General features: G+C 47.8%; 1 protein-coding gene across 1 annotated transcript; it reads left to right on the forward strand.

Annotated features, from left to right (window-relative positions):
- Positions 1-10,139: 10,139 nt before the first annotated feature.
- On the forward strand, positions 10,140-46,270 carry LOC147114439 (uncharacterized). The gene is made up of 2 exons (XM_085992145.1): positions 10,140-10,343; positions 42,751-46,270. Exon 2 carries the CDS (start codon positions 42,860-42,862, stop codon positions 44,573-44,575), a length of 1,716 nt encoding a protein of 571 aa, XP_085848271.1. The 5' UTR covers positions 10,140-10,343; positions 42,751-42,859; the 3' UTR covers positions 44,576-46,270.
- The last annotated feature ends 25,819 nt before the right edge of the window (positions 46,271-72,089 follow it).

A 72,089-nucleotide genomic window follows, 5' to 3' on the forward strand; every position in this document is an offset into this window, starting at 1 on the left:
GTAGCCTGATCCTGCTCCTATTTCGTGTGTCTAATTCTGTTAGATTCAGGAGATGGTTCTGTGATAGTAGATTTGAGGTTAGGATCAGATCAGCCATGATCTTATTGAATGGCGGAGCAGGCTCGAGGGGCCGATTGGCCTACTCCTGCTCCTATTTCTTATGTTCTTATGATAGTCGTTCAGGCACGTCACAGCCGTTTGCTTTGGCACAGGAATAATGGTGGCGGTCTTGAAGCATGTAGGGACTACTGCCTGGGCCAGTGACAGATTGAAGATGGCGGTGAAGACATCAGCCAGCTGATCAGCACATTCCTTGAGTACCCGTCCAGGGATGCTATCAGGTCCGGCAGCCTTACGTGTGTTCACTCCGCGTAGAACACCCCTTACGGTGGAGGTGGACAGAGTGAGCACCTGGTCTTCTGGGGGTGGCAAGGCTTTGGTAGCCGGCTCCCTGTTGTCCCTGTCAAAGCGAGCGTAGAAGTTGTTAAGCTCCTCCGGAAGGGAGGCATCACTAACCGGGGGGCGGGTGTTTTTACTCTTATAGTCAGTGATAGACTGGATGCCTTGCCACATGCGCCGGGGGTCCGAGTTGTTGTGGAAATGATCCTCAATCCGCAGTGTCTGTTTTCTTTTGGCAGTCCTGATACCCTTTTTTAGGTTGGTCCTAGCTGCACTGTAAGCCGCCGCGTAGTCAGATTTAAATGCTACGTCGCGTGCTTTCAACAGCGAGCGGACCTCCCCGTTTATCCAGGGTTTCTGGTTGGGGTATGTCCTGATATTTTTATGGGTCGTGACGACCTCGACGCAACTGTTGATGTAGAATAGCACTGTGGATGCGTATTCCTCGATGTCAGTATGGGCAAACATGCTCCAATCAGTGCGTTCGAAGCAATCCTGAAGCTCTGAGACTGCCCCCTCTAGCCATACTTTCACTGATCGTACTGATGTTTTCACTCTTTTGATGAGCGGTTTGTATGCCGGGGCTAGAAACAAGGAGAGGTGGTCAGACTTCCCAAGGTGGGGGCAGGGAATGGCCTTATAAGCATCTACAATGCTCGTGTAGACTTGATCCGGTGTGTTCTCCCCTCTTGTGGGGCAGGAAACATTCTGGTGGAATTTCGGGAGTACAGATTTTAGGTTTATGTGATTGAAGTCCCCTGCGACGATAAAACCTCCGTCTGGGTGTGTAGTTTGTTGTTCGCTGATGGCCCTGTAGAGGTCCTTCAGTGCTAGTTTGGCATTAGTGTGTGGTGGGATGTAGACCGCAGTGATGATAACAGCCGTGAATTCCCGAGGCAGGTAGAAGGGTCTGCACCTTACCATGAGGAATTCCAAATCAGCCGAACAGGATCTATCGATTATGTCCGTGTTAGTGCACCAGGCATTGTTAGTGTAAATGCACAAACCGCCTCCCTTGCTCTTACCGGAGTCTGCAGTTCTGTCGGCGCGGAAGACCGTGTGTCCTTCTAGCTGAATGGTGGTGTCAGGGATACGAGAAAACCAAGGGTGTGGCGAGAATGAGGAACTTAAAGAAATGATTATTTGTAAAAAAACAGTACGAGCAAAATTAATGGGACTAAAAGTCGATAAATCCCAAGGACCGGATGACCTACATCCTAGGGTTTTGAAGGAGGTGGCCATTGGGATAGTGGACGCATTGGTTGTCATCTTCCAAAATTCTATAGATTCTGGAACGGTTCCTGCAGATTGGAGGAAAACAAATGTAACCCCGCTATTTAAGAAAGGAGGGAGAGAGAAAACGGTGAACTACAGACCTGTTAGCCTCACATCAGCAGTTGGGAAAATGCTGGAATCTATTGTAAAGGATGCAATAACTGGGCACTTAGAAACTAATAAGATTGGGCAGAGTCAACCTGGATTTATGAAAGGGAAATCCTGTTTGACAAACCTATAGGAGTTCTTTGAAGATGTAACTAGTGGAATAGACAAAGGGAAACTGGTAGATGTGGTGTATCTGGATTTTCAGAAGGCCTTCAATAAGGTCCCACACAAGAGGTTGGTGAACAAAATTAGGGCACATGGAATTGGGGGTAATACACTAGCATGGATTGAGAACTGGTTAACAGACAGAAAACAAAGAGTAGGGATAAACGGGTCTTTTTCAGGATGGCAGGCTGTGATTAGTGGAGATCGGTGCTTGGGCCCCAGCTATTCACAATCTATATCAATGATTTGGATGAGGGGATTCACAATATATATTAATGATCTAGACAAGGGAACTAGGTGTAATGGCCCTGAAATTAGGATCGGGGGCTTGCCGCGCGTGCAAGCCCCCGATGTGCACTCACCCTGCGCGCCGACATCTGAAGCCCGGGCCTGCTTGCATTTCCTGTCACAGGCCCGGTTCAGCTGTCGGCGCGCTGTGCTTACCTGATCCAGCGGCGTAGTTAGTGCGATGTGCCGGCTGGGATCAGGTGAGCGCTGTGCAGCCAATCAGGGGAGGGGAAACTCATTCATGAGTTTCACAGTAAGAGCTGTCAAACTCATGAAAAGTATGGGCTGCCAAAACACTACTTTAACTTTAAATAAAATTTAAAAAAACATCCCACTGATTATAACAACTATAAATAAGTTTAAAAAAGTGTTTTAAACAATTAATCAATTTTTTGAAAAAAATAAATTTTTAAAAAATAGGGTCTAAAACTAAACTTACCTTACTGTAAATTCTTTAAAAATAACAAACCAGTGGGAAAAAAAATGTCTACATTGTACTAAAAGCCCACTTACCTGAAAAACTAAATACTTACGTCTGGTTTTTCCACGCGTAAAGACCGGAGGCCTTTACACTCGGGCAACTCTGGGGGGAAAAAAAAAGGAATTTCACTGCGCACGCGCTGCCTGTGCAGTCGCGCGCGCTCTGCCTCTTAACCCCTTGGGTCAGAGGACAGGAAATGCCGGTTTTCAGCGCATGCGCTGTGCATGCTGAAAACCGGCAATTCCTCCGGGCACACGCGTTGTGCCTGGAATTACTGGGCCAATATCTCCAAATTTGCAGACAACACAAAGCTGGGTGGGCGTGTGTGCTGTGAGGAGGATGCCGAGAAACTCCAGTATGATTGGGACAGGTTGGGTGATTGGGCAAAAGCATGGCAGATGCAATATAACGTGGATAAATGCGAGGTTATCCACTTTGGTGGCAAAAACAGGAAGGCAGATTATTATCTGAATGGCAATAGATTGGGAGAAGGGGAAGTGCAACGAGACCTGGGTGTCCTTGTGCACCAGTCGCTGAAGGTAAGCATGCAGGTGCAGCAGGTGGTTAAGAAGGCAAATGGCATGTTGGCCTTCGTAGCGAGAGGGTTCGAGTACAGGAACAAGGATGTCTTGCTGCAGTTATACAGGGCCTTGGTGAGACCACATCTTGAGTATTGTGTGCAGTTTTGGTCGCCTTATCTGTTGAAGGATCTTCTTGCCATGGAAGGAGTTCAGCGATGATTCACCAGACTGATCCCTGGGATGGCAGGAATGACGTATGAGGAGAGATTGGGTCGATTGGGCTTGTACTCGCTGGAGTTTAGAAGAATGAGAGGGGATCTCATTGAAACTTATAAAACTCTGACAGGACTGGACAGATTAGATGCTGGAAGGATGTTCCCAATGGTCGGGGAGTCCAGAACCAGGGGTCACAGTCTAAGGATAAGGGGTAAGCCATTTAGGACAGAAATGAGGAGGAATTTCTTCACCCAGAGAGTGGTGAACCTGTGGAATTCTCTGCCACAGAGGGCGGTGGAGGCCAATTCATTAAATATATTCAACAAGGAGTTGGATATATTTCTTAAGGCTAAAGGGTTCAAGGGGTATGGGGAGAAAGCAGGGACCGGGTACTGAATTTGGATGATCAGCCACGATCGCATTGAATGGTGGAGCAGGCTCGAGGGGCCGAATGGCCTACTCCTGCTCCTATCTTCTATGTTTCTATGTTTAAATGTAACATTGCCAAATTTGCTGATGATACAAAGCTAGGTGGCAGTGTCAGTTGTGAAGAGGATGTGAAGAGGCTTCAAGGAGATCTCGACAGGCTCAGTGAGTGGGCGAGAACATTGCAGATGGAATATAATTTGGATAAATGTGAAGTTATCCACTTTGGTAGAAAAAACAGAAAGGCAGAGTATTTCCTAAATGGTGAAAGATTGGGGAATGCAGATGCTCAAAGGGACCTGGGTGTCCTTGTACATGAGTCACTGAAAGTGAATGTGCAGGTGCAGCAAGCCATTAGGAAGGCAAATGGTATGCTGGCCTTCATTACAAGAGGATTTGAGAACAGGAGTAAAAAAGTCTTACTCCAATTATATAGGGCCTTGGTGAGACCACACCTGGAGTACTGTGTACAATTTTGGTCTCCTTACCTAAGGAAGGATATACTTGCCATAGAGGGAGTGCAACGAAGGTTCACGAGATTGATTCCTGGGATGGCGGGACTGTTGTATGAGAAGAGATTGAGTAAACTAGGCCTGTATTCTCTTGAATTCAGAAGAATGAGAGGGGATCTCATTGAAGCATACATAATTATTACAGGGCTTGATAGGGTGGATGCTGGGAGAATGTTTCCCTTGGCTGGGGAGTCTAGAACCAGGGGCCACAGCCTCAGGATAAAGGGTAGGCCATTCAGGACTGAGATGAGAAGACATTTCTTCACACAGAGGGTGGTGAATCTTTGGAATTCTCTACCCCAGAGGGCAGTGGAGGCTCAGTTATTGGGTATATTCAAAACAGAGATCGATAGATTTCTGACTAGTAAGGGCATCAAGGGATATGGCGATAGGGCCGGTGAATGGAGTTGATACATAGATACATAGAAGATAGGAGCAGGAGTAGGCCATTCGGCCCTTCGTGCCTGCTCCGCCATTTAATGAGATCATGGCTGATCCTTTAATTCAGTATCCCGTCCCCGCCTTCTCTCCGTAACCCTTAACCCCTTTTGCCCGTAGAAATGTATCTAATTCCCTCTTAAATATATTTAATGAGCTGGCATACACTGCCCTCTGTGGCAATGAGTTCCACAGGTTCACCACTCTCTGAGTGAAGAAATTCCCCCTCATCTCTGTCCTAAATGGTTTAGCCCTTATCCTTAAATTATGTCCCCTAGTTCTGTTCTCACCCGCCAAGGGAAACATTCCTTCTGCATCCAGTCTGTCTAGACCTGTCAGAATTTTATACACTTCTATGAGGTCCCCTCTCAATCTTCTAAACTCCAGTGTGTACATCCCTAAACTACATAGTCTCTCCTCATAGGTCATTCCCGCCATTCCTGGTATCAGCCTGGTGAATCGCCGCTGCACCCCCTCCATGGCAAGAACATCCTTCCTCAGATGAGGCGACCAAAACTGTACACAGTACTCGAGGTGTGGTCTCACCAGTGCCCTGTACAGCTGCAGCAAGGTATCCCTGTTCCTGTATTCTAACCCTTTTGCTATGAAGGCCAGCATACCGTTTGCCTTCTTGACCGCCTGTTGCACCTGCATGCTCGCCTTCAGTGACTGGTGTACAAGAACACCCAGGTCTCTCTGTACTTCCCCCTCTCCCAATCTATTGCCATTTAAATAATAATTTGCCCTCCCGTTCCTGCACCCAAGGTGGATAACTTCGCACTTGTCCACATTATAGTGCATCTGCCATTTATCCGCCCAATCGCCCAGTCTGTCCAAATCGCTCTGGAGCTTCCTGGTCTCTTCCTCTGAGCCCACCCCCCCTCCTAGTTTAGTGTCGTCTGCAAATTTGGAAATGCTGCATCCGACTCCCTGATCCAGGTCATTAATGTAAATTGTGAACAGCTGGGGGCCTAGGACAGATCCCTGTGGTACCCCACTTGTTACTGCCTGCCATTCAGAAAATGAGCCGTTTATTCCAACTCTCTGTTTTCTATCTGACAGCCAGTTCCCTATCCACGCCAAAACTTTCCCCTTTATCCCATGAGCCTCAATTTTCCATGCTAATCTTTTATGTGGGACCTTATCGAAGGCCTTTTGGAAGTCCAGGTACACCACATCTACTGGCTCTCCCCCATCTATTCTACCAGTTACTCCCTCAAAAAATTCCAATAGATTAGTCAAGCACGATTTACCCTTTGTAAATCCATGTTGACTCTGTCCTATCCTGTCCCCATTTGCTAAGTGCTCCGCTATTTCATCCTTAATGATGGACTCCAGCATTTTGCCCACAACTGATGTAAGGCTTACAGGTCTGTAATTACCTGCTTTTTCCCTACCCCCCTTTTTGAATTGAGGCAGAAGATCAGCCATGATCTCATTGAATGGCGGAGCAGGCTCGAATGGCCGACTCATGCTCCTATTACTTATGTTCTTAAACCTTTATAAATCACTGGTTAGGCACCAGCTGGAGTATTGTGTCCAATTCTGGGCACTGCACTTTATGAAGGATGTCAAGGCCTTGGAGAGGGTGCAGAGGAGATTTACCAGGATGGTTCCAGGGACGAGGGACTTCAGTTATGTGGAAAAACTGAAGAAGCTGGGGTTGTTATCCTTAGAGCAGAAGGTTAAGGAGAGATTTAATAGAGGCATTCAAAATCATGAAGGGTTTGGATAGAGTAAAGAGAAACTGTTTCCAGCGGCAGGAGGGTCGGTAACCAGAGGACACAGATTGAAGATAATCGGTAAAAGAACCAGAGGGGAGATGAGGAAACAGTTTTTTACGCAGCAAGTTGTTGTGATCTGGAATGTGCTGCCTGAAAGGGCGGTGGAAGCAGATTCAATAGTAACTTTCAAAAGAGAATTGGATCGATACTTTAAGGGGAAAAATTTGCAGGGATATGAGGGGAGTGGGATTAATTGGAGAGCTCTTTCAAAGACTTCAAGGGTTAAGTTATGAGGAGAGATTACACAAACTAGGGTTGTATTCCCTAGAATTTAGAAGGTTAAGGGGCGATCTGATGGAAGTTTTCAAGATATTGAGGGGAAATAGAGAGGGGCGATAGAGAGAAACTATTTCCGCTGGTTGGGGATTCTAGGACTGGGGGAATAGTCTAAAAATTAGAGCCAGACCTTTCAGGAGTGAAATTAGGAAACACTTCTACACACAAAGGGTGGTAGAGGTTTCAAACTCTCTTCCGCAAACGGCAATTGATGCTGGATCAATTGTTCATTTTAAATCGGAGACTGATAGATTTTTGTTAACCAAAGGTATTAAGGGATATGGGCCAAAGGCGGGTGTATGGAGTGAGGCTGCAGACCAGCCATGATCTCATTGAATGGCGGAGCAGGCTCGAGGGACAGAATGGCCTACTCCTGCACTGTATAGAAACATAGAAGATAGGAGCAGGAGTAGGCCATTCGGCCCCTCGAGCCTGCTCCACCATTCAATGAGATCATTGCTGATCATCCAAATTCAGTACCCGGTCCCTGCCTTCTCCCCATACCCCTTGAACCCTTTAGCCTCAAGAAATATATCTAACTCCTTCTTGAATATATTTAATGAATCGGCCTCAACTGCCTTCTGTGGTAGAGAATTCCACAGGTTCACCACTCTCTCGGTGAAGAAATTCCTCCTCATCTTTGTCCTAATTGGCTTACCCCTTATCCTTAGACTGTGACCCCTGGTTCTGGACTCCCCGATCATCGGGAACAGCCTTCCTGCATCTAGTTTGTCTAGTCCTGTTAGAATTTTATAAGTTTCAATGAGATCCCCTCTCATTCTTCTAAACTCCAGCGAGTATAAGCCCAATCGACCCAATCTCTCCTCATACGTCATTCCTGCCATCCCAGGTTTCAGTCTGGCGAATCTTCGCTGCACTCCCTCCATGGCAAGAACATCCTTCCTCAGATAAGGTGACCAAAACTGCACACAATACTCAAGGTGTGGTCTCACCAAGGCCCTGTACAACTGCAGCAAGACATCCTTGCTCCTGTACTCGAACCCTCTCGCTATGAAGGCCAACATACCATTTGCCTTCTTAACCGCCTGCTGCACCTGCATGCTTACCTTCGGCGACTGGCGCACAAGGACGCCCAGGTCTCGTTGCACTTCCCCTTCTCCCAATCTATTGCCGTTCAGATAATAATCCGCCTTCCTGTTTTTGCCACCAAAGTGGATAACCTCGCATTTATCCACATTATATTGCATCTGCCATGCTTCTGCCCAATCACCTAACCTGTCCAAATCATACTGGAGTTTCTCGGCATCCTCCTCACAGCACACACGCCCACCCAGCTTTGTGATATCTGCAAACTTGGAAATATTACATCTAGTTCCCTCGTCTAGATCATTAATATATATTGTGAATAGCTGCGGTCCTAGGACCGATCCCTGCGATATTGCTCTATAATTCTTTAAAATAGGCTTTGCTGACTTAGCAAACCTTATTTGCTTTGCTGTTTTTTGGCTGACTCAATAAAAGTGTTTTTTTGGCTGTATGCAGGTATTTAATTGAATTAGTTCAGGCTTGCTGTCAGTCCTGGCCCTGGTCCCGCCCCTTCCTGCATCTCATTGGCTGACACCGCTGTCAATCGACACCACGAGGGGGAAGGGAGGGTGATTGACAGGTGACGATTGACAGAGCGCCTGCCCGCGCTGTGATTGGTGCAGGGGAAGGCAAGTGGGCGTGTCCGGCCCCCAGGCCCACGTGGGGAAGTCAAAGGCTGGCTGGAGCGCATGCGCACCCCACTCATCCTCCGGCATTTCCGCTACCTCCAAAGTGATCCCACCACCAAACGTATCTTCCCCTCCCCTCCCCTTTCAGCATTCCGCAGGGACCGCTCCCTCCGAGACACCCTAGTCCACTCCTCTATCACCCCAAACAGCCCTTCCTCTTCGCCTGGCACCTTCCCGTGCAAGCGGAGGAGATGTAACACCTGCCCCTATAACTCCCCCCTTCCCACTGTCCAGGGCCCCAAACACCCCTTCCAGGTGAAACAGCGATTTACTTGTACTTCTCACAATCTAGTATACTGTATTCGCTGCTCACGATGCGGTCTCCTCTACATTGGGGAGACCAAACGCAGATTGGGTGACCGCTTTGCGGAACACCTCCGTTCAGTCCGTAAGGGTGACCCCGAGCTTCCGGTCGCCTGTCATTTTAATTCACCGCTCCATTCCCACTCGGACCTCACCGTCCTTGGCCTCTTGTATTGTTCCACGGAAGCTCAACGTAAACCCGAGGAACAGCACCTCATCTTCCGATTAGGCAGTCTGCAGCCTTCCAGTCTCAATATCGAGTTCAACAATTTCAGATCATAAGCTCGGCCCCCTTTTCATTTTCTCTTGTAATTGTTCCACTCCTTTCCCGCCCCCCCCACTTTCCTTTTGTTTCTCTCTCACACCTGGCAGCTATCTTTTGCCCTGCCAGTACACTTTACACCTAATCCCAGCCTATTACCATCTCGTCTAGCTTCTAATCTCTTTTACTTCTTTTGTTTCTTTTATTCTTTTGTCCGATCGCAGCCCTGCCTCCGCTCTAGTTTCTTTTCTTTCCAGTTTTGAAGAAGGGTCCAACCCGAAACGTCAACTCAAATTTCTCTCCACGGATGTTGCCTGACCTGCTGAGTTTTTCCAGCATTTTCTGTTGTTATTTCGGATTTCCAACATCTGCAGTATTTTGCTATCGCACCGTTGGGAAGCTTTTCAAAAAAAATTTTATTTCCGAAACAAATTGAAAATACAAATTACCTGCCCCAACCTCCTCCGCTCTAAAGTGCGATTATTATTATTATTGTTTTTCCTCATTTGTGTGGGGTGTCTTTTTTTTACCTTGCGGTGGCGTGCGCCGATCCAACCCCTGGGCGTTGCGTGCTGGCGTCAGCGCGTAATCGGAGTGGGGGTGTGATTGACGCGAGGCGCCCGCCAATCAGGAGCGCGGTAAACGCTGGGCGGACCCGGCGGGCTGACGGTCCTCCAGGCAATTGCGGCGCGGTAGGGGGGGCGGGACCTCGGTGGGCTGCGTGCGCCGATCCAACCGACCCACTGGGCGTTGCGTGCTGGCGTCAGCGCGTAAGCAGCGGGAGGGGGGGGGGGGGGGATTGATTGACCCGACGCGCCCCCCAATCAGGAGCGCGGAAAACGCTGGGAGGACCGGGCGGGAGGGGGGCGGGACCCCGGTGGGCTGCGTGCGCCGCTTTCCTGCTTTCATTGTCTGCAGGAGCTGTTAAAGGGAAGGGGAGGAGGGGATGGGGAAAAAACCCAGCTTGTGAGTGTTTATTCCTTTGCATTACCTTTAGTGCAAGGCTATTCATCAATTGCATTCATTTTTTAAAAAGTGAACCTTTTCTCTTTTTGACTTTTATCCAGAACAAAGAGCCCTGGTGCTGTGAACATTTTGGTGGGCAGCCACTTTTAAAGGGACAAAGACCAGCATTCTTCCTCCTCTCTCTCTTGTGAGTATTTGTGGTGGGTGAGAGGGTGGGGGAGGGGGGTGAGTCAAAGGGGACTGCGGCCCCTTTTCCAAAAAAATTATTGCTTGGCCATTTAAAGGGGAATGGTGCCCCCCAGGTATTTAAAGGGGCAGTGCCTCTGTATCATGTAAGAGCAGGGAGGTTCTGCTGAACTGTACAAAAACACCAGTTAGGTCACTGCGTGCAGTTCTGGTTGTCCCCATTGCAGGAAAGATGTGACTGTGCTCCAGACGGGAGATTTATGAGGATGTTGCCAGGACTAGAGAATTTCAGCTACAAGGAAAGATTGAATACATAGAAGATAGGAGCAGGAGTAGGCCATTCAGCCCCTCGAGCCTGCTCCGCCATTCAATGCGATCATGGCTGATTCATCCAAATTCAGTATCCGGTCCCTGCCTTCTCCCCATATCCCTTGATCCCTTTAGCATTAAGAAGTATATCTAACTCCTTCTTGAATATATTTAATGAATTGGCCTCTACTGCCTTCTGTGGTAGAGAATTCCACAAGTTCACCACTCTCTGGGGGAAGAAATTCATCCTCATCTCTGGCCTAAATGGCTTACCCCTTATCTTTAGACTGTGACCCCTGGTTCTGGACTCCCCCGCCATCGGGAACATCCTTCCTGCATCTAGTCTTGATAGAATGTTATAAGTTTCAATGAGATCCCCTCTCATTCTTCTAAACTCCAGCGAGTATAAGCCCAATCGACCCAATCTCTCCTCATACGTCATTCCTGCCATCCCAGGTATCAGTCTGGTGAATCTTCGCTGCGCTCCCTCCATGGCAAGAACATCCTGTTAGATCCAGGTATCTTAATGTTGTGTCCTTCAATAATCAGACAAAGACTGCAGGGAACGATCAACAGGTGTTTACTGAATGAGGGTTCAAACTGCAACTGACTGTACCACTACTCAGGGTTTATATACAGGTGTGGTCACTGCCGGTACTACAGGATACAGGAGCTGTAAAAAGTAGTTCTCCCCCTTAAAGGTACATACATTACAATTCCTCCCCTTTTAGATTAACAGCACCATAACACTCATTTAACAATTAAATATCAAACTAATTACAATTAACACTTTTAACATGCAACATTAACTGGAAATAGTCTATTTATAAATTCAGTCTTTGGGGAGGCTTCCTGATTCTTTCTGGATAGTACCTTTCCCAAGTGTCTCGCTCTTGGTGCGGAGGCGATTCTAACACCCTGTCGTCAGTTGATTCATCAGCTTCCAATGCTATTGTTTCTGAGGTAGATGCGACCTGTACGTCGGGTTCCTCACCAGGTACGTATGGCCGAGACATGGGGTTGACTCGTTCCTGTGACTCTAGGATCTGGTCAGCATGGCGTCTCACAATGTTCTCCCCAACATCCACTGTGTACATTAGTGGCCCCTGCCGTGTGCATATTGTTCCTGGTTGCCATTTCTCTGTTCGGTAGTCGCGGGCCAAGACTGGTTGCCCTACATTGAAGCTCCTTGTCGGCTTCTCATTGATGTGCTGGAATTGCTTATTCTCAACATCTCTTCGTACATTTGGTCTGAGCAAATCCAGACGACATCTCAACCTTCGGTTAAAGAACATCATGGCCGGGGCCTGGTTGGTGACTGCATGTGTCGCATTTCTGTAGGCTAACAGGAAATTGTCCACCTTATGCTGCAGTGGAATGTCGTCATCGCACATGGCCTTTACTGCTTTTTTAAAGGTTTGTACGAACCTCTCAGCCAATCCATTTGTGGCTGGATGATACGGGGCGGATGTGTAATGCATTACCCCATTCCTTTTCATAAATCTTCGAAACTCTTCGGACACAAACTGTGGTCCGTTATCAGAGCAAATCTGCTCTGGCAAGCCGTTCCTGGCAAAAATGGTCCGTAGCACTGCAACAATTTTCTCCGAGATGGTGGAGGACATTTTGATCACCTCAGGCCATTTCGAGTGCGCATCCACTGCTATTAAGAACATTGAGTCCATGAATGGACCAGCAAAATCCATATGCACCCGTTGCCATAGAGATGAGGGCCACTCCCATGGGTGTAGAGGGGCATGTGGTGGTGCATTTTGGACCTTCTGGCATCCCGAACAGCTCTTTGTCAGGTCCTCGATTTGCTGATCGATCCCCGGCCACCACACATAAGCCCTAGCAAGGCTTTTCATTTTCACCCCTCCCAGATGACCTTCGTGAAGCTCATTGAGCACTCTCCCTTAACTTGGATGAAATTACCACTCGGGATCCACACATCAGGGTCCCCTGGCACACTGACAGCTGTTCTCTTCTGGATGAGAATGCTGGCAACAGTGAGTCGCCACGTGCTGGCCATCCCTTCACCGTCAAATCATATACCCGAGACAGTGTCGGGTCATAGAGTCATAGAGTTATACAGCACGGATAGAGGCCTTTCGGCCCATCGTGTCCGTGCCGGCCATCAAGCCCTGTCTGATCTAATCCCATATTCCAGCATTTGGTCCGTAGCCTTGTATGTTATGGCATTTCAAGTGCTCATCCAAATGCTTCTTAAATGTTGTGAGGGTTCCTGCCTCCACAACCCTTTCAGGCAGTGAGTTCCAGACTCCAACCACCCTCTGGGTGAAAAAGTTCTTTCTCAAATCCCCTCTAAACCTCCCGCCCTTTACCTTGAATCTATGCCCCCTAGTTATTGACCCTTCTACTAAGGGAAAAAGCTCCTCAGTATCCATCCTATCTATGCCCTCAAAATTTTGTACACCTCAATCATGTCCCCCCTCAGCCTCCTCTGCTCCAAGGAAAACAAACCCAATCTGCCCAGTCTTTCTTCATAGCTGAAGCGCTCCAGCCCTGGTAACATCCTGGTGAATCTCCTCTGCACCCTCTCCAAAGCGATCACATCCTTCCTGTAGTGTGGCGACCAGAACTGCACACAGTATTCCACCTTTTTTACCACCTTATCCACCTGTTCCGCCGCCTTCAGGGATCTGTGTACTTACACACCCAGATCCCTCTGCCCCTCCGTCTTGCCTAGGGTCTTACCATTCATTGTGTATTCCCTTGCCTTGTTAGTCCCCCCAAAGTGCATCACCTCGCACTTTTCCGGGTTAAATTCCATTTGCCACTGTTCCGCCCATCTGACCAACCCATCTATATCGTCCTGCAGACTGAGGCTACCCTCCTCGCTATTTACCACCCTACCAATTTTTGTATCATCCGCGAACTTACTGATCATACCTTTTACATTCATATCCAAGTCATTAATGTAGACCACAAACAGCAAGGGACCCAGCACCGATCCCTGTGGCACCCCACTGGCCACAGGCTTCCAGTCACAAAAACAACCTTCGACCATCACCCTCTGCCTTCTGCCACTAAGCCAGTTTTGTATCCAATGTGCCAAGGCACCCTGGATTCCATGGGCTCTTACCTTCTTGACCAGTCTCCTGTGCGGGACTTTATCGAAGGCCTTACTGAAATCCATGTATACCACATTCACTGCGTTACCCACATCCACTGCGTTACCCTCATCCACACACCTAGTCACCCCCTCAAAAAATTCAATCAAATTAGTCAGACATGATCTTCCCTTGACAAAGCCATGTTGACTATCCCTGATTAATCCTTGTCTCTCCAAGTGGAGACTAATTTTGTCCCTCAGAATTTTTTCCAATAATTTTCCTACCACTGATGTTAGGTTCACTGGCCTGTAGTTCCCCGGTTTTTCCCTACTTCCCTTCTTGAATAATGGTCCTACATTAGCGGTTCTCCAGTCCTCTGGCACATCCCCTGTGGCCAGAGAGGTCCTCAATATATGTGTTAGAGCCCCCGCAATCTCTTCCTTTGCCTCACACAGCAGCCTGGGATACATTTCATCCGGGCCTGGGGATTTATCCATTTTTAGGCCTGCTAAAACCGCCAATACCTCCTCCCTCTCGATGTTAATATGTTCGAGCATATCACAGTCCCCCCGCCCTATTTCTATGTCTACATCGTCCTCCTCCATAGTGAAAACAGATGCAAAAAATTCATTTAGAACCCCTCCTACATCTTCCGGCTCCACACACACATTGCCACTTTTGTCCCTAATGGGCCCTATTTTTTCCCTAGTTCTCCTCTTACCCTTAATATACTCATAAAACATCTTAGGATTTTCCTTTATTTTGCTCGCCAGTGTTATTTCATGGCCCCTCCTTGATCTCCTAATTTCTTTTTTAAGTATCCCCCTGCACTTTTTGTACTCCTCTAGGGCTTCCTCCGTCTTTAGCCTTTTGTATCTGCCAAAAGCCCTCCTTTTTTTCCAAATCCATTCTCGTATATCCCCTGACATCCAAGGTTCCCTGTGGTTTTTGGAACCACCCTTGACCTTTACAGGAACATGTTGCCATTGTATGATCTCAATCTCCCTTCTGAAAGCCTCCCATTGCTCCGATGCGGATTTTCCTACAAGTAGCTGATCCCAGTCCCTTTTGGCCAGATCCTGCCTTATCCTATTAAAATCGGCCTTCCCCCAATTTAGAACCTTTATTTCCGGCCCATCCCTGTCCTTTTCCATGACCACCTTAAATCTCACCATATTATGGTCACTGTCACCGAAGTGCTCACCTACTAGCACTTTTTCCACTTGGCCGGCCACATTCCCTAGAATTAGGTCCAGTGCCGCCCCCTCTCTTGTAGGACTTTCTACATGCTGGCTCAAAAAGCTCTCCTGGATGCACTTTAAGAATTCTACACCCTCTGAACCTTTCACACTTTGACTACCCCAGTTAATATTGGGGAAGTTGAAATCCCCCATTATTATTACCCTATTATTTGCACATTTCTCTGAGATTTGCCTACATATCTGTTCCTCTATCTCCCCCTGACTGTTTGGAGGCCTATAGTACACTCCCAGCAAAGTGCTTGCCCCCTTTTTGTTTTTAAGCTCCACCCATATGGCCTCATTAGAGGAACCTGCTAATATATCATCCCTCCTTACTGCAGTAATTGACTCCTTAATTAATATTGCGACACCCCCTCCTCTTTTACCTCCCCCTCTGTCTCGCCTGAAGATTCTGTACCCCGGAATATTGAGCTGCCAGTCTTGCCCCTCCCTCAACCGTGTCTCCGTGATAGCAACAATATCATACTCCCATGTGTTTATCAACACCTTCAGTTCATCCACCTTATTTGCAAGACTCCTTGCATTAAAATAGATGCCATCCAGCCTTGCCCTTATATATTTGCCCTGTCTACCAAGCTGACTTGTTTTTTTCTCTATAATTGGCAGCACATACCCCCTATTTCAGCTCCCCTCTGTATCCCATCCCCCTGCCAAGTTAGTTTAAACCCCCCCCAACAGTGCTAGCAAACCTCCCTGCAAGGATATTTGTCCCGCTCTGGTTCAGGTGCAACCCGTCCGACTTGTACAAGTCCCACCTTTCCCAGAAGCAGGCCCAGTGATCCAGGAAACTAAAACCCTCCCTCCTACACCAACTCTTTAGCCACGCATTCATCTGCACTATCCTCCTATTCCTATACTCACTAGCACGTGGCACTGGGAGTAATCCAGAGATTACAACCTTTGAGGTCCTGCGCTTTAATCTGTTACCTAGCTCCCTAAATTCTTGATGCAGGACCTCATCCCCCTTCCTACCTATGTCGTTGGTCCCAATGTGGACCACGACCTCTGCCTGCTCACCCTCCCCCTTAAGAATGCCCTGTAGCCGCTCTGACATCCATGACCCTGGCCCCAGGGAGGCAACAAACCATCCTGGAGTCACGTTTGCGGCCACAGAAACGCCTATCTGTTCCCCTTACGATAGAATCCCCTACCACTATTGCTCTCCCACTCTTTTTCCTCCCTTCCTGAGCAGCAGAAGCGTCCCTGGTGCCAGGAAGCTGGCTGCTGCTGCCTTCCCCTGGTGAGTCATCCCCCTCAACAGTATCCAACTTGGTATACCTGTTTGAAAGGGGGATGTCCGCAGGGGTTCCCTGCACTTCCTGCCTGCCTCTGTTGCTCCGCCTGATGGTCACCCACTTTCTTTCTGCCTGTGCAGCCCTACCCTGAGGCGTGAACAACTCGCTAAATGTGCTATCCACGACCCTCTCAGCATCGCGCATGCTCCAAAATTCATCCACCCGCAGCTCGAGCGCCGCAATGCGTTCTACAAGTAGCTGCAGCTGGATGCATTTCCCGCACACATGGTCGTCAGGGACATTGGCAGCGTCCCTGACTTCCCACATGGAGCAAGAGGAGCAGAACACGGGTCTGAACTCTCCTGCCATGACTTACTCCTTTAATTAATTAAAAAATTTATTCAATACCCCAGTTACAGGTATACTCTAGGGCGCTTTATTTACCAACTGTCCCCACTACACCACAGAGACCCTAGAAATTTAACACCACAGAATTCAAGCTTGTATTGAAAAGAGAGAAATACTCACCAACCAATCACTTACCTGCTTCCTGCTGACGTCACACTTGGACTACTTTTTACCTCTCTCCCGGAACCTGGATTGGTATGCCTCGGTGCCTCTGACTGCTCCTTAAATACCTCTCCCGCCTCGGGCTGCTCCCGCGCAGGTCCGCTGCTTCTCCGGTCTCGGGGCTGTGGGCCTCGGTGCCTCTGACTGCTCCTTAAATACCTCTCCCACCTCGGGCTGCTCCCGCGCAGGTCCGCTGCTTCTCCGGTCTCGGGGCTGTGGGCCTCGGTGCCTCTGACTGCTCCTTAAATACCTCTCCCACCTCGGGCTGCTCCCGGGTCATTTCGGGTCTCCTTCTCTATACCAGCGTTAGTTACTGGCAAGCATTCAATTATAGTCGAATGAAATATTTTGACAGGATCCACTGCTGGTGCTTCCTCCGCAGTAGGCAGTGGCAGGCGTGATAGCCCATCAGCGTTTCCATGCTGTTTCGTGCCCTTGTACTCGATATCATATTGGTGCGCCCCTAGAAAAAGGGACCATCTTTGTAGCCGTTGCGCAGTCATCACCGGAACGCCCTTCTTTGGATTAAAGATGGAGACAAGTAGTCAGTCAGCAAGGTGAACTTCTGCCCGTGCAGATAGTGATTGAACTTTTTCACTCCCCACACTAGGCTGAGAGCCTCCCTGTCAATCTGGGCGTAGTTACGCTCGGCTGAGGTTAGTGACCGAGACGCAAAGGCTACTGGCCTCTCCGAGCCGTCTGGGAATTTGTGCGACAGCACCGCTCCAATGCCATAGGGTGATGCATCACACGCCAACCGAATTGGTGGTGCTGGGTTGAAATGAGCCAACACCTCTTTCGATGTGATCAATGCTTTGCTCTTCTGGAAAGCTCGTTTACATTCGTCACTCCACTTCCATGGTACCCCCATTTGCAGTCGGGTGTTCAGTGGGTGTAGTACGGTAGACAAATTCGGGAAGAACTTATGGTAGTAGTTCACCAGCCTGAGGAACGACCTCAGTTGTGACACATTTTCCGGTGCTGGAGCCTTGACTACTGCCTCAATCTTTTCAGGGGACTTATGTAACCCCTCTTTATCAATAACGTGGCCACAATACGAGATCTGCTCCTGGAAAAACTCGCATTTGTGGCGATTAGCTCGGAGCCCATATTCCTTCAATCTAGTGAGCACCTGCTCCAGGTTGGCGAGGTGATCACTGTCATTTTCGCCCGTGACCAGGATGTCGTCCAAATAACACTGGGCCCCTGGAATCCCTTGCAGGACTTGTTCCATTGCCCTTTGCCAAATAGCCGGAGCTGATGCTACCCCGAACACCAGCCGGTTGTATTGGTAGAGACCTTTATGAGTGTTGATCGTGAGGTACTGTTTCGAGGCTTCTTCTGCCTCCATTTGCAGGTACGCCTGGGCCAGATCAATCTTAGTGAAGCGTTTCCCTCCAGATAGCGAGGCGAAAATATCTTCAATCCGCGGAAGCGGATATTGTACAGTGTGAAGGACTGGGTTCATTGTCATCTTAAAGTCCCCACAGATGCAAACCTTCTTTGGTTCCCCAGACGTATTACTCAATGACCTCTTCATTACAGGAACGATGGGTGTAGCCCACTCGCTCCAGTCCACTTTGGACAGTACTCGTGAACGTTCCAAACCTTCCAGCTCTGCTTCGACGGCTGGGCGGATCGCATAAGGTACCGGTCTGGCCTTAAAAAAAAAAAAAAACTTTGGGCTTGCATTTTCCTCTATTTTGATCGTCGCTGTTATGCCTTTTAGTGTTCCGAGTCCCTGCTGGAACACTTCTTGTGCGTCAGTTAGCATTTTTGACAGTCGTCCAGGTGTGACGTCGTTGTCCTTTTTGGCATCTAGTCAGTGCTTGTATGGAATGCCAATCTAGCTGTATTTTCCGGATCCATTCACGTCCTAGTAGTGGCGGTCCTCCATCTGGCAATACATATAGGTCCATTTTTGGTGTTTCCTTGCCGTTATATATAACGTTCACCCTTATTTTTCCTTTGGGGTAGACTTTTTGCCCTGTGTACGTCTTCAAGACAATCTTTGTATCTCTCAAGGGTATATGTGAGAATAGCCGCTTGTAGTCCCTTCGGTTTATGACTGTTAGGGCTGATCCTGTGTCCAATTCCATTTTCACTTGGACTCCTGCTATCTTGAGCGTGACCCAGATAGTTTGGTGATCCTCTGTTTTGATCACATTATGTAGTTTCAGACAACCCAGCTCCTTGCTTCCGGAGTCTGTATCACTCTTCTGTTCGTCTGAACTACTCTCCGTCACCTTATGTACCTTCTTGTACTTCTCCTGTGGAGATTTCTTGCTGCTGGTTTTCTTTCCCAACCTGCAGACTCTTGCTATGTGTCCTACTTTTCCACACTGTCTGCACACTTTGTCCTTGAACCAGCAATCATTATGGTCGTGTGTTGTTCTACCGCAGCGATAGCACTTCACTGTTCCGTATGACATTTCATTTGTGCCATATTCTTGCGGTCTCCATTGTATCTCTGCAGCGCCCCGTGCGGCTGCTTCGTGTGATACTGCCATGCTGAAAGCCTTGTCCAGCGTAAGATCCTTTTCTGATAGAAGCCGTTTCTGGGTTCCTTCACTTTGAAGCCCACACACAAACTTGTCCCTTAAAGTATCTGCTAGTCCCGTTCCAAACTGGCAGTGTTTCGATAGCTTGCGCAGTTCAGTTAAATACTCAGCATTACTTTCATCTTTATGCTGGTTCCTTTTGTGAAACTTAAATCTTTCTGCTATCAGCAGTGGTGTGGGGCTTAAGTGGTCCTGTAGGATTGACACTATGTTTTCAAAATCCTTTTCTACTGGCTTCTCTGGGGTTACTAGGTTCCGTAGTAAGCCATACGTTTTTGCACCCATTGAATTCCAACAATATCAGCGCTTTCTTGTCATCTGGCACTTCATTCGCCTTGCAGTATACTTCTATGCGTTCAACATATGTCGTCCAATCTTCGACTTCATTGTCGAATGCTGTGATACTGCCAATCTTCGGCATTTTTGTGTGTGGTTAGACTGGCTTAAAATGGCGTCTCCCGCGCTCTCCTTTCTGCCCCGCTGCGGCTTAAAATGGCGTCTCCCGCGCTTTCCTTTCTTCCCCGCAGCGGCTTAAAATGGCGTCTCCCGCGCTGCTGCCAACGCCGCTCTCAGCGGTCCTCCTGGCAAATGGCGACACCCTGTGGGTTTCGTGCGCTGCTCCTGCGCTGCTGCCAATGCCGCACTCTGCGGTCCTCGTGGCAATGGCAGCGCCTCGCGTTTTCCTGCGCGCCTCTCTCCCCCGTTGACGCTGCTCGGCCCTTGAACACCGGCTGCGCTCTGCTCTCTCTCGCCACTCCCCCCCGTTGACGCCGCTCGGTCCTGAACACCGGCTGCGCTCTGCTCTCTCTCGTTGACGCTGCTCGGCCCTTGAACACCGGCTGCGCCCCGTGCGCTCTGCCCTCTCTCTCTCCCCCGTCGATGCTGCTCGGCCTTTTTCTGTGCCGCTCAGTAGGCGCTAGCCGCCGCTGTCCGGGAAGGGTCTGCGCAGTACCTGTTGCCAGCCCGTTTCGCTGGACCACCGTGGCTGGAAAGCCAAGCCTGGCTCTCGACAGCCTCCCCTGCGATGCCCGTGCTTCTGGACTCGACCTCCTTCCACTGTTCTCCAGGAGCGAATCCCTGGGAGGTGATGCAGAGTTGCAGGTAGGTTCGAATCTTTCTCGTCGCCAATGTTAGATCCGGGTATCTTAATGTTGTGTCCTTCAATAATCAGACAAAGACTGCAGGGAACGATCAACAGGTGTTTACTGAATGAGGGTTCAAACTGCAACTGACTGTACAGAGCACTACTCAGGGTTTATATACAGGTGTGGTCACTGCCGGTACTACAGGAGCTGTAAAAAGTAGTTCTCCCCCTTAAAGGTACATACATTACACATCCTTCCTCAGATAAGGCGACCAAAACTGCACACAATACTCAAGGTGTGGTCTCACCAAGGCCCTGTACAACTGCAGCAAGACATCCTTGTTCCTGTACTCGAACCCTCTCTATTAGCCTGTCTATGTCCTCTGGAAGTCTATCACTATCCTCCTCACTGTTCACTATACTTCCAAGTTTTGTGTCATCTGCAAATTTTGAAATAGTGCCTCGTACACCCAAGTCCAAGTCATTGATATATATCAACAACGACAACTTATATTTCTGTAGCGCCTTTAACGTAGTAAAACATCCCAAGGCGCTTCACAGGAGTATTTTAAGACAAAAAATTTGACACCGAGCCACATAAGGATAAATTAGGACAGGTGACCAAAAGCTTGGTCAAAGAGGTAGGTTTTAAGGAGCGTCTTCAAGGAGGCGAGAGAGGTAGAGAGGCGGAGAGGTTGAGGCAGGGAATTCCAGAGCTTAGGGCCCAGGCGACATAAGGCACGGCCACCAATGGTTGAGTGATTATAATTAGGGATCTTCCAAGAGGGCAGAATTAGAGGAGCACAGATATCTCAGGGGTTGTCGGGCTGAAGGAGATTACAGAGATAGGAAGGGGTGAGGCCATGGGGGGGATTTGAAAACAAGGATGAGAATTTTGAAATCAAGGCGCTGCTTAACCAGGAGCCAATATAGGTCAGCGAGCACAGTGGGTGATGGGTGAACGGGACTTGGTGCGAGTTAGGACACGGGCAGCCGAGATTTGGATGACCTCAAGTTCACATAGGGTAGAATGTGGGAGGCCAGCCAGGAGTGCATTGGAATAGTCAAGTCTAGAGGTAACAAAGACATGGATGAGGGTTTCAGCAGCGGATGAGCTGAGGCAGGGGTGGAGACGGGCGATGTTACGTAGGTGGAAGTAGGCGGTCTTTGTTGTAGGGTGGATATGTGGTCGGAAGCTCATTTCAGGGTCAAATATGACACCAAGGTTGCGAACAGTGTGGTTCAGCCCCAGACAGATGTTAGGGAGAGGGATGGAGTCAGTGGCTAGGGAACGGAGTTTGTGGTGGGGACCGAAAACAATGACTTCGGTCTTCCAAATACTTAATTGGAGAAAATTTTTGCTCATCCAGAACATATCAAGAAAGGCACTGGTCCTAGATCCGACCCCTGGGGAATGCCACTGCTACAACCGTTCACCACTACTCACTGTTTCCTGTCACTGGGCCAATTTCATATCCATGCAGCCACTGTCCCTTTTACTAATGGGCTTGCCAGAAAAGTTGAAGCCCATGGATGTGGCACTTTATCAAATGCCTTTTGGAAGTCCATGTACACCACATCATAGAAACATAGAAGATAGGAGCAGGAGTAGGCCTCCTGCCTCAACTGCCTTCTGTGGTAGAGAATTCCACAGGTTCACCACTCTCTGGGTGAAGAAATTCCTCCTCATCTCAGTCCTAAATGGCTTACCCCTTATCTTTAGACTGTGACCCCAGTTTCTGGACTCCCCCGCCATCAGGAACATCCTTCCTGCATTTGTCTGTCCAGTCCTGTTAGAATTTTATACGTTTCAATGACATCCCCTCTCATTCTTCTAAACTCTAGCGAATATAAGCCTAATTGACCCAATCTCTCCTCATATGTCATTCCTGCCATCCCAGGTATCAGTCTGGTGAATCTTCGCTGAACTCCTTCCATGGCAAGAACATCCTTCCTCAGATAAGGTGACCAAAACTGCACACAATACTCAAGATATGGTCTCACCAAGGCCCTGTATAACTGCAGCAAGACATCCTTGCTCCTGTACACAAATCCTCTCGCTACGAAGGCCAACATGCCATTTGCCTTCTTAACCGCCTGCTGCACCTGCATGCTTACCTTCAGCGACTGGTGCACAAGGACACCCAGGTCTCGTTGCACTTCCCTTTCTCCCAATCTATTGCCATTCAAATAATCTGCCTTCCTGTTTTTGCCACCAAAGTGGATAACATCACATTTATCCACGTTATATTGCATCTGCCATGCTTTTGCCCAATCACCCAACCTGTCCAAATCATCCTGGAGGTTCTCAGCATCCTCCTCACAGCACACACGCCCACCCAGCTTTGTGTCATCTGCAAATTAATCAAGCATGATTTACCTTTTGTAAATCCATGTTGACTTTGTCCGATCCTGTCACTGTTTTCCAAGTGCTCTGCTATTACATCTTTTATAATGGACTCTAGCATTTTCCCCACTACCGATGTCAGACTTACATCAACCGCACTGCCCTCATCAACCCTCTCCGTTACATCATTAAAAAACTCAATCAAGTTGGTTAAACACGGTTTGCCTTTAACAGATCCGTGCTGGCTTCCCTTAATTAATCCACAGTTGCCCAATTTTGTCCCTGATTTTTGTTTCTAAAAGCTTCCCCACCACAGAGGTTAAACTGACTGGCCCGTGGTTGCTGGGTTTATCCTTACACCCTTTCTTGAACAAGGGTGTAACATTTGCAATTCTCCAGTCATCTGGCACCACCCCCGTATCCAAGGAGGATTGGAAGATTATGGTCGGTACCTCTGCAATTTCCACCTTTGCTTCCCTCAGCGTCCTAGGATGCATCCCATCTGGTCCTGGTGATTTATCCACTTTAAGTACAGCCAGCCTTTCTGGTACTTCCTCTTTATCAAATTTAGGCCATCCAATATCTCAACTACCTCCTCTTTCACTATGACTTTGGCAGCACCTTCCTTGGTGAAGACAGATGCAAAGTATCATTTAGTACCTCAGCCATACCCTCTGCCTCCATGGGTAGGTCTCCTTTTTGGTCCCTAATCGGCCCCACCCCTCCTCTTACTACCCGTTTACTATTTATATGCCTATAGAAGACTTTCAGATTTATTTTTATGTTCGCTACCAGTCTATTCTCATACTCTCTCTTTGTCCTTATTTCCTTTTTCACTTCCCCTCTGAACTTTCTGTATTCAGCCTGGTTCTCACTTGTATTCTCAGCCTGACATCTGTCATATGCCCCTTTTTTCTGCTTTATCTTACTCTCTATCTCTTTTGTCACCCAGGGAGCCCTGACTTTAGTTGCCCTACCTTTCCCCCTCGTGGGAATGTACCTCGACTGTACCTGAATCATCTCTTTAAAGGCAGCCCATTGTTCGATGACAGTTTTGCCTGACAATCTTGGATTCCAATTTACCCGGGCCAGATCTGTTCTCATCCCACTGAAATTGGCCCTCCTCCAGTTAAGTATTTTGACTCTAGATTGCTCCCTGTCCTTTTCCAGAGCTAACCTAAACCTTATGATACAAGGATCACCGTTCCCTAAATGTTCCCCTACTGAAACTTGATTCACCTGACGCACCTCATTCCCCAGAACCAGATCCAGCAATGCCTCCTTCCTCGTTGGGCCAGAAACGTACTGATCAAGAAAGTTCTCCTGAACATACTTCAGAAATTCTTCCCCCCCTCTCTGCCCTTTACACTATTACTATCCCAGTCTATATTAGGATAATTGAAGTCCCCCATTATCACTATTCTATTGTTCTTGCATCTCTCTGTAATTTCCCTGCAAATGTGCTCCTCTGTATTCTTCCCACTAGTCGGTAACCTATAGAATACACCTAGTAGTGTAATGGCACCTCTATTGTTTCTTAACTCAAACCAAATAGATTCTGACCTATAAAATTCTGTCAGGCCTGGACAGACTAGATGCAGGAAGGATGTTCCCGATGGTCGGGGAGTCCAGAACCAGGGGTCATAGTCTAAGGATAAGGGGTAAGCCATTTAGGACTGAAATGAGGAGGAATTTCTTCACCCAGAGAGTGGTGAACCTGTGGAATTCTCTGCCACAGAGGGCGGTGGAGGCCAGTTCATTAAATATATTCAAGAAAGAGTTGGATATATTTCTTGAGGCTAAAGGGATCAAGGGATATGGGGAGAAGGCAGGGACAGGGTACTGAATTTGGATGATCAGCCATGATCTCATTGAATGGCGGAGCAGGCTCGAGGGGCCGAATGGCCTACTCCTGCTCCTATCTTCTATGTTTCTATGTTTTTATGACCTCTCCAGGACATCCTCTCTCTCCAGCACTGTAATATTCTCCTTCTTCCTCCTCCTTAGGCAGTCCCTCGGAACCGAGGATGACTTGCTTCCACATTAAAAATGATTCTCAGGTGACTGATGAGTCCAATGTGGGACCTACAGTCTCTGTCACAGGTGGGGCAGACGGTGGTTGAAGGGGCGGGTGGGTGGGGCGCTTGGATTGACGTGCGCTGCCTGCGCTTGGCTTCCGCTTGCTCCCGGCGAAGAGACTCGGTGTTCGGCGCCTTCCCGGATGCTTCTCCTCCACTTTGTGCGGTCTTGGGCTAGGGATTCCCAGGTGTCGGTGGGGATGCTGCACCTTTTCAAGGAGGCTTTTTCAAGTAGCACTGTAATATACTCCTTTAATCAACACTGCCACACCACCACCACCTTTCTTTCCTTCCCTATCTTTCCTGAACACCTGATATCCAGGAATATTTAGGACCCAATCCTGCCCTTTTTTGAGCCAGGTCTCCGTTATCACCACATCACATTCCCATGTGGCTATTAGTGCCTGCAGCACACCAACCTTACTTACCACACTTTGTGCGTTTAAATACATGCACTGTAAAATTCTTGTATTGTAGGAATTGTCAAATTCCTAACGAAAGTACTGAGATCAAGACTATCAGCTAACCAAATGAGGTTTAATGCAAACTGGTAAAAGTTACAAACAAAAACGCAGGAGAAACTCTAAACAGGTCTGTACTCAAACTGGTTCCACGAGGACTGAGAGAGAACGCCTCCCCCCTCTGACGTCATCACGTTTCCCGCCGTTGGGAACGTCACGTGACCTGCGTGATGACGTCATCGCGCTGGATCGACATTTTACCGAACCCGCGCTATTTATACTAAGCAAACAATTAAAGGTAACGAACCCCTGTTAAAGGCAATTATATACATTACTACAAGAGTCTCTTGGTGGCTCTGCCACAGTATTCTCTTAGACTGACCCCACCTAATACCGTACTATTTCTTACTCTAGTGCTCTTTGTATCTCCCACTCTTTTGTGCACCATGTTTCTCCTGGCAAATGCTACATCCTGGTGCCCATCCCCCTGCTAAATTGGTTTAAACCCTCCCCAACGGCACCAGCAAACCCCCCAGCGAGGATATTGGTCCCGGCTCTGTTGAGGTGTAACCCGTCTGACCTGTACAGGTTCCACCTCCCTCAGAACCGGTCCCAGTGTCCCAGGAATCTAAATCCCTCCCTCCTGCACCATCTCTCCAGCCACGCATTCATCCGCTCTATCCCCCTGTTTCTATCCTCGCTCGCGCGTGGCACCGGGAGTAATCCGGAGATTACTACCTTTTTGAGGTCCTGCTTTTTAATCTTTCTCCTAGCTCCCTAAAATCTGCCTGCAGGACCTCATTCCTCTTTCTGCCTATGTCGTTGGTATGGGCCGCGACCTCTGACTGTTCACCTGTCCGGCAGCCGTTCAGTGACATCCTTGAGCATGGCACCAGGGAGGTATCATGCCATCCTAGAGTCACGTCTGCGGCCGCAGAAACGCCTGTCTGTTCCCCTAACTATCGAATCCCCTATCGCTATTGCTTTCCTGATTTCCCCCCATCCCGGTACAGCTGAGCCACCCGTAGTGCCATTAACTTGGCTCTGGCTATACTCCCCAGAGGAACCATCGCCCTCACCAGAGCCAGATGCACTCAGGGGACTCCTGCACTACCTGCCTGGTTCTCCTTTTCCTTCTGGTGGTCACCCATTGTTAGGGAGATGGATGGAGTCAGTGGCCAAGGAGCGGAGTTTGTGGCAGGGTCCGAAACATAGAAACATAGAAGATAGGAGCAGGAGTAGGCCATTCGGCCCCTCGAGCCTGCTCCGCCATTTAATGAGATCGTGGCTGATCATCTAAACTCAGTTCCCTGTCCCTGCCTTCTCCCCATATCCCTTGATCCCTTTAGCCTTAAGAAATATATCTAACTCCTTCTTGAATATATTTAATGAATTGGCCTCCACTGCCTTCTGTGGTAGAGAATTCCACAGGTTCACCACTATCTGGGTGAAGAAATTACTCCTCATCTCAGTCCTAAATGGCTTACCCCTTATTCTTAGACTGTGACCCCTGCTTCTGGACTCCCCCGCCATCGGGAACATCCTTCCTGCATCTAGTCTGTCTAGTCCTGTTAGAATTTTATAAGTTTCAATAAGATCCCCTCTCATTCTTCTAAACTCCAGCGAGTATAAGCCCAATCGACCCAATCTCTCCTCGTACGTCATTCCTGCCATCCCAGGTATCAGTCTGGTGAATCTTCGCTGCACTCCCTCCATGGCAAGAACATCCTTCCTCAGATAAGGTGACCAAAACTGCACACAATACTCAAGGTGTGGTCTCACCAAGGCCCTGTACAACTGCAGCAAGACATCCTTGTTCCTGTACAGAAACCCAAGTGTGCAGCGGGGCGCATGCGTGGCCCCCTTGGGTCAGGGAGCAGGAGGAGAGAATGTTGTCAATTTCTGTCCTGGACTCTCTGATGGCTTTTGGAAACTCCTTTCACAGGCTGTGAGAAGGGCAGGATTGAATTCTTGAATGGTTGAATTCCAAATTCAGTTGGAGGGTGAGAGAGTTGGATCTCAAACCAGCGTACTAAGCTTAAATAAAGGAGACTATGAAGGTATGAGAGCAGAGTTGACTAAAGTGGACTGGGAAAATAGATTAAGGTGTAAGACGGTACAGGAGCAGTGGTGTACATTCAAGGAGATGTTTCACAAGTTTCAAGAAAAATATATTCCACTGCACACAATACTCAAGATGTGGTCTCACCAAGGCCCTGTACAACTGCAGCAAGACATCCTTGTTCCTGTACAGAAACCCTCTCGCTACGAAGGCCAACATACCATTTGCCTTCTTAACTGCCTGCTGCACCTGCATGCTTACCTTCAGCGATTGGTGCACAAGGACACCCAGGTCTCGTTGCACTTCCCCTTCTCCCAATCTATTGCCATTCAGATAATAATCTGCCTTCCTGTTTTTGCCACCAAAGTGGATAACCTCGCATTTATCCACATTATTCTGCATCTGCCCAATCACCAACCTGTCCAAATCATACTGAAGTTTCTTGGCATCCTCCTCACAGCACACACGCCCACCCAACTTTGTGTCCTCTGCAAACTTGGAGATATTACATCTAGTTCCCTCGTCTAGATCATTAATATATATTGTGAATAGCTGGGGTCCTAGGACCAATCCCTGTGGTACCCCACTAGTCACTGCCTGCCACTCGGAAAAAGACCCGTTTATTCCAATTCTTTGCTTCCTGTCTGCCAACCAGTTCTCTATCCAAGTCAGTACCTTGCCCCCAATCCCATGTGCCTTAACTATACACGCTAATCTCTTATGCGGGACCTTATCGAAAGCCTTCTGAAAGTCCAAATACACCACCTCCACTGGTTCTCCCTTATCTATTTTACCAGTTACATCCTCTAAAAATTCAATAGATTAGTCAAGCACGATTTACTGTTTGTAAATCCATGTTGACTTTGTCCGATCCTGTCACTGTTTTCCAAGTGCTCTGCTATTACATCTTTTAGAGTCATAGAGTAATACAGCACGGATAGAGGCCCTTCGGCCCATCGTGTCCGCGCCGGCCATCAAGCCCTGTCTAATCTAATCCCATATTCCAGCATTTGGCCCGTAGCCTTGTATGCTATGGCATTTCAAGTGCACATCCAAATGCTTCTTAAATGTTGTGAGGGTTTCTGCCTCCACAACCCTTTCAGGCAGTGAGTTCCAGACTCCAACCACCCTCTGGGTGAAAAAGTTCTTTCTCAAATCCCCTCTAAACCTCCCGCCCTTTACCTTGAATCTATGCCCCCTAGTTATTGACCCCTCTACTAAGGGAAAAAGCTCCTCAGCATCCATCCTATCTATGCCCCTCATAATTTTGTACACCTCAATCATGTCCCCCCTCAGCCTCCTCAGCTCCAAGGAAAACAAACCCAACCTGCCCAGTCTCTCTTCATAGCTGAAGCGCTCCAGCCCTGGTAACATCCTGGTGAACCTCCTCTGCACCCTCTCTAACGCGATCACATCCTTCCTGTAGTGTGGCGACCAGAACTGCACACAATATTCCAGCTGTGGCCTAACCAGTGTTTTATACAGCTCCATCATAACCTCCTTGCTCTTATATTCAATGCCTCGGCTAATGAAGGCAAGTATCCCATATGCCTTTTTTACCACCTTATCCACCTGTTCCGCCGCCTTCAGGGATCTGTGTACTTGCACACCCAGATCCCTCTGACCCTCCGTCTTGCCTACGGTCTTTCCATTCATTGTGTATTCCTTTGCCTTGTTAGTCCCCCCAAAGTGCATCACCTCGCACTTTTCCGGGTTAAATTCCATTTGCCACTGTTCCGCCCATCTGACCAACCCATCTATGTCGTCCTGCAGACTGAGGCTACCCTCCTCGCTATTCACCACCCTACCAATTTTTGTATCATCCGCGAACTTACTGATCATACCCTTTACATTCATATCCAAGTCATTAATGTAGACCACAAACAGCAAGGGACCCAGCACCGATCCCTGTGGTACCCCACTGGCCACAGGCTTCCAGTCACAAAAACAACCTTCGACCATCACCCTCTGCCTTCTGCCACTAAGCCAGTTTTGTATCCAATGTGCCAAGGCACCCTGGATTCCATGGGCTCTTACCTTCTTGACCAGTCTCCTGTGCGGGACTTTATCGAAGGCCTTACTGAAATCCATGTATACCACATCCACTGCGTTACCCTCATCCACACACCTAGTCACCCCCTCAAAAAATTCAATCAAATTAGTCAGACATGATCTTCCCTTGACAAAGCCATGTTGACTATCCCTGATTAATCCTTGCCTCTCCAAGTGGAGACAAATTTTGTCCCTCAGGATTTTTTCCAATAATTTTCCTACCACTGATGTTAGGCTCACTGGCCTGTAGTTCCCCGGTTTTTCCCTACTACCCTTCTTGAATAATGGTACTACATTAGCGGTTCTCCAGTCCTCTGGCACATCCCCTGTGGCCAGAGAGGTCCTGAATATATGTGTTAGAGCCCCCGCAATCTCCTCCTTTGCCTCACACAGCAGCCTGGGATACATTTCATCCGGGCCTGGGGATTTATCCATTTTTAGGCCAGCTAAAACCGCCAATACCTCCTCCCTCTCGATGTTAATATGTTCGAGCATATCACAGTCCCCCCGCCCTATTTCTATGTCTACATCGTCCTTCTCCATAGTGAAAACAGATGCAAAAAATTCATTTAGAACCCCTCCTACATCTTCCGGCTCCACACACAGATTGCCACTTTTGTCCCTAATGGGCCCTATTTTTTCCCTAGTTATCCTCTTACCCTTAATATACTTATAAAACATCTTCGGATTTTCCTTTATTTTGCTTGCCAGTGTTATTTCATGGCCCCTCCTTGATCTCCTAATTTCTTTTTTAAGTATCCCCCTGCACTTTTTGTACTCCTCTAGGGCTTCCTCCGTCTTTAGCCTTTTGTATCTACCAAAAGCCCTCCTTTTTTTCCTAATCCATTCTCGTATATCCCCTGACATCCAAGGTTCCCTGTGGTTTTTGGAACCACCCTTGACCTTTACGGGAACATGTTGCCATTGTATGATCTCAATCTCCCTTCTGAAAGCCTCCCATTGCTCCGATGCGGATTTTCCTACAAGTAGCTGATCCCAGTCCATTTTGGCCAGATCCTGCCTTATCCTATTAAAATCGGCCTTCCCCCAATTTAGAACCTTTATTTCCGGCCCATCCCTGTCCTTTTCCATGGCCACCTTAAATCTTACCATATTATGGTCACTATCACCAAAGTGCTCACCTACCAGCACTTTTTCCACTTGGCCGGCCACATTCCCTAGAATTAGGTCCAGTACCGCCCCCTCTCTTGTAGGACTTTCTACATGCTGGCTCAAAAAGCTCTCCTGGATGCACTTTAAGAATTCTACACCCTCTGAGCCTTTCACACTCTGACTATCCCAGTTAATATTGGGGAAGTTGAAATCCCCCATTATTATTACCCTATTATTTGCACATTTCTCTGAGATTTGCCTACATATCTGTTCCTCTATCCCCCCCTGACTGTTTGGAGGCCTATAGTACACTCCCAGCAAAGTGCTTGCCCCCTTTTTGTTTTTAAGCTCCACCCATATGGCCTCATTAGAGGACCCTGCTAATATATCATCCCTCCTTACTGCAGTAATTGACTCCTTAATTAATATTGCGACACCCCCTCCTCTTATACCTCCCCCTCTGTCTCGCCTGAAGATTCTGTACCCCGGAATATTGAGCTGCCAGTCTTGCCCTTCCCTCAACGATGTCTCCGTGATAGCAACAATATCATACTCCCATGTGTTTATCAACACCTTCAGTTCATCCACCTTATTCGCAAGACTCCTTGCATTAAAATAGATGCCATCCAGCCTTGCCCTTATATATTTGCCCTGTCTACCAAGCTGACTTGTTTTTTTCTCTATAATTGGCAGCACATCCCCCCCTATTTCAGCTCCCCTCTGTATCCCATCCCCCTGCCAAGTTAGTTTAAACCCCCCCCAACAGTGCTAGCAAACCTCCCCGCAAGGATATTTGTCCCGCTCTGGTTCAGGTGCAACCCGTCCGACTTGTACAAGTCCCACCTTTCCCAGAAGCAGGCCCAGTGATCCAGGAAAGTAAAACCCTCCCCCCTACACCAACTCTTTAGCCACGCATTCATCTGCTCTATCCTCCCATTCCTATACTTACTAGCACGTGGCACTGGGAGTAATCCAGAGATTACAACCTTTGAGGTCCTGCTCTTTAATCTGTTACCTAGCTCCCTAAATTCTTGATGCAGGACCTCATCCCTCTTTTTACCATTTTTCTAATGGACTCTAGCATTTTCCCCACTACTGATGTCAGGCTTACCGGTCTATAATTCCCCGTTTTCTCTCTACCACCTTTTTTGAATAGTGGGGTAACATTAGCTACCCTCCAATCCATGGGAACTGTTCCAGAGTCTATAGAATTTTGGAAGATGACCAGCAATGCATCTACTATTTCTCATAGAGTCATAGAGTTATACAGCACAGAAAGAGACCCTTCAGCCCATCGTGTCCGTGCCGGCCATCAAGCCCTGTCTAATCTAATCCCATTTTCCAGCATTTGGTCCGTAGCCTTGTATGCTATGGCATTTCAAGTGCTCATCCAAATGCTTCTTGAATGTTGTGAGGGTTCCTGCCTCTACCACCCTTTCAGGCAGTGAGTTCCAGATTCCAACCACCCTCTGGGTGAAAAAGTTCTTCCTCAAATCCCCTCTAAACCTCCTGCCCCTTACCTTGAATCTATGCCCCCTTTCTATCTACCCTATCTATGCCCCTCATAATTTTGTACACCTCAATCAGGTCCCTCCTCAGCCTTCTCTGCTCCAAGGAAAACAACCCCAGCCTGTCCAGTCTTTCTTCATAGCTGAAGCGCTCCAGCCCAGGTAACATCCTGGTGAATCTCCTCTGCACCCTCTCCAAAGCAATCACATCCTTCCTATAGTGTGGCGACCAGAACTGCACACAGTATTCCAGCTGTGGCCTAACCAGCGTTTTGTACAGCTCCATCATAACCTCCCTGCTCTTGCCTTCATTAGCCGAGGCATAGAATATAAGTATCCCATATGCCTTGTTAACCACCTTATCCACCTGTTCTGCTGCCTTCCGGGATCTATGTATATGCACACCAAGGTCTCTCTGATCCTCTGTCTTTCCTAGGGTCTTACCATTCGTTGTGTATTCCCTTGCCTTGTTAGTCCCTCCAAAATGCATCACCTCACACTTTTCAGGGTTAAATTCCATTAGCCACTGTTCCGCCCATCTGACCAACCCATCTATATCGTCCTGCAGACTGAGGCTACCCTCCTCGCTAGTTACCACCCCACCAATTTTCGTGTCATCTGCGAACTTACTGATCATACCTTTTACATTCACATCCAAATCATTAATGTAGACCACAAACAGCAAGGGACCCAGCACCGATCCCTGCGGTACCCCACTGGACACAGGCTTCCAGTCACAAAAACAACCTTTGACCATCACCCTCTGCCTTCTGCCACTAAGCCAGTTTTGGATCCAATGTGCCAAGGCACCCTGGATCCCATGGGCTCTTACCTTCTTGACCAGACTCCTGTCCGGGACTTTATCGAAAGCCTTAATAAAATCCATGTATACCACATCCACTGCACTACCCTCATCCACACACCTAGTCACCCCCTCGAAAAATTCAATCAAATTGGTCAGACATGATCTTCCCTTGACAAAGCCATGCTGACTATTCCTGATTAATCCTTGCCTCTCCAAGTGGAGACTAATTCTGTCCCTCAGAATTTTTTCCAATAATTTCCCTACCACTGATGTTAGGCTCACTGGCCTGTAATTCCCTGGTTTATCCCTACTACCCTTCTTGAATAATGGTACTACGTTAGCTGTTCTCCAGTCCTCTGGCACATCCCCTGTGGCCAGAGAGGTTCTGAAAATTTGTGTCAGAGCCCCTGCAATCTCCTCCTTTGCCTCACACAGCAGCCTGGGATACATTTCGTCCAGGCCTGGGGATTTATCCACTTTTAAGCCTGCTAAAACCGCCAGTACCTCCTCCCTCTCGATGCTAATATGTTCAAGTATATCACAATCCCCCTGCCTGATTTCTATGTCTACATCGTCCTTCTCCATAGTGAGCACAGATGCAAAAAATTCATTTAAAACCCCACCTACATCTTCTGGCTCCACACACAGATTGCCACTTTGGTCTGTAATGGGCCCTACTCTTTCCCTAGTTATCCTCTTGCCCTTAATATACTTATAAAACACCTTAGGATTTTCCTTTATTTTGCTCGCCAGTGTTATTTCATGGCCCCTCCTCGCTCTCCTAATTTCTTTTTTAAATATCTCCCTGCACTTTTTATACTCCTCTAGGGCTTCCTCTGTCTTTAGTCCCTTGTATCTGCCAAAAGCCCCCCTTTTTTTCCTAATCCATTCTCGTATATCCCTTGACATCCAAGGTTCCCTGGGCTTGTTGGTCCCACCCTTGACCTTTACGGGAACATGTTGCCATTGTACTCTCTCAATTTCCTTTCTGAAAGACTCCCATGGCTCCGATGTGGATTTTCCTACAAGTAGCTGATCCCAGTCCACTTTGGCCAGATCCTGCCTTATCATATTAAAATCGGCCGTCCCCCAATTTAGAACCTTTATTTCCGGTCCATCTCTGTCCTTTTCCATGACTACCTTAAATCTCACCGAATTATGGTCACTGTCATCAAAGTGCTCACCTACTAACACTTCTACCACTTGGCCGGCCACATTCCCTAGAATTAGGTCCAGTACCGCCCCCTCTCTTGTAGGACTTTCTACATGCTGGCTCAAAAAGCTCTCCTGGATGCACTTTAAGAATTCTGCACCCTCTAAGCCTTTCACACTCTTGACTATCCCAGTTAATATTGGGGAAGTTGAAATCCCCCACTATTATTACCCTATTATTTGCACACTTCTCTGAGATTTGCCTACATTTCTGTTCCTCTATCTCCCCCTGACTGTTTGGGGGCCTATAGTACACTCCCAGCAAAGTGCTTGCCCCCTTTTTGTTAATATATCATCCCTCCTTACAGCAGGCCACTTCCTCGAGTACCCTCAGATGTAGATTATCGGGCCCTGGGGATTTATCGGCCTTCAATCCCATCAATTTCCGTAATACCATTTCCTTACAAATACTGATTTCTTTCAGTTTCTCCCTCTCATTAGACCCTATGTTCCCCGACATCTCTGTGAGGTTATTTGTGTTCACTCGGTTAATCCCGGGGATGAGGGGATGGACATATGAGGAGAGGTTGAGTAGATTGGGACTCTACTCATTGGAGTTCAGAAGAATGAGAGGCGATCTTTTTGAAACATATAAGATTGTGAAGGGGTTGGATCGGGTGGATGTGGGGAGGATGTTCCCGATGATGGGTGAAACTCGAACTAGGGGGCATAGTCTTAGAATAAGGGGCTGCTCTTTCAAAACTGAGATGAGGAGGAACTACTTCACTCAGAGGGTGGTAGGTCCATGGAATATGCTGCCCCAAAAAGCTGTAGAAGCTACATCATTACATAAATTTAAAACAGAAATAGACAGTTTCCTAGAAGTAAAGGGAATAAAGGGATATGGGGAACGGGCAGGAATTTGGACATGAGTCTAGGTTCAGATCGGTCATGGCCCTGTGGGTAGCGGAGCGGGCCCAGGGGCCATGCAGCCTGATCCTGCTCCTATTTCGTGTGTCTAATTCTGTTAGATTCAGGAGATGGTTCAGTGATAGTAGATTGGCGGTTAGGATCAGATCAGCCATGATCTTATTGAATGGCGGAGCAGGCTCGAGGGGCCGATTGGCCTACTCCTGCTCCTATTTCTTATGTTCTTATGTTCTTTGTGAAGACAGAACCAAAGTATATATTTAATTGGTCTGCCATTTCTTTGTTCCCCATTATAAATTCCCCTGATTCTGACTGCAAGGGACCTATGCTTGACTTCACCAATCTTTTTCTCTTCACATATATATCGAAGCTTTTAAAGTCAGTTTTTATGTTCCCTGCAAGCTTACTCTCTTACTCTATTTCCCCCCTCTTAATTAATCCCTTTGTCCTCCTTTGCTGAATCCTAAACTGCTCCCAATCCTCAGGTTTGCTGCTTTTTCTGGCCAATTTATATGTCCTCTCCTTGGATCTTATGCTATCCCTAACTTCCCTTGTTAGCCACGGTTGATTCACCTTTTTTGTTTTATTTTTATGCCAAACAGGGATGAACAAATTCTGTAGTTCATCCACGCGATCTTTAAATGTTTGCCATTGCCTATCCACCGTCAACACTTTGAGTAACATTCCCCAATTAATCCTACCCAACTCGCGCCTCATACCATCGTAGTTTCCTTTATTTAAATTCAGGACCCTAGTCTCTGAGTCAAATACTTCACTCTCCATCTTAATGAAGAATTCGATCATATTATGATCGCTGCGCCCCAAGGGGCCTCGCACAACAAGATTGTTAATTATTCCTTTCTCATTACATAATACCCAGTCTAAGATGGCCTGATCTCCAGTTGGTTCCTTGACATATTGGTCCAGGAAACCATCCTGTATACACTCCAGGAATTCCTCCTCCACAGTATTGTTACTAATTTGGTTAGCCCAATCTATATGTAGATTAAAGTCACCCATGATAACTGCTGTGCCCTTATTGCACGTGTCTCTAATTTCCCATTTAATGCCATCCCCAACCTTAGCATTACTGTTTGGAGGTCTATATACCACTCCCACTAACGTTTTCTGTCCCTTGGTATTTCTCAGCTCTACCCATACAGATTCCACATCATCAGAGCTAATATCCTTCCTTACAATTATGTTAATCTCTTTTTAACCAGCAATGCTATCCCACCTCCCTTTCCTTTTTGCCTGTCTTTCCTGAATATTGAACACCCCTGGATGTTGAGTTCCCAGCCCTGGTCACCCTGGAGCCATGTTTCCGTAATCCCAATCATATCATATCATACGTCAATGGCTTCAGTCTTCTCGATATTTAATTGGAGAACATTTCTGCTAATCCAGAACTGGATGTCGGACATGCAGTCTGACCATTTAGAGACAGTGGAGGGGTTGAGTGAAGTGGTAGTGATGTAGAGCTGGGTGTTGTCAGCGTACATGTGGAAACTGTGGGGGGGAAAATGGAATTAAACTTCATCTTCAGAGAACAGAGGGACTGTTCAAGAAAGCCTGAAGTCTCTCAAAATGGACAGGTTCACAGTACAGAAATCTACACCAACAACAAGAAGTATTTATATAGTGCCTTTAAAATAGTAAAACGTCACAAGGTGCTTCACAGGAGTATGAGAAGACAAAAAATTTGACACCGAGCCACATAAGGAGAAATTAGGGGAGATGACCAAAAGCTTGGTAAAAGAGGTGGGTTTTAAGGAGCATCTTAAAGGAGGAAAGAGAAGCGGAGAGGTTTAGGGAGGGAATTCCAGAGCTTAGGGCCCAGGCAGCAAAAGGCACGGCCGCCAATGGTGGAGCGATTAAAAATCAGGGATGCTCAAGAGGGCAGAATTGGAGGAGCGCAGAGATCTCTTTTGAGGGCGGGGGGGTGGCTAGAGGAGATAGCAGAGATGGGGAGGGGGGTGAGGCCACGGAGGGATTTGCACCAGGATGAGAATTTTGAAACCGATTGTACGAACAGTTCTCCACCCAGATTTCATCCCGTCAGCCTGGCTGTCTACCCTGACTGTAACTAGTAGAATAGATAAGGGAGATAAGTGGATGTGGTGTATTTGGACTTTCAGAAGGCTTTCGATAAGGTCCCGCATAAGAGATTAGCATGCAAAGTTAAAGCACATGGGATTGGGGGCAAGGTACTGACTTGGATAGAGAACTGGTTGGCAGACAGAAAGCAAAGAGTTGCAATAAACGGGTCTTTTTCCGAGTGGCAGGCAGTGACTAGTGGGGTACCGCAGGGATCGGTCCTGGGACCCCAGCTATTCACAATATATATAAATGATCTAGACGAGGGAACTAGATGTAATATCTCCAAGTTTGCAGAGGACACAAAGCTGGGTGGGCGTGTGTGCTCTGAGGAGGATGCCGAGAAACTCCAGTATGATTTGGACAGGTTGGATGATTGGGCAGAAGCATGTCAGATGCAGTATAATGTGGATAAATGCAAGGTTATCCACTTTGGTGGCAAAAACAAGAAGGCAGATTATTATCTGAACGGCAATAGATTGGGAGAAGGGGAAGTTGAACGAGACCTGGGTGTCCTCGTGCACCAGTCGCTGAAGATAAGCATGCAGGTGCAGTAGGCGGTTAAGAAGGCAAATGGTATGTTGGCCTTCGTAGCGAGATGGTTCGAGTACAGGAACAAGGCTGTCTTGCTGCAGTTGTACAGGGCCTTGGTGAGACCACACCTTGAGTATTGTGTGCAGTTTTGGTCACCTTATCTGAGGAAAGATGTTCTTGCCATGGAGGGAGTGCAGCGAAGATTCACCAGACTGGTACCTGGGATGGCAGGAATGACGTATGAGGAGAGATTGGGTCGATTGGGCTTATACTCGCTGGAGTTTAGAAGACTGAGCGGGGATCTCATTGAAACTTATAAAATTCTAACAGGACTAGACAGACTAGATGCAGGAAGGATGTTCCCGATGGTCGGGGAGTCCAGAAGCAGGGGTCACAGTCTAAGGATAAGGGGTAAGCCATTTAGGACAGAGATGAGGAATTTCTTCACCCAGAGAGTGGTGAACCTGTGGAATTCTCTACCACAGAAGGCAGTGGAGGCCAATTCATTAAATATATTCAAGAAGGAGTTAGATATATTTCTTAAGGCTAAAGGGATCAAGGGATATGGGGAGAAGGCAGGGACAGGGTACTGAATTTGGCTGATCAGCCATGATCTCATTGAATGGCGGAGCAGGCTCGAGGGGCCGAATGGCCGACTCCTGCTCCAATCTTCTATGTTTCTGTCCTATGAATGTGCCTCCTTATTGTTGCTTCTGCATGCTAACTTCTGAAAGTAATTAGAAAGGCAAATGGAATTGCCTTTATTGTAAGGAGTATGGAGTATAAAAGTAGGGAAGTTTTGATGCAACTTTACAGGGCGCTGGCGAGACCACACCTGGAGTACTGCGTACAGTTCTGGTCTCCATATTTAAGGAAGGATATACTTGCATTGAATGCAGTGCAGAGAAATATAGAAAAATAGGAGCAGGAGTAGGCCATTTGGCCCTTCGAGCCTGCTCCGCCATTCAATATGATCATGGCTGTTCCTCTATCTCAATACCATATTCCCGCTCTCTCCCCATACCCCTTGATGCCTTTTGTGTCTAGAAATCTATCTATCTCCTTCTTAAATATATTCAGTGACTTGGCCTCCACAGCCTTCTGTGATAGAGAATTCCACAGGTTCACCACCCTCCGAGTGAAGAAATTTCTCCTCATCTCAGTCCTAAATGTCCTACCCTGTATCCTGAGACTGTGACCCCTCGTTCTAGAATCCCCAGCCAGGGGAAACATTCTCCTTGCATCCATTCTGTCTAGCCCTGTCAGAATTTTATACGTTTCAATGAGATCCCCTCTCATTCTTCTAAACTCTAGTGAATACAGGCCTAGTCGACCCAATCCCTCCTCATACGACAGTCCTGCCATCCCAGGAATCAGTCTGGTGAACCTTCGCTGCACTCCCTCTGTGGCAAGTATATCCTTTCTTAGGTAAGGAGACCAAAACTGCACACAGTACTCTAGGTGTGGTCTCACCAAGGCCCTGTATAACTGTAGTAAGACATCCTTGCTCCTGTACTCAAATCCTCTTGCAATGAAGGCCAACATACCATTTGCCTTCCTAACTGCTTGCTGCACCTGCATGTTTGCTTTCAGTGACTGGTGTACAAGGACACCCAGGTCCCTTTATACATCAACATTTCCCAATCTATCACCATTCAAATAATACTCTGCCTTTCTGTTTTTCCTACTGAAGTGGATAACTTCACATTTATCCACGTTATACTGCATCTGCCATAAATTTCCCACTCACTCAACTTGTCTAAATCGCCTTTGAAGCCTCTTTGCATCCTCCTCACAACTCACAAACCCACCTAGTTTCGTGTCATCAGCAAACTTGGAAATATTACATTTGGTTCCCTCATCCAAATCATTGATATATATTGTGAATAGCTGGGGCCCAAGCACTGATCCCAGCGGTACCCCACTAGTCACCGCCTGCCACCCTGAAAAAGACCCATTTATTCCTACTCTCTGTTTCCTGTCTGTCAACCAATTTTCAATCCATGCCAGTATATTACCCCCAATCCCATTGCCTTAATTTTGCACACGAACCTCTTTTTGGGTGGAGGTAAGGAATAATAAGGGGAAAAAAACACTAGTGGGCGTAGTCTATAGGCCTCCAAACAGTTGCAACTATGTTGGACGATGTATCAATCAGGAAATAGTTGAGGCTTGTAATAAGGGACCATCTATAATTATGGGGGATTTTAACTATCATATTAATTGGACAAATCAAATTGGCAGGGCTGCTTTGAGGATGAGTTCATTGAGTGTATTAGGGATGGGTTTCTTGAGCAGTATGTAACTGAACCGACCAGGGGGCAAGCAACCTTAGATCTGGTCCTGTGTAACGAGACGGGATTAATTAAAAATGTCCTAGTAAAGGATCCCCTTGGAATGAGTGACCATAACATGGTTGAATTCCATATTCAATTAGAGGGTGAGAAGGTTGGATCTCAAACAAACGTGCTAAGCTTGAATAAAGGAGACGATGAAGGTATGAGAGCGGAATTGAGTAGAGTGGATTGGGAAAATAGATTAAAGGGTAAGACGATTCATGATCAGTGGTGTACATTTAAGGAGTTATTTTACAACTTCCCCAAAAAATATATTCCACTGAGAAGAAAAGGGTGTAAAAGAAAAGACAGCCATCCGTGGCTAAGTAAAGAAATTAAGGATTGTATTCGACTAAAAACATGGGCATATAAGGTAGCCAAATCTAGTGGGAGGATAGAGGATTGGGAAAACTTTAAAAGACAGCAAAAAATAACAAAAGGATTGATTAAGAAAGGGAAGATAGATTATGAAAGTAAATTAGCAAAAAATATAAAAACAGATAGTAAGAGTTTTTATAGTTATATAAAAAGAAAAAGGGTGGCTAAAGTAAATGTTGGTCCCTTAGAGGATGAGACCGGGAAATTAATGGTGGGAAATATGGAGATGGCAAAAACACTGAATGAATATTTTGTATCAGTCTTTACAGTAGAAGACACTAAGAATATCCCAACACTGGACAAACAGGGGGCTATAGGGGGGGAGGAGCTAAACACAATCAAAATCACTAAGGAAGTGGTACTCGGTAAAATAATGGGACTCAAGGCGGATAAATCACCTGGACCTGATGGCTTACATCCTAGGGTCTTGAGGGAAGTGGCGGTAGGGATTATGGATGCATTGGTAATAATTTTCCAAAACTCCCTGGACTCAGCAAAGGTCCCGGCAGACTGGAAAACTGCTAATGTAACGCCCTTATTTAAAAAGGGTAGTAGACAGAAGGCTGGAAACTATAGACCGGTTAGCCTAACATCTGTGGTAGGTAAAATTTTGGAGTCCATTATTAAGGAGACAGTAACAGGACATTTGGATAATCATAATTTAATAGGACAAAGTCAGCATGGTTTTATGAAGGGGAATTCATGTTTCACAAATTTGCTGGAGTTCTTTGAGGAAGTAACATATAGGGTGGATAAAGGGGAACCAGTGGACGTAGTGTATTTAGACTTCCAAAAGGCATTTGACAAGGTGCCACACAAAAGATTATTGCTTAAGATAAAAAATCACGGGATTGGGGGTAATATTCTGGCATGGATAGAGGATTGGCTATCTAACAGAAGGCAGAGAGTTGGGATAAATGGTTCATTCTCAGAATGGCAATCAGTAACTAGTGGTGTTCCGCAGGGGTCGGTGCTGGGTCCCCAACTCTTTACAATCTATATTAACGATTTGGAGGAGGGGACCGAGTGTAACATATCAAAGTTTGCAGATGATACTAAGATGGGAGGGAAAGTAGTGAGTGAGGAGGACATAAAAAACCTGCAAGGGGACATAGACAGGCTAAATAAGTGGGCAGAGATTTGGCAGATGGAATACAATACTGGAAAGTGTGAGGTTATGCACTTTGGAAGGAAAAATCATAGAGCAAGCTATTCTCTTAATGGCAAGAAACTGGAAAGTACTGAAGTACAAAGGGATCTGGGGGTCCTGGTGCACGAAACTCAAAAGGTTAGTATGCAGGTGCAGCAAGTGATTAAGAAGGCCAATGGAATGTTGGCTTTCATTGCTAGGGGGATACAATATAAAAATAGTGAGGTATTGCTTCAGTTGTACAAGGTATTGGTGAGACCGCACCTGGAATACTGCGTACAGTTTTGGTGTCCATACTTAAGAAAATACATACTTGCTCTCGAGTCAGTACAAAGAAGGTTCACTCGGTTAATCCCGGGGAGGAGGGGATGGACATATGAGGAGAGGTTGAGTAGATTGGGACTCTACTCATTGGAGTACAGAAGAATGAGAGGCGATCTTATTGAAACATATAAGATTGTGAAAGGGTTGGATCGGGTGGATGCGGGGAGGATGTTCCCGATGGGTGAAACTCGAACTAGGGGGCATAGTCTTAGAATAAGGGGTTGCCCTTTCAAAACTGAGATGAGGAGGAACTACTTCACTGAGAGGGTGGTAGGTCCATGGAATATGCTGCCCCAAAAAGCTGTAGAAGCTACATCATTACATAAATTTAAAAACAGAAATAGACAGTTTCCTGGAAGTAAAGGGAATTAAGGGTTACGGGGAACGGGCAGGAATTTGGACATGAGTCTAGGTTCGGATCGGACATGGCCCTGTGGGTAGCGGAGCGGGCCCAGGGGCCGTCTAGCCTGATCCTGCTCCTATTTTGTGTGTCTAATTCTGTTAGATTCAGGAGATGCTTCTGTGATAGTAGATTGGCGGTTAGGATCAGATCAGCCATGATCTTATTAAATGGCGGAGCAGGCTCGAGGGGCCGATTGGCCTACTCCTGCTCCTATTTCTTATGTTCTTTTTACGTGGGACTTTATCAAAGGCCTTTTGAAAATCCAAATACCCCACATCCACCGGTTCTCCATTATCTATTCCACCAGTTACATCCTCAAAAAACTCCAGTAGGTTTGTCAAACACGATTTCCCTTTCATAAATCCGTGCTGACTTTGTCTAATCCCATTGATATTTTCTAAGTGTCCTATTATCACATCCTTTACAATAGACTCTTTAGCATTTTCCCTACTGCTGATGTTAGGCTAACCAACTTGTGCAGCAGCTGGGGCCTGAAAATCAGATTCACTGCCCCTGGTCTGGGAAAGGGGGACATGAGGCAACATTCTCCCTCTTACCCCTTTCTACACTCATTTTACAGGGTTTTAGAAGTGGAGCATTTACAGACAGGAAGCTCAGACCAAACATCACATCAGGATCAGACAGAGTCGCTCGATTCATCAGGACCTGAATATCATCAGCCTTTGCACATGGAAGGAGAGAGCAGCGATCGCAGCGCAGACAAATCGCACACGTGTTCCGTGTTTGGACTCGCCTTCAGCCGATCGCCTGACCTGGCGAGACACGTGGACCGTCACACCGGGGAGAAACCGGGTAAAGGTGGGGATGGTGGGAATGGATTCAGTTCCACGTCTACGTCAGAAGTTCATCCGCACAGTCACCCTGGTGACAGTCCGTTCACCTGCTCCGCGTTTGGGAAGGAATTCATTCGCACATCCCACCTGCTGAGACACCAGCTTGTCCACACTGATGAGAGACCGTTTCAATGTTCTGACTGTGGGAAGAGGTTTAAATGCTCCACGAATCTGATGACACACCAGCGGTCTCACACTGGAGAGAGACTGTTCATCTGCTCTGTGTGTGGGAAGGGTTTCACTGTGTCATCCAACCTGCTGCAATATGAGCGAGTTCACACTGGAGAGAGGCCTTTCTCCTGCTGTGAGTGTGGGAAACATTTCACTCAGTCATCCACCCTGCAGACACAGCAGCGAGTTCACACTGGGGCGAGGCCATTCACCTGCTCCGTGTGTGGGAAGCGATTCACACAGTTATTCGGCCTGCAGGCACACCACCAAGTTCACACTGATGAGAGGCCATTTAAATGTTCCGACTGTGGGAAGAGCTTTAAATACACTGGGGACCTGAAGCAACACCAGCTTGCTCACACTGATGAGAGGCTGTTTAAATGTTCCGACTGTGGGAAGAGCTTTAAAAGATCCGGGGACCTGAAGAAACACCAGCGAGTTCACACTGATGAGAGAGCATTTCAATGTTCCAACTGTGGGAAGAGTTTTAAATGCTCCGGGTCTCTGACCAGACACCAGCTTGTTCACACTGATGAGAGACCCTTTAAATGTTCTGACTGTGGGAAGAGCTTTATAAGCCCCAGGGTTCTGACCACACACCAGCGAGTTCACACTGGGGAGAGGCCGTTCACCTGCTCCGTGTGTGGAAAGGGATTCACTGATCCATACAACCTGCTGAAACACCAGCTTGTTCATACTGATGAGAGAGCATTTCAATGTTCTGACTGTGGGAAGAGCTTTAAATGCTCCGGGCATCTGAAGGAACACCAGCGAGTTCACACTGATGAGAGGCCGTTTAAATGTTCCGACTGTGGGAAGAGCTTTAAAAGCTCCGGGGACCTGAAGCAACACCAGTTTGTTCACACTGATGAGACACCCTTTAAATGTTCTGACTGTGGGAAGAGTTTTAAAAGCCCCGGGGCTCTGACCAGGCACCAGCGAGTTCACACCGGGGAGAGGCCATTTCCCTGCTCAGTGTGTGGAATGGGATTCACTCATTCATCAAACTTGCTGATACACCAGCTTGTTCACACTGATGAGAGACCCTTTAAATGTTCTGTCTGTCAAAAGAGCTTTAAATGCACCGGGGACCTGAAGCAACACCAGCTTGTTCACACTGATGAGAGACCGTTTACATGTTCTGACTGTGGGAAGAGCTTTAAACACTCCAATAAACTGCTGAGACACCAGCTTGTCCACACTGGGGAGGGACTGTTTACCTGCTCCATGTGTGGAAAGGGATTCACTGAGTCATCTACCTTGCTGGGACACCAGCTTGTTCACACTGATGAGAGACCGTTTACATGTTCTGACTGTGGGAAGAGCTTTAAACGCTCCAATGACCTGCTGAGACACCAGCGAGTTCACACTGTTCTATAGCGCAGGGCCCTGAGACAGCCGGGGTGACATGAACGTGGAATGGATGAATGTTTTATAAATTCCTGTACTATTGTTTAATCTTTCAATCTGTTGTGCTGAAGATTACCTTGATTTGACTGTTCATGTTATTTTTTTCCCTTATCACAGGCAATTGCCTATTAAAAGTCAACCATGTGCCCCCTTTTTAAAAGGGCACAACCAATAAAACCTGTAACATAACAAAAAAAAAGTTTAAAGGGAACTTAACAAATGAAATTTAAATTCTATTTTTGGTGGTGATGATGACCTCGAGCGCACCGGTGGACTGTTCATGTTATCACATAGAATAGGTCAACAAGTGAAGGCACAACGTCTGGGTGTGAATCTAATAATAACCTCACGGACCGTATAGGTGTGATACCCAGACGGGCTTGTGGTTATGGTCTGGTCACAGATGGACTAAATCCCCTTTACTCACCTCTACAACTGGTGATGGAGATTCACAATCTGCACAGGGTGGGGAAGGAACCTCGGAACAGGACGAGGCCATTCAGCCCCTCTAGCCTATTCTACCATTCAATCAGATCACGACTAATCCGTATCTCACTCCATTTACCCGCCTTGGTTCCATAATCCTCAATACCCATCCCCAACAAATTCTATCACTCTCCATTTTGATATTTTCAGTTGACCCCCAGCCTCAACAGCTTCTTGTGGGAGTGTGATCCAGATTTCCACTACCATGTGTGTGAAGAAGTGCTTCTTGACATCACCCCTGAACGGTCGAGCTCTAATTTTAAGGTTGTGCCTCCTTGTTCTAGAATCGCCCCCCACCCCCACCAGAGGAAATAGTTTCTCTCTCGACCCTATCAAATCCTTTAGTCATCTTAAACACCACAATTAGATCACCCCTTAATCTCCTATACTCGGGGGAATACCAGCCTCGTCTGTGCAACCTGTCCTCATAACTTAACCCTTTCAGCTCCAGTATCATTCTGGTGAATCTGTGCAGTGTCCCTCCAAGGCCAGTATATCCTTCCTGAGGGGCGGTGCCCAGAACGGAACAGGAGGGCAACAGAAAATGCTGGAAATACTCAGCAGGCCAGGCAGCATCCGTGGAGAGAGAAACAGAGTTAACGTTTCAGGTCTGGGACCCTTCATCAGAACTGGAAAAAGCTGGAGATGTAACAGATATTAAGCAGGTGCAGAGACAGTGGGGGAGGGGGGCGGTTAGGAGGGGAGGAAGGAATTCAAAGAATATCCTGTACTTTTGTAAGAGGCAGGAAAGATAAAGTGTTGCAAATGGGAGTGGCAAAAATCATACTGCATGAAAAATGGGGGCAGGGATAATGATCTGAAATTGTTGAACTCGATGTTGAGTCCGGCAGGCTGTAAAGTGCCCAATCGAAAGATGAGGTGCTGTTCCTCGAGCTTACGTTGAGCTTCATTGGAACAATGTAATAGGCCGAGGACAGAGAGATCAGTGTGGGAGTGAAGCGGTGAATTAAAGTGACAGGTGACAGAAAGCTCAGGGTCACCCTTACAGTCTGAACGGAGGTGTTCCGCAAAGCGGCCGTCTAATCTGCGTTTGGTCTCCCCAATGTAGAGGAGACCGCATCGTGAGCAGCGAATACAGTATATTAAATTGCAAGAAGTACAAGTAAATCGCTGTTTCACCTGGAATGGGTGTTTGGGCACTGGACAGTGGGAAGGGGGGAGGTAAAAGGGCATGTTTTGCATCTCCTGCGCTTGCACGGGAAGGTGCCAGGTGAAGGAGAAGGGCTGTTGGGAGTGATTGAGGAGTGCACCAGGGTGTCGCTGAGGGAGCGGCCCCTTCGGAATGCTGAAAGGGGAGGTGAGGGGAAGATGTGTTTGGTGGTGGGATCACGTTGGAGGTGGTGGAAATGACGGAGGATGATCCGTTGAATGTGGAGGCTGGTGGGGTGAAAGGTGAGGACAAGGGGAACCCTATCGTGGTTCTGGGAGGGAGGGGCAGGGGTGAGAGCAGAAGTGCGGGAAATAGAACGGACACTGTCAAGGGCCGTGTCAACCACTGTAGAGGGGAATCCTCGGTTGAGGAAAAAGGAAGACATGTCGGAAGCACTGGTATGGAAGGTCACATCATCAGAACAGACGCGGCAGAGACGGAGAAGCTGATTTTCAGCTCTCAGTTGCTGCACAGGTTGGTTGAAAGGATCAGCAGTAATGGCGGCTGCAATCCCCACAAGCCCCCGCGCTCCAGAAAGTGCTCCGGACGCTGCACTGAGTTGTGACTGACACCGCGCATGCACCCCATGGCCCCGCCCCTTCCTGCTCCACAGGTGCCCGGCCCGCACCGCGCATGCTCAGCACACACCCTGGGCCCCTGTCAATCATCCTCCCCCACGCTTGTGCACTGGGCCCCTGAGCACCAGGCTGCCGCGCGGGGCTTTCTTTGTAAAGTCGGTGTTGAAGAGCCGCAATCAGTGAGGGAAAGTGAGTTTTCCCCCAGATCCGATTGAGATCAGAGGAGGGGAGAGAATAAAGGGGAATCCAAACCTGAGAGTCCGCGGATCCGGGCCCCGAGCGGAGCTTCTTCAGTTTGGCGGAGCGCGCTCCAGGGACACGTGACCCGGGCCCAGGGCCTGATTGACGGGAGCTTCTGACCAATAGGGAGCGAGTGGGGCGGGCTGGAGGAGCGAGCCGGCGGCGGGTCCTCCAACCAATCGGGGAGCCTGAGGGGTGGGACTTGCGCCGGCTGATTGGGACAGAGGAGGCTGACGGGAGATTTAAATTAATTTAATTTCCCGCCTGCTCCAACCGCCCACCCTGCAATGTCACAACGTCACCGGCGTGCACTGACTGACACTGAGCTCTCCTCCAATGAGCGATGGGAGGCTGAGCCTGGAGGGCTGAACAAAGGGCTTTGGTCCTCCAACCAATCGCGGCGAAGGAGGAGGCGGGACCTGGAACCGGCTCATTGGACGGATCGGCCCGCTGCCATTTTGTAAAGGGGCCCGGTCAGAATCTGAGCCTGGGAAAGTTTATTTTTAATGTTCCTTTCACATTTTACAGCTCAAACTAATTTTGTTTTGCATAAGTTTTTTAAAAAGCAGTTCATTTTTAAATTGATGAAGCATAAACAAAAAGCCCTCTGGAGCAAATACATGTGAGTAAAAATATTTCTTCTCCCTGAATTAATTTTCTTAATATTAATTTTCAGCATTTTTAATTATTAATTTCAAGCACTTTAAGAGAAATATGGGAGTGGTGGGGGTTCTCTTAAAGTGACAGGAACTCTCTCTTTCTATGTGATTTTCATTAAAGGGACCCCGTCCCCGTGGATGACTGACTTCCTGCATCTAGTCTGTCCATTCCTATCAGAATTTTATAAGTTTCAATGAGATCACCTCTCATTCTTCTAAACTCCAGCGAGTACCAGTCCAATCGACCCAATCTCTCCTCTTATGTCATTCCTGTCATCCCAGCTATCAGCCTGGTGAATCTTCGCTGAACTCCTTCCATTGCAAGAACATCCCTCCTTAGATAAGGTGAGCAAAACTGCACACAATACTCAAGATGTGGTCTCACCAAGGCCCTGTACAACTGCAGCAAGACATCCTTGTTCCTGTACTCAAACCCTCTCGCTACGAAGGCCAACATACCATTTGCCTTCTTAACCACCTGCTGCACCTGCATGCTTACCTTCAGTGACTGGTGCACAAGGACGCCCAGGTCTCATTGCAGTTCACCTTCTTCCAATCTATTGCCATTTAGATAATAATCTGCCTTCCTGTTTTTGCCTCCAAAGTGGATAACCTCACATTTATCCACGTTATATTGCATCTGCCATGTATCTGCCATGTTTCTGCCCAATCACCCAACATGTCCAAATCATCCTGGAGTTTCTGGACATCCTCCTTACAGCACACACGCCCACCCAGCTTTGTGTCGTCTGCAAACTTGGAGATATTACATCTAGTTCCCTTGTCTAGGTCATTAATATATATTGTGAATAGCTGGGGTCCAAGGACCGGTCCCTGCGGTACCCCACTAGTCACTGCCTGCCATTTGGAAAAAGACCCGTTTATTCCAACTCTTTGCTTTCTGTCTGCCAACCAGTTCTCTATCCAAGTCAATACCTTGCTCCCAATCCCATTGGCCTTAACTTTACATGCTAATCTCTTATGCGGGACCTTATCAAAGGCCTTCTGAAAGTCCAGATACACCACATCCACTGGTTCTCCCTTATCTATTTTACCACTTACATCCTCAAAAAATTCCAGTAGATTAGTCAAGCACGATTTACCTTTTGTGAATCCATGTTGACTTTGTCCGATCCTGTCACTGTTTTCCAAGTGCTCTGCTATTACATCTTTTATAATGGACTCTAGCATTTTCCCCATTACCGATGTCAGGCTTACCAGTCTGTAATTCCCCGTTTTCTCTCTACCACCTTTTTTGAATATTGGGGTAACATTAGCTACCCTCCAATTCATGGGTACTGTTCCAGACTCCATCGAATGTTGGAAGATGATCAGCAATGCATCTACTGTTTCTAGGGCCACTTCCTTAAGTACCCTAGGATGTAGATTATCAGGCCCTGGGGATTTATCGGCCTTCAGTCCCATCAATTTCCCTAACACCATTTCCCTACAAATACTGATTCCTTTCAGTTCCACCTTTTCATCAGACAGCGTCTCCCGTTTTATATAATGTATATATATGTAAGAGACTGACATTTAAAGTAGGGCAAATCCCCTGCTCCGGTGAGTGTTTGGTGAGAAATCAGGTGCTATTTGCTCTCGCTCCCTCCCAATTTTCTACCAAGGGACAGAAAGCAGAGAGTAGTGGTGAACGGTTTCTTTTCAGACTGGAGGGAGGTAAACCGTGATGTTCCCCAGGGGTTGGTATTAGGACCAGTGTTCCCTCTAATTTTTTGAGGTGTGTGGCCCCTTTAACGGGCTGCACAGCCCATTCAAATTTCCGCGCATGCGCGTTTTTTCCATTTAAAGGGTGGTGAGTCGGCTGCGTGGGACCTCCAGACCGCTGCGTGGCCGCGCAACTTAACGTGAACATTGATTCAGACCACTGCTTTTTTTGATATATATTAATGACCTCGACTTGGGGATACAGGGCATAATTTCAAAATTTACAGATGACACGAAACTCAGAAATGTAGCAAACAATGAGGATAGTAACAGGCTTCAGGAGGATGTAGCCAGACTGGTGAAATGGGCAGAAACGTGGCAGATTAAATTTAATGTAGAGAAGTGTGAAGTGATTCATTTTGGTAGGAAGAATGAGGAGAGGCAATATAAACTAAATGGTCCAGTTTTAAAGAGGGTGCAGGAAGAGAGAGGCCTCGGGGGGTATGTACACAAATCTTAGAAGGTGGCAGGACAAGTTGAGAAGGCTGTTAAAAAGCAAACAGGATCCTTGACTTTATTAATAGAGGAATAGAGCACAAAAGCAAGCAAGTTATGCTAAGCCTTTATAAAACACTGGCTAGGCTTCCGCTGGGCACCACACTTTAGGAAGGATGTCAAGGCCTTAGAGAGGGTGCAGAAGAAATTTACGAGAATGGGACCAGGGATGAGGGACTTCAGTTACATGGAGAGATGGGAGAAGCTGGGGTTGTTCTCCTTGGAGCAGAGAAGATTAAGAGGAGATTTGATAGAGTTGTTCAAAATCAGGATGGATTTTGAGAGAGTAAATAAGGAGAAACCGTTTCCAATGGCTGAAGGGACAGAAACCAGATTTAAGGCGATTGGCAAAAGAACCAGAGGTGACAAGAGGAAACCGATTTTTACACCAAGTTGTTGTGATCTGGAATGCGCTGCCTGAAAGGGCGGTGGAAGCAGATTCAATATTATAATTCAAAAGAGATTGAGATAAATACTTGAAGTGAAAACATTTATAGGGCTTTGGGGAAAGAGCAGGAGGAGTGGGATTAATTGGATCGCTCTTTCAAAGAGCCGGCACAGGCACGATGGGCCGAATGGCCTCCTTCTGTACTGTATCATTCTATGATGCTATTCTACACAGACAGACACAGATACTCACTAAAATACAGACAGACACACACATTTTTTCTGCATGAACTTTTATTATAATTTCGAAGACTTTAAGAAAAAGGTGGGAGTGGTGGGCGGAGGGCTCTTAAAGGGACAGGGACTCTCCTTTTCAATGTGATTTTCATTAAAGGGACCGAGTCACTCCTTGCCTGTGGAGGGCCAATTTTAAAAGGACAGCGTCTCGAAATCAGGTGCTGTCTGCATGTGAACCACTGCCTCCCAATTTCCTGCCAAGCGATCCCTGCAGGCACCACTCCGCTCCAGGAGTGGCTCCTAGAATCATACAGCACAGAAGGAGGCCATTCAGCCCATCGTGCCTGTGCCGGCTCTTTCAACGAGCTCTCCATTTAGTCCCACTCCCCTGCTCTGTCCCCACAGCCCTGCAAAATTTTTCCCCTTCAAGTATTTATCCAATTCCCCACTGAACGTTATTATTGACTCTGCTTCCACCGCCCTTTCAGGCAGCGCATTCCAGATCACAACAACTCGCTGCGTAAATAAAATTCTCCTCACCTTGCCTCTGGTTCTTTTGTCAATGACCTTATATCTGTGTCCTCTGGTTACCGACCCTCCTGCCACTGGAAACAGTTTCTCCTTATAAGCTACAGCTAGACAAAGCCCTGGTTAGACCCCAGAGAGTGATAGAGTCATGATGGCACAGATGGAGGCCAGTCAGCCCATCGAGTCTGTGCCAGCTCTCTGCAGAGCATACAGTCAGTCCCATTCCCCCGCTCTCTCCCCGTAGCCCTGCAAGTTTATTTCCCTCAAGTGCCTATCCAGTCTCCCCTTGAAAACATTGTGTGTGTCTCCGCTTCCACTACTTCCGTCCGCAGCGAGTTCCAGGTCCTCACCACTCGCTGCGTAAAAAAGTTTTTCCTCACATCCCCCCTGTATCTCTTGCCCAAAACCTTAAATCTGTGTCCCCTAGTCCTTGTCCCATCAACTAGTGGGAACAGCCTTTCCCCGTCTAGCCTATCCAAACCGTCATAATCTTGTACACCTCTATCAAATCACCCCTCAACCTCCTTTGCTCTAATGAAAACAAATCCAGCTTCTCCAACCTGTCTTTGTAACTAAGATCCCCCATCCCCAGAACCATTCTGGTAAATCTCCTCTGCACCCTCTCAAGGGCCTTCACATCCTTCCTAAAGTGTGGTGACCAGAACTGGATGCAATACTCCAGTTGTGGCCTAAGCAGTTCTTTATAAAGGTTCAGCATAACTTCTCTACTTTTGTACTCAATACCTCTATTTATGAAGCCCAAGATCCCATATGCTTTGCTAACCACTCTCTCAATATGTCCCGCCACCTTCAGGGACCTATGCACATTAACTCCCAGGTCCCTCTGTCCCTGCACACTCTTTAAAACTGTGCCATTAAGTGTATATTGCCTCTCCCTGTTCCTTCCGCCAAAATGCATCACCTCACACTTCTCTGTATTAAATTCCATCTGCCACTTGTCAATTCTGCTAGCATTTCTATGTCCTGTTGTAGGCGATTGGTATCATCCTCACTGTTTGCCACACCCCCAAGTTTGGTGTCATCGGCAAATTTAGAAATTCTATTCTGTATTCCAAGATCCAGGTCATTTATATACATATCAAAAAAAAGCAGTGGCCCCAGCACTGACCCTTGGGGAACACCACTGTCTACCATCCTCCAGTCTGAAAAACAGCCATTTACCACAACTCACTGTTTTCTGTCCTTAAGCCAATTCCTTATCCAAGCTGCCACAGACACACCTATTCCATGAGTCTCAATTTTGTTAACCAGCCTTCTATGTGGTACTTTGTCAAACGCCATCCTAAAATCCATGTAGACAACATCCATTGCATTTCCTTCATCAATCCTCTCTGTTACTTCATCAAAAAATTCAATTACATTAGTCTGTCACTTTAATTCTCCTCTACATTGGGGAGACCAAACGCAGATTGGGTGACCGCTTTGCAGATCACCTCGGTTCAGTCCGTAAGGGTGACCCCGAGCTTCTGGTCGCCTGTCACTAATTCTCCGCTCCACTCCCACTCTGACCTCACCGTCCTCGGCCTCTTGCACTGCTCCAATGAAGCTCAACGTAAGCTCGAGGAACAGCACCTCCTCTTTCGATTAGGCACTTTACAGCCTTCTGGACTCAACATCGAGTTCAACAATTTCAGGCCATAACCTCGGCCCCGATCTTTTAAAAAAAAAATTCTCTCTCTCACATGGCAGCTGCCATTTCCGTTTACACTTCATCTAGTGTCATCTTTTGTTTCTTAACTTGTCCCATTAAGGAAGTGATAGCAGGGCATTTAGAAAATCATAATATAGTCAAGCAGAGTCAGCCTGGTTTTATGAAAGGGAAATCATGTTTGACAAATTTGCTGGAGTTCTTTGAGGATGTAACAAGCAGGGTGGATAAAGGGGAACCAGTAGATGTAGTGTATTTGGATTTCCAGAAGGCATTCGATAAGGTGCCACATAAAAGGTTACTGCACAAGATAAGAGCTCACGGAGTTGGGGGTAATATATTAGCATGGATAGAGGATTGGCTAACTAACCAAAAACAGAGTTTTGGGAAAAATGGGTGATATACCTATCAATTCATCCAATGAAAAGCGACGAGTTAAGAAAGTAACTATAGGTTTTTATTGGCTAAATAACAGAGCCCACCCTCGTGGGTGATCGGATCCAACAAGGAGGAATACCAGCCAGTCGACCACCTTTATACCTGGGCAGGTAGGTGGAGCCATGGGCGGAGTTAGCAGTGGTCAGCCCAGGTATAACAGTGTGACAAGAGGCGACCTCGTATAGTGATACAACAGTGTGAACAGTGATAACGATATAACAGTGATAACTATAGTGTAACGATAGTGAACGATAAAAGTGGTTTACCACATTCACCCCTTGTTTAGATTTGAGTCCGGCGGGGTGAAGTGTACTACCAGTTCTGGTAAGTCAGTCTGTCCGGAGGCCTCGTAAGCCTTTCTGATCGACGCAGCGGCGGTGTTGCATTCTCCGGTGTTGATGCTGGTGTCTGCATGGTCGGCGAAGGCTCGTGGGGTTCCGGCATGCCGTCTACCTGAGCTGGAATTGGGGGGGCTGGTGGGGGGGGTAAAGGTGGTGTCTCCGGAATGCCCGAGGGTGCGAGGTCTCGCAAGGAGACTGTGTCCTCCCGCCCGTCCGGGTAAGCCACATAGGCGTACTGGGGGTTGGCGTGCAGGAGGTTCACCTTCTCGACCAGGGGGTCCGTTTTATGGGTCCTCACGTGCTTTCGCAGCAGGACGGGCCCCGGGGAGGTCAGCCAGGTTGGTAGTGTGGTTCCCGTAGTCGACTTCCTGGGGAAAACAAACATTCGTTCATGGGGGGTGGCGTTAATGGCAGTGCAAAGTAGTGACCGGATGGAGTGCAGGGCTGCCGGGAGGACTTCCTGCCAGTGGGAGGTTGGGAGGCCCTTAGACTTTAAGGCTAAGAGGACGGCCTTCCATACCGTCGCGTTCTCTCTTTCTACCTGGCCGTTCCCTCGGGGGTTGTAGCTGGTGGTCCTGCTTGCAGCAATACCTCTCGCTAGTAGGAACTGACGGAGTTCCTCGCTGATGAAGGAGGAGCCCCGGTCACTATGTATATAGTTTGGGAACCCGAACAAGGCGATGAGGTCATTCAGGCATTTGATGACCGTGGTACTGGTCATGTCTGGGCAGGGGAAGGCAAAGGGGAAACGGGAGTACTCATCAACGATGTTGAGGAAGTACACATTACGGTCAGAGGACGGGAGGGGCCCCTTAAAGTCGATGCTCAGGCGCTCGAAGGGGCGGGTGGCCTTGATCAGGCTTGCTCTGTCCGGCCTAAAGAAGTGCGGTTTGCACTCGGCACAGGTCTGGCAGTTCCTGGTCACGGTCCTGACCTCCTCGATGGAGTATGGCAGGTTGCGGGCCTTAATGAAGTGGCAAAGTCTGGTGACCCCGGGGTGGCAGAGGTCGTTGTGGAGGGGCTGAAGTCTATCACTTTGCGCGCTGGCGCATGTAATTCGTGACAGAGCATCAGGGGGATCGTTCAGCTTACCTGGCCGGTACAAGATATCATAATCATAGGTGGATAGTTCGATTCTCCACCTCAATATCTTGTCATTCTTGATTTTGCCCCTCAGCTTGTTATTAAACATAAAAGCGACCGAACACTGGTCGGTGAGGAGGGTAAATCGTTTGCCTGCCAGGTAATGCCTCCAGCGTCGTACCGCCTCCACAATCGCTTGGGCCTCCTTCTCGACCGATGAGTGTCAGATCTCAGGGCCCTGTAGGGTCCTTGAGAAGAAGGCCACTGGTCTCCCCTCCTGGTTAAGGGTGGCGGCTAGGGCGAAGTCGGATGCATCGCTCTCCACTTGGAAGGGGATGGACTCGTCCACTGCGTGCATTGTGGCCTTGGCGATGTCTCCCTTAATGAGGGAGAAGGCTGTGCACGCTTCCTCCGTAAGGGGGAAGGATGAGGACTTCATGAGGGGTCTGGCTTTGTCTGCATAATTGGGCACCCATTGGGCATAGTAGGCGAAGAGCCCCAGGGTTCTCTTCAGAGCCTTTGGACAGTGGGGGAGGGGTAGCTCCATGAGGGGACGCATTCTTTCGGGGTCGGGGCCGATGACTCCGTTCTCTACTACACAGCCGAGGATGGCAAGGCGCGAGCTGTTAAACACACATTTCTCCTTATTGTAGGTGAGGTTCAGCCATTGGGCCGTACGGAGGAATCTCTCCAGATTAACGTCATGGTCCTGCCGGTCGCGGCTGCAGATGGTGACGTTATCTAGGTAGGGGAACGTGGCATGCAGCCAGTTCTGGTCAACCATCCGGTCCATCTCCCTTTGGAAGACCGACACCCCGTTGGTGACGCCGAAGGGAACCCTAAGGAAGTGGTAGAGGCGGCCGTTCGCCTTGAAGGCTGTATACTGGCGGTCCTCAGGGCGGATAGGGAGTTGGTGATAGGCCGACTTATGGTCGATGGTGGAGAATACCCGGTACTGCGCAATCTGATTGACCATATCAGATATGCAGGGAAGGGGGTATGCGTCCAGCTGGGTGTACCTGTTTATGGTCTGGCTGTAGTCGATGACCAGGCGGTTTTTATTGCCGGTCCTAACGACCACGACCTGGGCACGCCAGGGGCTGGTGCTCCCCTCGATGATGCCCTCCTTCAGGAGACGCTGCACCTCAGAGCTAATGAAAGCTCTGTCCCCGGCGCTGTACCGTCTGCTCTTGGTAGCGACGGGTTTGCAGTCGGGGGTGAGGTTAGCGAACAGGGAAGGTGGCGGGACCTTGAGGGTGGATAGGCCGCAGGTGTTACGCGGTGGGCGGTTTAAAATCTGCTGGTTGTCGACTGTGAGTGGGGGGAGGGGTCCGCCGTATGCTAGCGTGACGCTTTGGAGGTGGGATTGGAAGTCTAGGCCTAGTAGGACGGCAGCGCATAGCTGGGGCAGGACGAGGAGTTTAAAATGTTTATACTCCGTACACTTAACCAACAGGGTCACAACACAGTAGCCGCTGATGTCTGTGGCGTGTGACCTCAATGCCATCGAGATCCGGTTGCGCGTTGGCAGGACAGGGAGGGAGTAGTGGCTCACCGTGTCTGGGTGGATGAAGCTCTCCGTGCTCCCGCTGTCGAACAGGCAGGTCGTGGCATGGCCGTTTACTTTGATGTCCATCATCGACTTGGACAGGCGATGCGGGCGAGCCTGGTCCAGTGTGACGGAGGCTAGTGTATAGCTGAGTGAGTTGTTGTAGTCTGCGGTTGAGGCGGTAGTTGGGTCTAGAGGCACGGTGGCGGTCGGGCGTGGTGGGTAAAATGGCGTCTCCCACGAGGTTGGACAAAATGGCGGAGAAGATGGCTGCCCCCATAACTCACATGAGGCACTGCTGGTGTCGGTTGCCTGTATCAAAGATGGCCGCCCCCATGACTCACATGTGGGGATGCTGGCCTCTGTTGCCTTGAAGGAAGATGGCCGCCCCCACAGCTCGCATGAGGCACTGCTGGCCTCTGATGATCCACCTCTGCAGGCCTTAGCGAAGTGGCCTTTCTTCCTGCAGTTTGAGCAGGTAGAGTTCCTGGTTGGGCAGCGCGACCTCGGGTGTTTCGCCTGGCCGCAGAAGAAGCAGCCGGCGGCCCGATCGCGGGGGTCCGATGTCGGAGCCGGTACTGGGGGTGGCGGTCTCGATTGGGTCCGGGACGCCGACGCTGAGGTAGGTCCCGGGGGGGTTGCTGCGGGGGGTATCGCGGTCGGGGTCGGTCTTCTCTCGATGATGCCCTCCTTCAGGAGACGCTGCACCTCAGAGCTAATGAAAGCTCTGTCCCCGGCGCTGTACCGCCTGCTCTTGGTCGCGACGGGTTTGCAGTCGGGGGTGAGGTTAGCGAACAGGGAAGGTGGCGGGACCTTGAGGGTGGATAGGCCGCAGGTGTTACGCGGTGGACGGTTTAAAATCTGTTGGTTGTCGACTGTGAGTGGGGGGAGGGGTCCGCCGTATGCTAGCATGACGCTTTGGAGGTGGGATTGGAAGTCTAGCCCTAGTAGGACGGCGACGCATAGCTGGGGGAGGACGAGGAGTTTAAAATTTTTATACTCCGTACCCTTAACCGATAGGGTCACAACACAGTAGCCGCTGATGTCTGTGGCGTGGGATCTCGATGCCATCGAGATCCGGTTGCGCGTTGGCAGGTCAGGGAGGGAGTAGTGGCTCACCGTGTCTGGGTGGATGAAACTCTCCGTGCTTCCGCTGTCGAACAGGCAGGTCGTGGCGTGGCCGTTTACTCTGATGTCCATCATTGACTTGGACAGGTGATGCGGGCGGGCTTGGTCCAGTGAGATGGAGGCTAGTGTATAGCTGAGCGAGTCGTTGTAGTCTGCGGGTGAGGCGGTAGTCGGGTCTAGAGGCACTGCTGGTGTCGGTTGCCTGTATCAAAGATGGCCGCCCCATGACTCACATGAGGGGATGCTGGCCTCTGTTGCCTTGAAGGAAGATGGCCGCCCCCACAGCTCGCATGAGGCACTGCTGGCCTCTGATGATCCACCTCTGCAGGCCTTAGCGAAGTGGCCTTTCTTCATACAGTTTGAGCAGGTAGAGTTCCTGGCTGGGCAGCGCGACCTCGGGTGTTTCGCCTGGCCACAGAAGAAGCAGCCGGCGGCCCGATCGCGGGGGTCCGATGTCAGAGCCGGTACCGGGGGTGGCGGTCTCGGTCGGGTCCGGGACGCCGACGCTGAGGTAGGTCCCAGGGGGGTTGCTGCGGGGGGTATCGCGGTCGGGGTCGGTCCCAAGTCCCAGAGTCGCGAGTTACAGTACCTTGAGTATGCCTTGAGGTCCCGATGGGCCACCTCTAGAGAGAGAGCGAGGGCTGCAGCTTTGTCCAGGTCGCGGTCCCTTGCTTCCAGTAGTCTTTGCCGTGAGTAGTCAGACTGCAGGCCTTTCACGAAGGCATCGCGGACATTGTCTTCAGTATTTTCTGCCGCCGTTACCGCTTTAAAGTTACAGTCTCTGCCGAGTGCTTGTAGCACCCGTAAAAATTCCTCCACGGGCTCTCCTGGCTGTTGTGGGCGGGATCTTAGGAGTTGTCTGGCATACATGGAATTTACCAGGGTTTGGTACTGTCTTTTCAGCCGGTTGATGGCGTCCTCGTATGTTTTGAGGTCCCGGATGAGTGCGAATACTTTAGGGCTCACTTGGGCGTTCAGAACTCTTAGCATGGATTTCTGAGGCACGCCGGATTCTCCCAGGTAGGCTTCGAAGCAGCTCAGCCAGTGTTCAAAGTCGAGGGCTGAGTTTGCTGCCTGTGGATTTAGGTCCAGGTACGGTGGTCTGAGGGCTCGCAGCCAGGCAGGCTGCTGTGGCTGTTGTAGCTGGGCGTCTGGCTGGTCGCTTGGCTGGTCGTTTGACTGCTCAAGTGTCGACATTTTAAAATTTAGCCAATAAAATTGATATACCTATCAATTCATCCAATGAAAAGCGACGAGTTAAGAAAGTAACTATAGGTTTTTATTGGCTAAATAACAGAGCCCACCCTCATGGGTGATCGGATCCAACAAGGAGGAATACCAGCCAGTCGACCACCTTTATACCTGGGCAGGTAGGTGGAGCCATGGGCGGAGTCAGCAGTGGTCAGCCCAGGTATAACAGCGTGACAAGAGGCGACCTCGTATAGTGATACAACAGTGTGAACAGTGATAACGATATAACAGTGATAACTATAGTGAACGATAAAAGTGGTTTACCACATTGGGTCATTTTCAGGTTGATAAACTGTAACTAGTGTGGTGCCACAGGGATCAGTGCTGGGGCCTCAACTATTTACAATCTACATTAATGACTTGGATGAAGGGACCGAGTGTACTGTAGCCAATTTTACTGATGATACAAAGATAGGTGGGAAAGTAAGTTGTGAGGAGGACACAGAGTCTGCAAAGGGATATAGATAGGCTAAGTGAGTGGGCAAAAATTTGGCAGATGGAGTATAATGTGGGAATATGTGAGGTTATCCACTTTGGTAGGAAGAATAGGAAAGTAAAATATTATTTAAATGCAGAGAGACTACAGAATGCTGCGGTACAGAGGGATCTGGGGGTCCTCGTACATGAAACACAAAAAGTTAGCATGCAGGTACAGCAAGTAATTAGGAAGGCAAATGGAATGTTGGCCTTTATTGCAAGGGGGATGGAGTATAAAAGTAGGGAAGTCTTGCTACAACTGTACAGGGCATCGGTGAGACCACACCTGGAGTACTGCGTACAGTTTTGGTCTCCTTATTTAAGGAGGGATATACTTGCATTGGAGGCAGTTCAGAGAAGGTTCACTAGGTTGATTCTGGAGATGAAGGGGTTGACTTATGAGGAAAGGTTGGGCCTATACTCATTGGAGTTTAGAAGAATGAGAGGTGATCTTACTGAAACATATAAGATTCTGAGGGGGCTTGACAGGGTAGATGCTGAGAGGATGTTTCCCCTCGTGGGGGAATCTAGAACGTGGGGGCATAGTTTCAGAATAAGGGGACGCCCATTTAAGATGGAGATGAGGAGGAATTTCTTCTCAGAGTGTCGTGCATCTTTGGAATTCTCTACCCCAGAGAGCTGTGGAGGCGGAGTCATTGAATATATTCAAGGCGGAGATAGACAGATGTTTGAACTACAGTGGAGTCGAGGGTCATGGGGAACAGGCAGAAAAGTGGAGTTTCAGCCATGATCTTATTGAATGGCGGAGCAGGCTCGAGGAGCTGAATGGCTGACTCCTGCTCCTATTCCTTATGTTCTTATTCTTATGATTTACAGACAGGAAACTCAAACCAAACTTCATATCAAGATCTGAGTCACGCGATTCATCAGGACCTGAAGTTCATCGGCCTTTGAGTGTGGAAGGAGAAATGTTTGTTCTGTCTGTGGGAAAAGATTTCAAACATCAGTGTGACTGGAAAAGCACCGACACACACACACCCGAGTGAATGTTCCAGTGCACTGACTGTGGAAAGATGTTTAACCAGTTACACAGCCTGAAAAAACATCGCACCATTCACAGCGGGGAGAAACCGTACACGTGTTCTGTGTGTTGACGACGCTTCAATTGATCGTCCAACCTGGAGAAACGCAAGGACACCCGCACCACAGAGAAACGGTGGAAATATGGGGACTGTGGGAAGGGATTCGAGGCCGTTCACCTGCTCTGAGTGTGGGAAGGGATTTACTCTGTTGTCCAGACTCCACTTACACCAGCGAGTTCACACTGGGGAGAGACCTTTTAAATGCTGTGACTGTGGAAACTGCTTTAAAATCTCTGCCGATCTAATTAAACACCAGCTTGTTCACACTGACGAGAGACCGTTCAGTTGCACTCACTGCGAGAAGAGCTTCAGGCAGTCGTCTCACCTCATTCAACATCAGCGAGTTCACACTGGGGAGAGGCCGTTCACCTGCTCCGTTTGTGAGAAGGGATTCAGTCGACCATCTCACCTGCTGAGACACCAGCAAGTTCACAAGTGACTGGAGGGGTTTGATTCTGACGTTAACCACATCCTTTGTTTGTTTGTGCTGATGTTAATAACCCCGATAACTAGGCTGGAGTTTAAGTTTCTGGATATCTGTCGAACCAGTTTTGGTGTAAACACACCCTATGTTGTGTTCTTTATTTCTGTAAGATAGGAGGAGATGAATTGATGTCCTTTCTCATTCCAGATTATTTCAGTTCTTAAACCTTCAGTTACTCTCATGGACAAGTCCCAGATCCCCATACCTTCCAGAGTGCCTCTCCTAGCCTTGGGATCCAGGGAAGGTGTCTGTACAAGTACTTCCAGAAGGCATTTGATAAAGTCCCACACAAGAGACTGTTATCTAAGGTAGAAGCCCACGGAAATGAGGGCAGATTATTGACCTGGTTAGGAAATTGACTGAGCGGCAGGAGACGGAGAGTAGGGATAATGGGCCGGTACTCCAATTGGCGGGATGTGACTAGTGGTGTCCTGCAGGGATCTGTGTTGGGGCCTCAACTCTTCACTGTATTTATTAATGACTTAGATGATGGCAGAGAAAGTCATCTATCCAAATTGGCCGATGACACAAAGATAGGCAGCATTGTAGGCAGTTTGGATGAAAGCATAAAATTACAAAGGGATATCGACAGATTCAGTGATTGGCAAATGGATTTCAATGTAGGCAAATGTGAGGTCATCCACTTTGGACCTAAACAGGATCGAACAGGGTCCTTTCTAAATGGTGAAAAGCTAAAAACAGTGGAGGTCCAAAGAGACTTGGGGGGGGGGGGTCGAGGTACATCGATCATTAAAATGTCATGAACAGGTACAGAGAATAATCATAAAGGCTAATGGAATGCTGGCCTTTCTATCTGGAGGATTAGAATAGAAGGGAGGAGAAGTTATGCTGCAGCTACACAGAACCCTGGTGAGACCACACCTGGAGCACTGTGAGCAGTTCTGGGCACCACACCTGTCACTTTAATTCTCCGCTCCACTCCCTCTCTGTCCTTGGCCTCTTACACTGTTCCAATGAAGCTCACCGTAAGCTCGAGGAACAGCACCTCATCTTTCGATCAGGCACTTTACAGCCTTCTGGGCTCAACATCGAGTTCAACAATTTCAGACCATAACCTCGGCCCCGATCTGTTCAGACGGCAGCTGTTGATGATTCTGCCGTTCCCATTTGCAGCATTTCCCCGCTCCTGCCTCCCACCCTATCACAGACCCTCCCTTTTGTCCTTTCCTCCCCTTTACCGGCCTCTGCACCTGCTTCAAATCTGTTACATCTCCAACTTTTTCCAGTTCTGACCAAGGGTCACAGACCTGAAATGTTAACTCTGTTTCTCTCTCTCCACAGATGCTGCCTGACCTGCTGAGTGTTTCCACCATTTTCTGTTTTTAATTCCTTGTGATTACAGTTTGAACAGCGTCAGATCAATAATGTAAACAAGTTAAAATATAAATATTCCCAGTGTAGCTGCTGTTTGTTGGGACAGACCCGGGGAGAAGAGAGATCTGAATCCACCATTATCTCTGATCTCGGGATCGGTAACTATACTCTGTCTGTATTTACATAAGAACATAAGAAATAGGAGCAGGAGGAGGCCAATCGGCCCCTCGAGCCTGCTCCACCATTCAATAAGATCATGGCTGATCTGATCCTAACCTCAAATCTTCTATCACTCTGCATCCACCCAAACCCATGTGATCTCCCGGGAGAGGCGAAAAACCAGATAAAGACCCAATGGCCAATTTGGGAGAAAAAAATCTGGGAAATTCCTCTCCGACCCATCTAGGCGATCGAAATTCTTCCAGGAGATCACTCTGTCCCTATATTTTCTACAGTACTTACCTTCTGTAAAGGCGATCTCCACCCCAGCCAGGAACAGGAATAAAACCATCTCCTGAAATCTAACACAGAATTAGAACACAGTAGGAGCAGAACAAGGCTACGCGGCCCCTGGGCCCACTCCACTACCCACAGGGCCATGACCATTCCTAACCTAGACTCATGTCCAATTTCCTGCCCGCTCCCCGCAACCCTTAATTCCCTTTACTTCTAGGAAACTATCTATTTCTGTTTTAAATTTATTTAATGATGTAGCTTCCACAGCATTCTGGGGCAGCAAATTCCACAAACCTACCACCCTCTGAGTGAAGAAGTTTCTCCTCATCTCAGTTTTGAATGAGCAGCCCCTTATTTTAAGATTATGCCCCCTAGTTCTAGTTTCACCCATCATTGGGAACATCCTCACCGCATCCACCCGATCAAGCCCCTTCACAATCTTATATGTTTCAATAAGATCGCCTCTCATTCTTCTGAACTCCAATGAGTAGAGTCCCAATCTACTCAACCTTTCCTCATATGACCACCCCCTCATCCCCGGGATTAACCGAGTGAACCTTCTTTGTACTGACTCGAGAGCAAGTATGTCTTTTCTTTAGTATGGACACCAAAACTGTATGCAGTATTCCAGGTGCGGCCTCACCAATACCTTGTACAACTGCAGCAATACCTCCCTGTTTTTATATTCCATCCCCCTAGCAATAAAAGCCAACATTCCATTGGCCTTCTTAATCACTTGCTGCACCTGCATACTAACTTTTTGAGTTTCGTGCACCAGGACCCCCAGATCCCTTTGTACTACAGTACTTTCCAGTTTCTTGCCATTAAGATAATAACTTGCTCTATGATTTTTCCTGCCAAAGTGCATAACCTCACACTTTCCAGTATTGTATACCATCTGCCAAATCTCTGCCCACTTACTTAGCCTGTCTATGTCCCTTTGCAGGTTTTTTATGTCCTCCTCACTCACTACTTTCCGTCCCATCTTTGTATCATCTGCAAACTTTGATATGTTACACTCGGTCCCCTCCTCCAAATCGTTAATATAGATTGTAAAGAGTTGGGGACCCAGCACTGACCCCTGCGGAACACCACTAGTTACTGGTTGCCAATCTGAGAATGAACCATTTATCCCAACTCTCTGCTTTCTGCTAGAGAGCCAATCCTCCACCCACGCCAGAATATTACCCCCAATCCTGTGATTTTTTATCTTGAGCAATAATCTTTTGGGTGGCACCTTGTCAAATGCCTTTTGGAAGTCTAAATACACTACGTCCACTGGTTCCCCTTTATCTACCCTGTATGTTACTTCCTCAAAAAACTCAAGCAAATTTGTCAAACATGACTTCCCCTTCATGAAACCATGCTGAGTTTCTCCTATTAAATTATGTTTATCCAAATGTCCCGTTACTGTCTCCTTAATAATGAACTCTAACATTTTACCAACCACAGATGTTAGGCTAACAGGTCTATAGTTTCCAGCCTTCTGCCTACTACCCTTTTTAAATAAGGGTGTTACATTAGCAGTTTTCCAATCTGCCGGGACCTTTGCTGAGTCCAGTGAGTTTTGGAAAATTATTACCAATGCATCTACAATCCCTACCGCTACTTCCCTCAAGACCCTAGGATGCAAGCCATCAGGTCCAGGGGATTTATCCACCTTGAGTCCCATTATTTTACCAAGTACCACTTCCTTAGTGATTTTAATCATATTTAGTTCCTCCCCCCCTGGAGCCCCCTGTTTGTCCAGTGTTGGGATATTCTTAGTGTCCTCTACTGTAAAGACTGATACAAAATAATTGTTCAGTGTTTTTGCCATCTCCATGTTTCCCACCATTAATTTCCCGGTCTCATCCTCTAAGGGACCAACATTTACTTTAGCCACCCTTTTTCTTTTTATATAACTATAGAAACTTTTACTGTCTGTTTTTATATTTTTTGCTAATTTACTTTCATAATCTATCTTCCCTTTTCTTAATTAATTTTTGCAGTGCTGTTAATAAAGTCAATAAAAGACAATCTGTTGTTGTGAGCCTGATTATCTGGTGTCTGAAACTACAAGATTCAATTTTCAGAGTCAACAAGGTGAACAAGTAAACACATCACGGCCCAATCCTCCAGCTCTATGTTCACAGGAGAAAGTCTCTTACCGAACTCCTCGAGTGGACAGAGTTAAGAAAGACCCCAACTCCAAGAACCCATCGAATCATTTGTGAATACCTTTCAAATCCTCACATCTGCCAACTGTCAGTTTGCTTTCCATTGAAGTCAATGAAAGATGAGATACTTGGTGCAGAGTAGGGGTGAAAGAGGAGTTGGGGTGAGGGGTGTTGGAGAGTAGGGGTGAAAGAGGAGTTGGAGTGAGGGGGTTGGAGAGTAGGGGTGAAAGAGGAGTTGGGGTGAGGAGGGTTGGAGAGTAGGGGTGAAAGAGGAGTTGGGGTGAGGAGGGTTGGAGAGTAGGGGTGAAAGAGGAGTTGGGGTGAGGAGGGTTGGAGAGCAGGGGTGTAAGAGGAGTTGGAGTGAGGAGGGTTGGAGAGTAGGGGTGAAAGAGGAGTTGGGGTGAGGGGTGTTGGAGAGTAGGGGTGAAAGAGGAGTTGGAGTGAGGAGGGTTGGAGAGTAGGGGTGAAAGAGGAGTTGGGGTGAGGAGGGTTGGAGAGTAGGGGTGAAAGAGGAGTTGGGGTGAGGAGGGTTGGAAAGTAGGGGTGAAAGAGGAGTTGGGGTGAGGAGGGTTGGAGAGCAGGGGTGTAAGAGGAGTTGGGGTGAGGGGTGTTGGAGAGCAGGGGTGAAAGAGGAGTTGGGGTGAGGGGGGTTGGAGAGTAGGGGTGAAAGAAGAGTTGGGGTGAGGGGTTTGGAGATTAGGGGTGAAAGAGGAGTTGGGATGAGAGGGGTTGGAGAAAGTGAATAACCTCACATTTCCCTACATTATAGTCCATCTGCCACCTTACTGCCCACTCACTTAGTCTATCTATATCCCTTTGCAGATTCTTTGTGTTCTCCTCACAGCTTACTGCCCCACCTAGCTTTGTATCATCAGCAAACTTGGATACATTACATTCGGCCCCTTCATCTAGGTCATTAATATAGATTGTAAATAGCTGAGGTCCCAACACTGATCCTTGCGGCACCCCACGAGTTACAGCCTGCCATCCTGAAAAAGATCCATTTATCCCTACTCTCTCTTTTCTGTCCGTTAACCAATCCTCTATCCATACTACTATATTACCCCCAACCCTGTGAGCCCTAATCTTGTGTAATAACCTTTTATGTGGCACCTTATTGAATGCCTTTTGGAAATCCAAATATACTACATCCACTGGTTCCCCTTTATCTACCCTGCTAGTTACATTCTCAAAAAACTCTAATAAATTCATCAAACGCAATTTCCCTTTCATAAAACCATATTGACTCTGCCGAATCATGTTATGATTTTCTAAGTGCCGTGTTACCACTTCGTTAACAATGGATTCCAGCATTTTCCCGACAACTGATGTCAGGCTAACTGGCCTGTTGTTCCCTGTTTTTTCTCTCCCTCCTTTCTTGAATAGCGGTGTTACATTTGTGACCTTTTTACGAGTCCAGTAACATTACCACCATGCTCCCTTTCCCAAGTTAGCGATTCGGTGATGTCAGCTTGGGTCAACTCTGTCTCTCCACAGGTTAGATACAGAGTAAATCTCCCTCTACACTGTCCCATCAAACACTCCCAGGGTAGGTACAGCATGGGTTAGACACAGAGTAAAGCTCCCTCTACACTGTCCCATCAAACACTCCCAGGGCAGGTACAGCACGGGTTAGACACAGAGTAAAGTTTCCTCTACACTGTCCCATCAAACACTCCCAGGGTAGGTACAGCATGGGTTAGACACAGAGTAAAGCTCCCTCTACACTGTCCCATCAAACACTCCCAGGGCAGGTACAGCACGGGTTAGACACAGAGTAAAGTTTCCTCTACACTGTCCCATCAAACACTCCCAGGGCAGGTACAGCACGGGTTAGACACAGAGTAAAGTTTCCTCTACACTGTCCCATCACACACTCCCGGGGCAGGTACAGCATGGGTTAGATACAGAGTAAAGCTCCCTCTACACTGTCCCATCAAACACTCCCAGGGTAGGTACAGCATGGGTTAGACACAGAGTAAAGCTTCCTCTACACTGTCCCATCAAACACTCCCAGGGCAGGTACAGCACGGGTTAGACACAGAGTAAAGTTTCCTCTACACTGTCCCATCACACACTCCCGGGGCAGGTACAGCATGGGTTAGATACAGAGTAAAGCTCCCTCTACACTGTCCCATCAAACACTCCCAGGGCAGGTACAGCACGGGTCAGATACAGAGTAAAGCTTTCTCTACACTGTCCATTAAACACTCCCAGGGCAGGTACAGCAGGGGTTAGATACAGAGTAAAGCTCCCTCTACACTGTCCCATCACATACTCCCACGACAGGTACAGCATGGGTTAGATACAGAGTAAAGCTCTCTCTACACTGTCCCATCAAACACTCCCAGGCCAGGTACAGCATCGGTTAGATACAGAGTAAAGCTCCCTCTACACTGTCCCATCACATACTCCCACGACAGGTACAGCATGGGTTAGATACAGAGTAAAGCTCACTCTACACTGTCCCGTGAAACATTCCCAGGGCAGGTACAGCACGGGTTAGATACAGAGCAAAGCTCCCTCTATAATGTCCCGTGAAACACTCCCAGGGCATGTACAGCATGGGTTAGATACAGAGTAAAGCTCTCTCTACACTGTCCATTAAACACTCCCAAGGCAGGTACAGCAGGGCTTAGATACAGAGTAAAGCTCCCTCTACACTGTCCCATCAAACACTCCCAGGGCAGGTACAGCATCGGTTAGATACAGAGTAAAGCTCCCTCTACACTGTCCCATCACATACTCCCACGACAGGTACATCATGGGTTAGATACAGAGTAAAGCTCACTCTACACTGTCCCGTGAAACATTCCCAGGGCAGGTACAGCACGGGTTAGATAGAGAGTAAAGCTCACTCTACACTGTCCCATCAAACACTCCCAGGGAGAGAGAGAGAGTGAAGTTGAGTGTTCGAGTGGACCAGGGACAGTCTGTTAAACTCTCTGTTTGCTGGGACCAGTTGTCCTTCGGTTAAGAATGGCCTCCTGTAGCCCAGTGACACAAACAGCCCATTGAACTCCACCAATGGCCTTTGGTCTGGTGAGCTCTCCCTTTGTGAAACATCGACTGTTGTTAAAGCTTTTCATTCTGACACGCTCACACTGAGAAATGAGCTGCAGAATTGCCAACACCATCAGCTTTAAGAAGACATTTCCCTTTGGAGATCGGATTGTCCATTGAGTTTGATTAAACTGATATTAAAGTAACAAGGCTGCTTTGCCCCGTGACAAAAACAGATTATCAGAATATTTCCCATAGGTTAAAATCCAACGTTACAGGGGCTCACTGCCCTGAAGGGTTGAAGTGGACCCTGTGATATAATAGAATTTTCTGTCCTGTCAGACTTGGACATCTTGTCGATCCATCTTTTAACAAGTTGTGGGAACTCAGTTCTCAGATGGATTCCACTCAGTCTGTAACAAGTCCTCAATCAGCTTGTCGTATTGTCGAGATATCAAGGACCCGACACACTGCGTTTGTGTGAAACAAAGCTCGTTTATTTAACATTGATACAGATTAAACTCCAGCCCAGTTATAGGGGTTACTAACATCAGCTGAAACAAACCCCAACTGTCAGAATGAACATGGTTCAATCCTGGATGTGATTAATGTAAAGTCTGTGGGTTGTGCAGTTAATTGCGACACAGACTTCAGGAGTAACATACAACAGGACTTTACTATTCGAAGGTCAGGGCGAATCTGCCCTATAAATCATGCCACAGCACTTATATACCGGTGTGGTCACCGTCGGTATTACCGTATACAGAAGCCAAACAAGTAGTGCCACACCTAAAATAGTTCTCTTAAAGGTGAACGGTTACATACAATAGTCTCTTAAAGGTAGACGGTTACATACACTACAATCCTCCCTTTTTAGCTTACAACATACTATTTCTCATTAACATACATATACTCAACTTCAGGTAAACAATTTACAGATATAGTCTCTGTGGGAAACAGTTCACAGGTTCAGTCTCTGTGGGAACAGTGTATAGATTCAGTCTCTAGTCTTGACTCGGTCCGAACAACATCGCTGTGGTGTAGCCGGTTCACATTGCTAGTGTGACTCCTCCACTAGTCTTCTCCTTGACGTAACAGCTTGAACTCCCGTCCTGCTGAACCAGCAATGCTGACTTTTACAAACAGCTGTACTGCCTTGGTAATTTTCCTTACTTTCCAACTGATTTATCTCCCTTTGTAGGGCCCACGTGCATGATCTGGTAGGAGTGATAATGATTTTGATGGTTATCATCTTCTGCTTCTTCTTTTTCTTTTCTGCTTCTTGGAGACTCTCGGGGCTCCCTTATCAGCTGCCAGCTGTAGCGCCACCATCTCTCTATGTTCCTTAGACTTTAAGTGCTTCATCCTGATTTCTGCACTTTGGGAGTTTTCATCACAAGCTGGGCAGACCAGATCCTCGTAATATTCAGTGTCACTCAACAGGTCATGGTAATATTCGGTGTCGTCCTGAGCTAGTCTAGCGAGAGGGCCTGCTACTTCTTCCGTACCCAACTGGACGTTAGCCGACTGTTGTTCCCTCCCTAGACATCTTTCCTGAAGAGACTTCTTCATGCGTTCATATTCATCCCGCTCTTCCTGGGTTTCCTGCCAATCCTTCACTAATGACCTCGTTTGTGATTTCAATACTTCCCCTTCCCTCGGGGATTGATTGATCAGGCTATTCAATCCTTCTACTGGAGCAGCTGTTTCAACATTCTGCTGTTCACATTGACGTGATTCAGCGTACTTTTGGCATCCCTGTAAAATCTGTGTTGCAACCTCAGCTATTTCCATAACTTTTGAGAGCTCCGAACTCCTTCCCTTTGAAGATTGAAGCTCGTGTTCAGATTGTTCCCATTGTAGAGTCTTGTCCTTCAGCATATGAAGGAGTTGGCTGACCGTTAACTCTTCCACGGGAACACTGTGTGTCAGAGTCTTCTCCATTTCATCCACCTTTTCCTCCAATGCTTTCACCTTCTTTTCCTCTTGTACTTTGGCTTCCAGCGCTCGGAGAAGTTGTGCCTTGATGCTCTCTAGCTCATGTTCAGAGGCCATTCTTACAGTTCCCTTTTCTTCCACTGAACGGATTCCCAGTTGAATCTGTTCTTCAAGTTGTTGAATCTCGGTCATTGCCGCCCCATATTTGTCTTGGGTTTCCTTTAATATTTTTATGAGTTCTTGTACATCTTGTCTTTCAGGTTCTGCCATGTCTTTCACCTCTAATTTCTCATCCATGGATGGAACTTCTACCGATGAGTCTGTCTTGGCCTTGAGCTCATCAAGAATTTCCTGCAGCCTTTGGACTTCTTGCTCATGTTCAACCTTCAGTTGCTCATATGCTTCCACTGAAACTAGCTTTTCGGAGGTTGCCGAGTTAACCCCTTCCAGAATTGTAGCCTGGGCCTGTTCATACTGTTCTTTCAACTTCTCACACTCTGCTTGTAAGGAGTCGTAGAGAAGAACTGGAATAAAATCCTGGCTTCCTGAAGATTCCTCTTCATTTGCTTCTTCCTGCAAATATTCTAACTCCTGAACAGCATAAGGGAGATGTGATCGGTAATTGGTCACGATGGCTCTATGGTCGCTCTCTGCTTGAGCTAGCTGCTTCTGTTGTCTTTCCAGATTCTCCCATTCGGTGTCATAGAACTTTTTCATTGTTTTCATCTCTTGTACGAGACGGTAACTCAATTGTTCTAATTGTTGTCGTAATTTGAAATAAGTTTGAGTCCGAGCTCGGTGTTCTTCCGTCATGGATATGTCCATAACTTGAACAGGCTCAGAATTTTCTGTCGAACTAGGTTGTCGTTGTTCGGTGGAGTTCTGTTCTGAAACTTTGTTCTTCTCTGGAGCATAAGCCTTTATGCATGCCTTCATTTTTCCAACCTTCGTCGGCAAGTCCATTTCAGCCTTGTCTTTCATATTTGGGTTGGTCTTATCGTCATCCGTTTCAGAATCTGAGCTGATTGTCTGCACCGAGTCCTCACTCGTTATGGCTTTTAGATAGTGCCATTCCATGTCTATTTTCTTGATCCACTCCCGTCCTAGAAGTGGTGGTCCTCCCGCATGTAGTACGTATAAGTTCATTCTTGGGTGTTCTTTACCCCTATCTCTCACTTTGACTCTTATCTTTCCCATGGGGTATACTTTATGCCCCGTGTATGTCTGCAATACGAACTTGGTATCTCTTAAGGGTATATGTGAGAATAGCCTGTGGTAATCCCTTCGATTTATGACTGATAGAGCTGATCCAGTGTCCAACTCCATTTTCACTTGGATTCCAGCTATTTTTAGCATGACCCAGATAGTTTGTAGGTCAGCTTCCTTACTCACATTGTGAATTCTCAGACTACCCAGCTCCTGGCCGTTTGGGTCTGAGTCTGAATTCTGTTCATCTGAACTCTTCTCAGCCACCTTGTGTACCTTGTTGTACTTTTCCTGTGATGGCTTCCTTTGGTTGTTGGTCCTTTGGTTGTTGGTCTTCTTCCCTGACCGGCATACCTTAGCTATGTGACCCAGTTTGCCACATTTCCTACATTCCTGGTTCTTAAACCAGCATTGGTTCTGGTCGTGTGTTGTCTTCCCACAACGATAGCATTTTGTTGTTGTCGAGGTAATTTGATCCACACTTAGTGCTGCTGTCTTTAGCTGCACTTCCGCAGTTCCCTTCGCTGCGGCTTCGTGCGATGCTGCAATAAGGACAGCCCTGTCAAGTGTAAGGTCGTTCTCTTCGAGTAGTCGCTTTTGCGTTCCTTCCTTTGCCAACCCGCACACGAACTTGTCTCGCAATGCCTCTGTCAGATTCCCTCCAAACTGGCAGTATTTTGCTAGTCTACGCAGTTGGACCAAGTATTCTGCGTTGCTTTCGTCTTTCTGTTACGTTCTCGCATAGAATTTGAATCGTTCTGCCAACATCAACGGTGTAGGGTTCAAGTGGTCCTTCAGGACAGCCACAATATCATTGAAAGTCTGATCCGCCGGTTTAGCTGGTGCTAGTAGATGCTTCAAGAGCCCGTATGTCTTTGCGCCCATCGAGTTCAGCAAGGTTATAGCTTTGTCATCTTCTTCTATTTTATTGGCCTCACAATAGATCTCAATGCGTTCCACGTACGTGGCCCAGTCTTCTACCTCGGAATTAAAATCGTTGATGTTACCACGCTTAGGCATCTTCCTCTCTTTGGGAACAACACAAGTATTTCTTTAAATTATTATTTCTTTTTTTTCTAAGATGGCGGTTTTCCCGCAAAAATGGCGGTTTCCCGCTCTTATCTTCTCTCCCCGCCCACTTCAATGGCGGTTTCCCGCTTCTGTCTTCTTCCTCGCCTAATGGCGGCTTCCCACATTTCTTCCCTGGCGGGAGGGGTACACTTTCCCCACGGGCGACGGCCGCTGGCTTTCAGGTTCACAGCCTGCGCGTCGGCTTCAAGGCTTTCCCTTTTTTTTTAATTTTATGGCAGGGCGACCAGCTCTGGGTACCCCGTTGATGGCGAACAGGTTCAGCCGCT

Source organism: Somniosus microcephalus, chromosome 7 (assembly GCF_052327205.1).
Source record: "Somniosus microcephalus isolate GS21.2 chromosome 7, FLI_Smic_1.0, whole genome shotgun sequence".
Taxonomy (NCBI): domain Eukaryota; kingdom Metazoa; phylum Chordata; class Chondrichthyes; order Squaliformes; family Somniosidae; genus Somniosus; species Somniosus microcephalus.

Coding starts and splice junctions, on each gene's coding strand:
- LOC147114439 (XM_085992145.1), top strand. CDS start 42,860: ATGGAAGGAGAGAGCAGCGATCGCAGCGCAGACAAATCGCACACGTGT.